General features: G+C 42.4%; 1 protein-coding gene across 1 annotated transcript; it reads left to right on the top strand.

Moving 5' to 3' along the window:
- The first annotated feature begins 10,537 nt into the window (after positions 1 to 10,537).
- Positions 10,538 to 57,365, top strand: RTF1 (RTF1 homolog, Paf1/RNA polymerase II complex component). Its single transcript, XM_027553593.1, has 18 exons — positions 10,538 to 10,749; positions 23,595 to 23,705; positions 33,654 to 33,801; positions 34,447 to 34,651; positions 42,118 to 42,232; positions 42,911 to 43,022; positions 47,759 to 47,894; positions 48,390 to 48,567; positions 49,485 to 49,567; positions 50,714 to 50,801; positions 50,910 to 51,017; positions 51,601 to 51,678; positions 52,208 to 52,329; positions 52,502 to 52,559; positions 52,977 to 53,054; positions 53,520 to 53,615; positions 54,331 to 54,442; positions 54,677 to 57,365. Exons 1-18 carry the CDS (start codon positions 10,540 to 10,542, stop codon positions 54,781 to 54,783), a joined length of 2,145 nt encoding a protein of 714 aa, XP_027409394.1. The 5' UTR covers positions 10,538 to 10,539; the 3' UTR covers positions 54,784 to 57,365.
- Positions 57,366 to 64,170: the final 6,805 nt, after the last annotated feature.

A 64,170-nucleotide genomic window follows, 5' to 3' on the forward strand; every position in this document is an offset into this window, starting at 1 on the left:
GAAAACGGCAACCCACTCCAGGACTCTTGCCTGGAGAATCCCAGAGATGGGGGAACCTGGTGGGCTTCCATCTATGGGATCGCACAGAGTCAGATATGACTGAAGCGACTTAGCAGCAGCAGCAGGATTATCATCAGAATAGTTTAAGCTTCAATAAGGTTAAACTTCCAAGTAATGCAGGTGAGCTAAGGGTCCTGGTTGGGAAATAATGGGATCACAACACATGGAATGAGGATATCTGATTGATGCTCCTGAAGATCTTGAATTTCCAGATTCTTCTGACCCCCCTGAACCTACAGAAATGGCCCACCATCCCACACCTCTTGCCTGTAGACAGTGCAGAAGCCAGTACCCTGCAACACTGCATGTACCCTCCTCAAAATTTGCTTGCATCTCCCTCCTGGATACTTGGCTGATAAATACGGTTGAAACACTATATATAATCCAGTACAGGACATATTGGGTCTGATAAACAAGGCACTATATTCCAAAGGAGCTGCAAGAACTAGCCCAGTATGTAATGGCAGGAACTGGGAGAGAAGCAAGGGACTGGAGTCGAGGATGCTTAATCAGGGCACCAGATTTTAAAATTGGACCCAGTTCAGTTCAGTCGCTCAGTCGTGTCCGACTCTTTGCGACCCCATGGACTGCAGCACACCAGGCTTCCCTGTCCATCACCAATTCCTGGAGCTTGCTCAAACTCATGTCTATCGAGTCAGTGATGCCATCCAGCCATCTCATCCTCTGTCGTCCCCTTCTCCTCCTACCTTCAATCCTTCCCAGCATCAGGGTCTTTTCCAATGAGTCAGTTCTTTGCATCAAGTGGCCATAGTATTGGAGTTTCAATTTCAGCATCAGTCCTTCCGATGAGTATTCAGGCCTGATTTCCTTTAGGATTGACTGATTTGATCTCCTTGCAGTCCAAGGGACCCTCAAGAGTCTTCTCCAACACCACAGTTCAAAAGCATCAATTCTTCGGCCCTCAGCTTTCTTTATAGTCCAACTGTCACATCCATACACGATGACTGGAAAAACCACAGTTTTGACTAGACAGACCTTTGTCAGTAAAGTAATGTCTAGGTTTGTCACAGCTTTTCTTCCAAGGAGCAAGTGTCCTTTTAATTTCATGGCTGCAGTCACCATCTTTAGTGATTTTGGAGCCCAAGAAAATAAAGTCTGTCACTGTTTCCATTGTTTCCTCATCTATTTGCCATGAAGTGATGGACTGGATGCCTCAATCTTGGTTTTTTGAATGTTGAGTTTTAAGCCAGATATTTCACTCTCCTCTTTCACTTTCATCAAGAGACTCTTTAGTTTCTCTTCACTTTCTGCCATAAGGGTGGTGTCATCTGCATATCTGAGGTTATTTCTCCCAGCAATCTTGATTCCAGCTTGTGTTTCATCCAGCCCGATTTTCTCATGATGTACTCTACATATAAGATAAATAAGCAGAGGGACAGTATACAGCCTTGGCGTACTCCTTTCCCAATTTGGAACCAGTCCATTGTTCCATGTCCGGTTCTAACTGTTGCTTCTTGACCTACATACGGATTTCTCAGGTGGCAGGTAAGGTGGTCTGGTATTCCTATATCTTTAAGAATTTTCCACTGTTTGTTGTGATCCACACAGTCAAAGACTTTGGCATAGTCAATAAAGCAGACGTAGGTGTTTTTCTGGAACTCTCTTGCTTTTTCGATGATCCAACGGATGTTGGTGATTTGATCTCTTGTTCCTCTGGCTTTTATAAATCCAGCTTGAACATGGAAGTTCATGGTTCACTTATTCTTGAAGCCTGGCTTGGAGAATTTTGAGCATTATTTTGCTAGCGTGTGAGATGAGTGCAATTGTGTAGTAATTTGAACATTATTTGGCATTGCCTTTCTTTGGGACTGGAATGAAAACTGACCCTTTCCAGTCCTGTGGCCGCTGCTGAGTTTTCTAAATTAGCTGGCATATTGAGTGCAGTACTTTCACAGCATCATCTTTTAGGATTTGAAATAGCTCAACTGCAATTCCATCACCTCCACTATCTGTGCTTGCAGTGATACTTCCTAAAGCCCACTAGACTTCACATTCCAGAATGTCTGACTCTAGGTGAGTGATCACACCATTGTGATTATCTGGGTCATGAAGATCTTTTTTGTATAGTTCTGTGTATTCTTGCCATCTCTTCTTAATATCCCCTGCTCCTGTTAGGTCCATACTGTTTCTGTCCTTTATTGTGCCCATCTTTGCATGAAATGTTTCCTTGGTATCTCTAATTTTCTTGAAGAGATCTCTAGTCTTTCCCATTCTATTGTGTTCCTCTATTTCTTTGTATACTGATCGCTGAGGAAGGCTTTCTTATCTCTCAGTGCTATTCTTTGGAACTCTGCATTCAGATGAGTGTATCTTTCCCTTTCTCTTTTGACTTCTGCTTCTCTTCTTTTCTCAGCTATTTGTAAGTCATCATCAGACAACCATTTTGCCTTTTTGCATTTCTTTTTCTTAGGGATGGTCTTGATCACCACCTTCTGTACAATGTCATGAACCTCCTTCCATATTTCTTCAGGCACCCTCTTAGAACTAATCCCTTGAATCTATTTGTCACTTCCAGTATATAATCCCAAGGGATTTGATTTAGGTCATACCTGAATGGTCTGAATGCAGAGTTCCAAAGAATAGCAAGAAGAGATAAGAAAGCCTTCTTCAGCAATCAATGCAAAGAAACAGAGGAAAACAACAGAATGGGAAAGACTAGGGATCTCTTCAAGAAAATCAGAGATACCAAGGAACATTTCATGCAAAGATGGGCTCGATAAAGGACAGAAATGGTATGGACCTAGAAGAAGCAGAAGATATTAAGAAGAGATGGCAAGAATACACAGAAGAACTGTACAAAAAAGATCTTCACGCCCAGATAATCAGGATGGTGTGATCACTGACCTAGAGTCAGACATCCTGGAATGTGAAGTCAAGTGGGCCTTAGAAAGCATCACTACAAACAAAGCTAGTGGAGGTGATGGAATTCCAGTTGAGCTATTCCAAATCCTGAAAGATGATGCTGTGAAAGTGCTGCACTCAATATGCCAGCAAATTTGGAAAACTCAGCAGTGGCCACAAGACTGGAAAAGGGCAGTTTTCATTCCAGTCCCAAAAAAAGGCAATGCAAAAGAATGTTCAAATTACTGCACAATTGCACTCATTTCACAGGCTAGTAATACTCAAAATTCTCCAAGCCAGGCTTCAGCAATATGTGAACCGTGAACTTCCTGATGTTCAAGCTGGTTTTAGAAAAGGCAGAGGAACCAGAGATCAAATTGCCAACATCCGCTGGATCGTGGTAAAAGCAAGAGAGTTCCAGAAATACGTCTATTTCTGCTTTATTGACTATGCCAAAGCCTTTGACTGTGTGGATCACAATAAACTGTGGAAAATTCTGAAAGAGATGGGAATACCAGACCACCTGATCTGCCTCTTGAGAAATTTGTATGCAGGTCAGGAAGCAACAGTTAGAACTGGACATGGAACAACAGACTGGTTCCAAATAGGAAAAGGAGTTCGTCAAGGCTGTATATTGTCACGCTGTTTATTTAACTTATATGCAGAGTACATCATGAGAAACGCTGGGCTGGAGGAAGCACAAGCTGGAATCAAGATTGCCAGGAGAAATATCAATAACCTCAGATATGCAGATGACACCACCCTCATGGCAGAAAGTGAAGAGGAACTAAAAAGCCTCTGGATGAAAGTGAAAGTGGAGAGTGAAAAAGTTGGCTTAAAACTCAACATTCAGAAAACGAAGATCATGGCATCGGGTCCCATCACTTCATGGGAAATAGATGGGGAAACAGTGTCAGACTTTATTTTTCTGGGCTCCAAAATCACTACAGATGGTGACTGCAGCCATGAAATTAAAAGACGCTTACTCCTTGGAAGGAAAGTTATGACCAACCTAGATAGCATATTCAAAAGCAGAGACATTACTTTGCCAACAAAGGTTCGTCTAGTCCAGGCTATGGTTTTTCCTGTGGTCATGTATGGATGTGAGAGTTGGACTGTGAAAAAGGCTGAGCACAGAAGAATTGATGCTTTTGAACTGTGGTGTTGGAGAAGACTCTTGAGAGTCCCTTGGACTGCAAGGAGATCCAACCAGTCCATTCTGAAGGAGATTGGCCCTGGGATTTCTTTGGAAGGAATGATGCTGAAGCTGAAACTCCAGTACTTTGGTCACGTCATGCGAAGAGTTGACTCATTGGAAAAGACTCTGATGCTGGGAGGGATTGGGGGCAGGAGGAGAAGGGGACGACAGAGGATGAGATGGCTGGATGGCATCACTGACTCAATGGACGTGAGTTTGAGTGAACTCCGGGAGTTGGTGATGGACAGGGAGGCCTGGCGTGCTGTGATTCATGGGGTCGCAAAGAGTCGGACGCGACTGAGCGACTGATCTGATCTGAATGGTCTAGTGGTTTTCCCTACTTTCTTCAATTTAAGTCTGCATTTTTCAATAAGCAGACCTGGAACACGTGGCATGTGGCATAAGCCCTCTTGGAGGAGGTCACCATTAGCGCTACCATAGAGGTGCAGAGCAGAGGACCCACAAACTGCAGAACAATTATACCAAAGAAATTCTCACACTTTTAAGAAAGTTCTAGGGCCCAAAACAGATTTCCCAACCTGAAAATCCAGCAAAGGGACTGAGAACCCCCAGGGAATTTGACTTTGAAGACCAGTGGGATTTGATTACAAAACTTCCACAGGACTGGGAAAAGAGACTTGTGGAGGGCACAAACAAAACCTTGTGCAGACCAGGACCCAGGAGAAAGGAGCAGTGGCCACACAAGAGACTGAGCCAGACTTGCCTGTGAGCATCCCGGGGTCTCCGGCAGAGGGGCAGAGGCACAGGTCACACATGACCTGCCATGGGGTCAGGGGCACTGAATACAACAGTACTGGCATAAGTCCTTTTGAAAGAGGTCACCATTACAGCCATTACCCCTATCATAGTTTGGCCTCAGGCCAAACTACAGGGCGGAAACACAGTCCCACCTATCAAAAGAAAATTGGATTAAAGATTTACTAAGCATGGCCCCGCCCAACAGAGTAAAACTCAGATTCCCCCATAGCCAGTCCCTCCCATCAGGAAGCTTCCACCAGTTCTTATCCTTACCCATCAGAGGGCAGATAGAATGAAAACCACAATCACAGAAAACTAACCAATCCGATCACATAGATCACAGCTTTGTCTAACTCAGTGAAACTATGAGCCAGGCCATGTAGGGCCACCCAAGACGGACAGGTCATGGTGGAGAGTTTTGACAAAACCTGGTCCACTGGAGAAGGGAATGGCAAACCACTTCAGTATTCTTGCCTTGAGAACCCCATGAACAGTATGAAAAGGCAAAAAGATACGACACTGAAAGATGAACTCCCTAGGTTGGTAGGTGCCCAATATGCTACTGGAGAAGAGTGGAGAAATAACACCAGAAAGAATGAAGAGATGGAGCCAAGCTGTGGATGTGACTGGTGATAGAAGTAAAGTCCAATGCTGTAAAGAGCAATATTGCATAGGAACCTGGAATGTTAGGTTCATGAATCAAGGAAAATTGGAAGTGGTCAAACAGGAGATGACAAGAGTGAACATCAACATTTTGGGAATCAGCAAACTATAATGGACCGGAATGGGTGAATTTAATTCAGATGACCATTATATCTATTACTGTGGGCAACAATCCCTTAGAAGAAATGGACTAGCCCTCACAGTCAACAGAAGAGTCAGAAATGCAGTACTTAGGTGCAATCTCAAAAATGACAGAATGATCTGTTCGTTTCCAAGGCAAACCATTCAATATTACAGTAATCCAAATCTATGTCCCAATCAGTAATGCTGAAGAAGCTGAAGCTGAATGGTTCTATGATGACATAAAGACCTTCTAGAACACCAAAAAAAAAGATGTCCTTTTCATCATAGGGACTGGAATGCAAAAGTAGGAAGTCAAAAGATACCTGGAGTAACAGGAAGTTTGGCCTTGGGAACACAAAATGAAGCAGGGAAAAGGCTAACAGATTTTTGTCAAGAGAACACACTGGTCATAGCAAACACCCTCCTCCAACAACACAGCAAACTACACATGGACATCACCAGATGGTCAATACCGAAATCAGACTGATTATATTCTTTGCAGCAGAAAATGGAAAAGCTCTATACAGTCAGCCAAAACAAGACTGGGATCATGAACTCCTTAGTGCAAAATTGGATTAGAGGGAGTTTATTGATTTGGGAGCACTCTAAGTCACAGAATTTATCACTCTGCCAAGGACCCCAGGAAATGGTACAAATTTGTTATAAGGATGGCTCTTAGAGGCATGGAAAACTTTATAGACCACATGAGATAAAAAATGCCAGAGTTGCCAAGACATATAGTGTAGGAAGAGATTAAAAAATTTAGGGAAGTCAGCAGGAGGTGGATGTACTTAAGGTCAGAAATCCCACAGAATGATCATGTTCTGTGGGAAGACCAAGTGGAGACCTGTGAATTCATCAAGACTATAAGGAATGTGATGGTAAGGGGTGAATCAGCATCACCAAAAGTTCAGTTGTGGTTTTCCTTTATAGGCTAGGACTGACAGTAGGGGCAGGTGTTGGAAAACTGGGTTCTGCAAGGGGAGCGATAGGGTCTTGAAACAAGAAGTCAGGTAATATCACTTAATTGCGAGAAGCCAGGCAGATGCAATTATTATGAAGAGCGGAAAGATCAGAATGACAGCTGCAGAATCCTGACCCTCAGAGAATCATGGAAATGGTTAACAGAATATAGCATCCCCAAAGACAAAATAGATAGTCAAACAAGTGTACTCCTCAATTTTTAATCAGAAGAAATTAAGGTTGGGTGACCAGGGGCTGAGGGCAGTTGCCCCAATGGCTAGTGACCATCCTTTGCCCACTTTTAGATCTGGGTAAGTTTTCAGACCCTGAACTCATTAAAGAGATGGTCAGGTCACCAAAAGGAGGACTCTACAACAGCATGGCAAATTACACAGTAATGATTTCCCAGTCCTTCTCTCAAAGTTTACATATCTACTTGTATGACTCTTAATATATTTTAGATACAGTTGTAAGGAACAGGATACAGGTTTGTTTAAAATGTTTAATGAATTCATAGTTTGTTTGTTTTTTTTTTTTTTTTTTGCATTTAAACAGCAGGAATCTATTTCCCACAGTTCTGGAAGCTAGGAGTCTAAGATAAGGCTGCCAGCATGGTTGGGTTCTGGTGAGGACCCCCTTCAGGTACAGAATGCTATCTTTCTGTAGTGTCCTCACCTGGCAGAAGTGGTGAGAAAGCTCTCTGGTGTCTCTTTGATAGGGCACTTAATCTTATTCATGAGGGTCCCACCCTCATAACCTAAGCACCTTCCAAAGGCCCCACCTACTAATACCACACATTGGGGATTAGGAATCCATAGTAATTTTTGTCATTTTGCATTTTCTCAAAAACAACAGATGTTAAAAATATCTCTTTTGGCCTTTGGGGTGGTCTATTTGAAATGGAATTCTCATAGCACTTTAAATGTGCATGTGTTTTGCAATGTGTATGTGTGAAGAAATATAAGCTCTTGAGAGCAGGGATCCTGTCTTGGTGACTTATTCATCTTATTCAGTGTCTAGCTCAGTGTCTGAACTCAGGCATATAGTAGGTGCTTGATAAATACAGGTTGAACAAATATATACAAATGCAAACAATCTTGTTTGTTTTAATAAAGAGAGGATGAATATCTTGGGATGATAAAATTTTACATAGATTTTTTTTTTTTTGCCTTTGTGCCCTGCCCTTAAATTTACTTTATAATTTAAAAAATATTCTATTTCCCCCAAAACATTTTAAAGTTATAAGGACTTCCCTGGTGGTCCAGTGATTAAGAATCTGCCTGCCAATGCAGGGAACAAGGGTTTGATCCCTGATTCGGGAAGATTCCACATGCCAAGAGGCAACTAAGCCCATGTGCCACACTACTGAAGCCTGCACACCCTAGAGCCTGTGCTCTGCAACAAGAGAAGCTACTGCAATGAAAAGCCTGCCCACCACAACTAGAGTTGCCCCTGCTACGGCAACTAGAAAAACCCTGTGTGTAGCAATGAAGACCCAGCACAGTCAAAAATAAAAAACTAAAATTAAAAATAATGATGAAAAATTCGTATTCCCTGTAATAAGTTCACACAATACCATAGTATACAAAAAGCAAAAATTTCCCATTTCCAACACTATTCCTCCAGCCCCTACTCACTCTACTGTAATTCACCTCCCCAATTATACAATTATAGACATTTATTGAGTACTTACTCTTTACCAGGAAGTATTTTAAGCACTTTTTTATATGTTAAGTAATTTCTACCTTGTGTGTGTGGTACGTGTTCAGTCGCTTTAGTCATGTCCGACTCTTTGTGACCCCATGAACTATAGCCCACCAGGCTCCTCCATTCATGGGATTCTCCAGACAAGAATATTGGACCGAGTTGCCATGCCTGCCCCCAGGGGATCTTCCTGATCCAGGGATTGAACCTGTGGTTTCCTGGGTCTTCTGCATTGCGAGTGGATTCTTTACCCACTAAGCCACCTGAAAAGCCCAATTTATACCTTAGCAAAACTCAAAGAGGCAGATATTATCATTATCTTCATTTTACAAAGGGGAAACTTTCACAGGTTGGGTTCCCTGAGAAGCCAACTCAAGAGGAAATTCAGAGTACAGAATGTTCATTCATTCATTTCAGACACAGTTTGGTCTCAACATGGACTAAGTCCAGTCCACAATGCTTTAGAAGGCCCCTTGATGAAAAATCAATAGATTTCACTCAAATAAAGAACCCATCTTTCTTAATTGCAGTCAAGGGTCACTGACTATATTATAGCTTTCTTTTTATTCACAGATTTAAAGACAGTCCTCAGAGAAGGGCACCAGCCTTTGAGGTAGCTAGAAACAAGGGAGGTAAACTGGTCATTTTGGGTCACCTTGGCCACGGGCTCAGTTCCAAGGATACGCTGGGGGAGAGAAGTCTAGGGGACTTCTCTTAGGACAACAAGGTTTTTGGAGTAGAGATAGTTGGGCCTTATTTGCGTTGTTTTCTCTACCTTAATTCTGAACACTTTTCAATAACGCTTAGGGAAGCCTCAAGCCTAACTCTCAACTTCACAACCAGAATAAAGAATTAATGGACTCCAAAAACTTTTGAGAAGTTTCAAATTATTGTTTCTGATGCTCCCTATCTTATATTCCAAATCCCACAAAGAAATCACTGTGAAGTTGTTCTTTTTATCAGCTGCCCTCAACAGGCATAAAACTGATCTACACACCCAGTCTCCCAAACATTCTCTCCACTTGTGTTCCTTATCTCCATGAAGGACCCACCAGCTTCCTAAACCAGAACCTGAGTATCATTTGTATTTGGGACATCACCTTTTCCCTTTCCCAACTAATCTTTAAGTCCTAGTCATTCTACCTTCCAAATTATCCAGAAGCTATCCATTGCTCCCCAATTTCACTGTTTCTTCCTTAGTTCTGGCTTCCCTGGTGGCTCAGGAGGTAAAGAATCTGCCTGCGATACAGGAGACCTGCATTCAATCCCTGGGTTGGGAAGATCCCCCTGGAAAAGGAACCGCTACCCACTACAGTACTCTGGTCTGGAGAATTTCATATATGTATAGTCTATGGGGTCGCAAAGAGTAGGACACGGCTCAGCGACTTTCACTTTCCTTAGTTCAGAGCATTATCATCTTTTGCCAAAATGCCTTCAACAGCCTATGTGGTTTTCCTGCCTTAGTCTCCTTCCTTTTTATTCACTCGCTACACTGCTGCCAGAGTAATTTTTTAAAAACACAAATCTGATAATGTCGTTCTACAGTTTAGAATCTTTCAATACAAAAGATTTTAAAACTTCCTAATATAGTGTATTAGGATCTGAATGATTTGGCCGCTGCGTACCTCCACAGTCTCATCCCCACACACCATGCCCTCTGTTCGGCCATAATGAACAACTGTTTCAGTTTCCTGAACCCAACTTTTTCTATTATCGCTATGTCTTTGACCAAACGGTTCTCTGCTTGGAATACCCTTCCCTCTACTCTTTTTTTTGGGTAAATCAGATGAATCCTTCAGGTCCCAGATTAGTTGTCACTCGCACAGCCCAGGTAGGCAGGCTTCGTTCCACAACAGGTGCCCTCAGGGTGGTCCAGACGATTTGTCTTTCAGGCGGGCGGCCCTAACGGTGCCCTCGAGACTCCATCAGTGTCGCAAAGTGGAAAGGCTCCTTAGAGCAGACCCAGATGCTTGCGGCTCCAGTCCAAAACAAGTAGGCAGCACATGAAGCTTCGGCCCCACAGCAGAGACACACCCAAAACTTCCAGCTGCGGGTGCTGGGCACAAGACCGTAGTTCACCGCCCGGAACCCAGCCGGGTGTCCCCGCCCCCCACGCTGCGTCGGGGGCGGGGAGGGGCGGGGCTCTGGGCGCCGGCGAACGGCGTGCGACGAGCGGGGGGCGGGGCCAGGGGCGGAGCGGAGCGCGCATGCGCGGTCGCCTTTGTGTGGGTCGAACAGCAGCAGCGGCGGCGGCGGCGACGGCGGCAGTGGCGGTCCCACTGGCAGGCGGGCAAGAGGGGAGTCCGGGCGGCGTCCGGCGTGGGAGCCGGGGGACCACGATGGTAAAGAAGCGGAAAGGCCGCGTCGTGATTGACTCAGACACGGAGGACAGCGGCAGCGACGAGAACCTGGATCAGGTTAGGACAGGCCGCGGAGGCGCGGGCCAGCGGAGCGGGAGGGCTGAGTCCCGGCCACGGGAGTCGGGAGCCTGTCGGGCCCCGGGCCTCCTGGCTGGAGCGCCCGGCCTGCCTCGTGTCCTGAACGCCGCTGCCGCCCCCTCTGTCCTCCCCGCAGTGCCCGCGGCCCTTGGAGTCTGGCCGGGGCCTGGAGACGGAGCCCGGAGGACTTGGCGCCTTGGGCGGGGAGGCGGGGCAGGGGCCAGGCTGGTGGGCCTCGGACTGGGGAAACTGGAGGAATCCTTGGTCTGCCACGGCCAGATCGGGGCGGCAGGCAGCAGGCCAGGGGATCCGGGCACGGAGAGATAGAAAGTATCGCTCGCCAACCCGGGCAATTGGAAGGTTTTGGGGGCGGTGCGGGGGGTGGGGGGCGGGAGAGGGAGGCCGAGAAGGTTCAGGCTGTGGAAGATGAAGTTTTTCAGACGAGGGTGTGAACAGAGTGGAGGGGAACCTCTCCGCGCTTGGCGAAGAATACTTAGCTGTGGACACGAATCCTTGGCAGCTAGAGTGTTTTGTGTTTGTTAAGGGTCCCCATTGAGATGTCAGACCCAGGAAAGCTCTTGGGAGGAGGAAAGTGGGCATAAATGGAGAAATATCTAGGGCGGCATGAAGGCCCTTTTCATGCAGCATCCCAGAATTCTTTCTACTTGAAAGATGTTCAGGAGCCATTGAAACTAACTTTAGGTCTCACTGTCTTGGGGTTGCTTGAACTGTTTATATACTCTGGAAGATACTATAGGGAGAAAGCTGTCCTTTGTAGCAGTGCTCCAGTGATAGCAGAAGATTCAAAAAGAGTTTTCCCCCATGTTTAGTGAACAAATTATATATAGAAAGGATATGCAAGAGGTAGTAGTTCTGTAAGTTGAATAGAGTACTGAACTAAGAATCTGAAATTTTTGAGTTCTAGGCTGTGCTGTTTTCTAGCTATGTATCTTTGGCCATAACTGTAAAGTCTAGATAAAACATCAGCCTTGTGTATCTGATTGGGTTATTACAAAGGATTGAGTATTTGTAAGAATTAATTGGTACAAGCACCTGAAAACTAAAGCTTTTCTACAAATGGCTTCTTGGGAGTCCTCTGTATTAGGTCAGAGGTCTCAGGACTTAAATATTAGGGCATGAAAGGGGAGGACTTTGAGAAAAAGGGACTGGAAAGGTGTTGAAGAAAAGAGGGCTCTTTTGAAAATGGTAGTATGGAGGTAGGAGATGAGGAAGTAGTGAGGCCTGTGGAGAAGTATCAGAGGGCTAGAAACCTTGTTATGGGATAGAAAGTGAAAGGTAAGGTGAAAATGTTCACAGAAAGACTCCTGAAATATGTAAAAATATTGTCTTGACTGTAAAAGTTTGGTTGATAAGTTTAGACTGGCACTTAGGATTAGAACTTAAAAAACAACTATTTCCTAATTTAAAAATGTAGGTATTTCTGATGATAACATCAGTTACCATTTACATAGGGCCTGGGGTGAACTTCCATGGATCAGGAAGATCCCCTGGAGAAAGAAGTGGCAACCCACTCCAATATTCTTGCCTGGAAAACCCCATGGACAGAGGAGTCTGGCAGGTTCCAGTCCATAGGGTCACGAAGAGTCAGACACGACTGAGCGACTAACACACTGGGGTGAACTAGTCACCGATATGCTGTGTGTGCTTAGTCGCTCAGTGATGTCCGACTCTTTGAGACCTGTAGAAGGATACTGTATCCCTGGAGAAGGAAATGGCAACCCTCTCCAGTATTCTTGCCTGGAGAATCCCATAGACAGAGGAGTTCTGCAGGCTGCAGTCCTTGAGGTCACAAAGAGTCAAACACGACTAAGCGACTGAGCACATACTGTAGTCCATTAACCTCCTCTGTTCGTGGGATTTTTCAGGCAAGAATACTGGAATGGGTTTCCATTTACTTCTCGAGGGGATCTTCCTGACCCAGGTATCAGACCCTCATCTCCTGTGTCTCCTGCATCACAGGTGGTTTCTTTATCTGCTGAGCCATCCAGTCACTTCAATTAAGTGCTTTATTTACATTGTCAGGTTTTCAAATTCTGATAAAGTAGGTACCATTTTCCCCATTTTAGATATAAGAAAAATGGAGCTTGAAGATATAACTTACCTAGATTCACATAACTTGGTAGTAGAATTTGAACCCAAATCTGTATGACTGCAAGGCCTATGCTCTTTCCATATACCAACTATTCTGTTTTTCATATTGCAAAATGATGTTTCATAGCCATGTTCTGTGTTACTTGAATGCATGTTTGTACAGTATATTGAATAGAGGGATTTGATACATCAATTTAAAAGATGATTTGGGGGGCTTCCTTGGTAAAGCACTCTTAAGACATCTGTTCTGATGATAAATGAACTAAGCTGTAAATTATTCTGTCTTTGATTATTTTCCACAGAAGTCTCACAAATAAAATGAGTAGAGAGCTTCCTTTTGTAGCAGAAAGATTTTTCCTTATCCACAAAAGTTTTTTCAAAGTGGCAACTGAAGGGATTACAACTTTAAACCCAACTTTATCTATTTGTAAAAAGAAATTATCATAAAATCTGTAAGTAATACCTAATACATTTTAACAGCAATTTCACCTTTCTCCTTTTCAACTCATTGGCATTCTTTTTATCAGATGGGAATCAGATCAAAATCCCCATTTCCTGTGCATCCTAACAGGCATCAGTGCCTTCTTTCTATTCAGCCCTGTGCCAGGCTTTCAGAGGAATCAAAAAGTTCTATGCTGTCCAGAAGTTTTCTCAGAGATCTTGAGCAGAAGTTCAAAGTCAGCCTGGTTTTGCAGTCTTTAGGAATCCTCAGAACAAAGTTAATGCCTTCTGGGCCTTATCTCACCAAGATACCTTGGTCTACTCCATCTATTTCTTGGTCTTCACTGGTGGGGTATAACATCGTATTTGCTGTCTAACGAGCAGGCCTTGTGGAAAAGAACAAACCATGACAAATCTGAGTGTCAAGTGTGAGAATGGAGCACAGTTAGTAAGGAGATCCTTTGTCTATGAGTTTTCCAAGTGGGAATCTAAGCCATTATGTCAGAAATATTACCTCCAAATTAGTCTTTACTGAAGGTGAGGCAGGTCAGCCTTCTACACTGGTTTTTCCTGGTGGTGAGAGAAAGAACATGTATGTATGAAACTGCTTGGGTTGCTTATTTCAGATGTGCTTTGCAGGGGCTCCCATCCCAGACCTACTGAATCAGAAGACTCAGGGAACTGTATCCTCTGAGGTAAAATACAGCATTTTACCAGTTATAGTCCAGGTACTTATTTGTGTTAAACACTGAGACCACTGTCTGTATGCAAGTTAATCTTTTTCATAAGACACTGTAAGTAGTTTGGGAGAGAAATAGCTTCCTGTCTCAGCCATAGTGTGTGTGCACATATAACCAAAGGAACTTAACAGAGATGTTTAAGGTGGCAAAGCAGCTGGTTTTTCTAATCTCTGAAGCCGTTTGAATTGTTGGGATGCTTTTTTTGAGGCCTGTTTATTTTTTCCCTTTCTTCTTGGTGGGAAGAGGTATGTAGTAACTGAATTGGGAGTTCTTTGAAATTTGTTTTAACTTTCAAAGGTTTTAAAAACTCAGACCTTTGAAGGATTCATTTTAACATCTGACCTGATAGTGACCTTATTTTTTATGTTGGCCACACTTTTTTTTCAACATCTTAGAATTGCAAATCATGGAGTTATTGCTTTTGGTGCTTCTTGGAAAAAAATAACACAATTTGAGGCAAATCTAGGCTTTTTTACCCCACCATGTACCTCTATGGAGATAATGTGTCACTCTTTTGGAATAATATTTATGCAGTGGATCCTGTAGTATGAAAAGCATCCAAGACAAGAAAGGAATCAGAAGTTGTCTATTCAAGTCAGTACAACTCAGTGTTTATAACAAGAACTCTGCCTTTTTCAAGGAAAAAAGAAAAGCTACATGCAGTTATTTTGCAGTTTTCATCCTTATTTAAAATGACGGTAATTGTGTTATCCTGTCCTCTTTGCTCATGCTACTTGAAGTAGCCATAAATTAAACTTTTTTTTTTAATTGGCCCCTAAGTATTTTGTAGGAATTATTTTTAGACATTATGTGTTTAAAATATCATTCTTATAAAGTATCCTTCCACAAATCTTTCACATAAAAGTTGGGAAATTTAGAAGTTGTGCTTCTTATTAATATAGTTTTTTTTTTTTTGTCAGTGCCAGGTCTTAGTTGTAGCACATGGGATCGTCAGTGTTCATTGAGGCAGGCAAACTCTTAGTTGCTGCATGTGAACTCTTAGTTACAGCATGTGGGATCCAGTTCTCTGACCAGGAATCAAACCCAGGCCCCCTGCATTGTGAGCACGGAATCTTAGCCATTGGACTGCTAGAGAAGTCCCTAAAGTCTATTTTCATGAGTCAGAGCAGTTTGAAGTCTAAGTTGTGAGAAGTGTCAGTGTTAACTTCTGTAGTTTTTAAATTTGTGTCATGGTGTTGCATCTCACCTGATGCAACTCATCTGCCAGTTTCACTTGACTTTCCTTTAGAAATAGTGCAGGGAAGGTTGAGTCCAGTGGGAGCCATAACAGGCTTTTAGGAAAAATTAAAAACCTGTCTTTCAGCACCCCTCTCTTGGTGTACTTATTTGCTCCCTTCATAAGTTCCCCAAAAGGAAAGATTGTTTTTCTTTCTTTTTTTTTTTTAAATCTTTCAACAAATGTGTTAGACAGTGCTAGACAATAAGGCTATTGGATGGACAAAACGGAAGCAATTTCCACCTTCCAGGAGCTGGGAGTAGGGGAGCATGGAGGGAGGGACAGGTGCTGAAATTGCTCAGAGAGTCATTTCCTTAGATTTGTGTTACATCTTAGGAAGGAAGAACTGAGATGCTGTGACACTGTGACCTGGGACCCAGTGCTAGCCTGATGGGAGTGACATTTAAGCTGAGACCTGGAATATGGGTTAGGGACAAGAAGATAGGTGACTGAAGAGTACAGCAACATGTGAGTGTTCATGGTTGAGGGACCAAAATGTACAAAACCGTTGAGGCAGGAAGGACCTACCACCCTCATGAAACTGAAAGAAGCAGAGTGACTACGACATCACTAGTTGGAGAGAGAGTGGTCCAAGTGAAGCTGCAAAAGTAGTCTCTTCCGATCCTTTGAAAATGGAAAAACCAGTTTAGTGGATCACAACCAGTATTAAAAATAAAAACAAAATTGAATCAAATAGAAAAAATAATTGTATGTCGGACTTAGTAAACATAAGTATGTTTCATATAGATATTGTTTCATAAGGTATAATTTATCTCTCTGTGGGCTGAGGTTGAAAAGAAGTTTTAAGCCACTGGCAGGATCAGGTCAGCAATATTCAGGACTGTGAACTGTGTTCTGAGGGTAATGAGAAACCAGTGGAGGATTTTAAGCTGGAAGAGGTGTTCCTCTTTGTCTTATGAAAAGTTTTCCCAGACATGTGGAGAGTAATCTAGAGAAGGGACACCAGTTAGGTGGCAGGTAGAGGAGTCCAGGTGAGAGATGGTGGAGAGGGTAAGTTCCACTAGAATGGAAACTCCGAGAGGGCAGTGGAGTGTCCCTGCATCTAGAACAGTGTCTGGCCTGCTGCATGTACCTTGTCAATATTTGTTGAATGAATGCCTGACTTGCACCAGTGTAGTTATAGACATGGCAGAAAGTGGATTCAATAGGACATAATATTCATGCTATGAAACTGTGAGTTTGATGATTGATTGGATGCTGGGGGTGAGGAAGAGGATGTTCTGGCATGAGGTAGGGAACCATGGAGGAAGATAGGTTTAGAGATGAAGAGTATATGTTCAGTCTTAGATGTGTAGAGATTAAAATTGTCTTATGAGACTCTCAAGTGGAAACATTGTAGGTAGTTGAAAATAATGTCTGCCTGACCCAGAGTCAAAGAAAGAAAAGACAAAGAAAGGCAATGCCAAAGAGTGCTCAAACTACCGCACAATTGCACTCATCTCACACGCTAGCAAAGTAATGCTCAAAATTCTCCAAGCCAGGCTTCAGCAATACGTGATCCGTGAACTTCCAGTTCTTCAAGCTGGTTTTAGAAAAGGCAGAGGAACCAGAGACCAAATTGCCAACATCCGCTGGATCGTGGAAAAAGCAAGAGAGTTCCAGAAAAACATAGATTTCTGCTTTATTGACTATGCCAAAGCCTTTGACTGTGTGAATCACAATAAACTGTGGAAAATTCTGAAAGAGATGGGAATACCAGACCACCTCACCTGCCTCTTGAGAAATTTGTATGCAGGTCAGGAAGCAACAGTTAGAACTGGACATGGAACAACAGACTGGTTCCAAATAGGAAAAGGAGTTCGTCAAGGCTGTATATTGTTACCCTGCTGATTTAACTTATATGCAGAGTACATCATGAGAAACGCTGGGCTGGAAGAAGCACAAGCTGGAATCAAGATTGCCAGGAGAAATATCAATAACCTCAGATATGCAGATGATACCACCCTCATGGCAGAAAGTGAAGAGGAACTAAAAAGCCTCTGGATGAAAGTGAAAGTGGAGAGTGAAAAAGTTGGCTTAAAACTCAACATTCAGAAAACGAAGATCATGGCATCGGGTCCCATCACTTCATGGGAAATAGATGGGGAAACAGTGGAAACAGTGTCAGACTTTATTTTTGGGGGCTCCAAAATCATTGCAGATGGTGACTGCAGCCATGAAATTAAAAGACGCTTACTCCTTGGAAGAAAAGTTATGAGCAACCTAGATAGCATATTCAAAAGCAGAGACATTACTTTGCCAACAATGTTCCATCTAGTCCAGGCTATGGTTTTTCCTGTGGTCATGTATGGATATGAGAGTTGAACTGTGAAGAAAGCTGAGCGCCAAAGATGCTTTTGAACTGTGGTGTTGGAGAAGACTCTTGAGAGTCCCTTGGACTGCAAGGAGATCCAACTAGTCCATTCTGAAGGAGATCGGCCCTGGGATTTCTTTGGAAGGAATGATGCTGAAGCTGAAACTCCAGTACTTTGGCCACCTCATGCGAAGAGTTGACTCATTGGAAAAGACTCTGATGCTGGGAGGGATTGGGGGCAGGAGGAGAAGGGGACGACAGAGGATGAGATGGCTGGATGGCATCACTGACTTGATGGACGTGAGTCTGAGTGAACTCTGGGAGTTGGTGATGGACAGGGAGGCCTGGCGTGCTGCAATTCATGGGGTCGCAAAGAGTTGGATACAACTGAGCAACTGAACTGAACAGTAATAGAATTTTTAAAAGATTTTTATGTACTTTTTATTTTGATTGTGTTGAAAGGTGATTTTATTTTATCAATTCTGTGGCAGTGTGGGCATTTATATAGCACAGTATTTTATCTATAACTATAATCACTTTGCTGGTAATTGGAAGAAGTTACCACATTTAGCTCCAGTCATGCGATATGTAAAAGAATGTTATACTGTCACTTTGGAATTACTTATTCTGAAGGGTTTTTGTGTTTGTTCATTGGTTTGGTTTGTTTTCTTTTGTTTTTTAATTAGAAAAATAGTGCATGCTTGTTGAAACAGTTCTAGCAAAAGAGAATGGGACATACATGTATGTACAGATACATGTATGGGATACATGTATCCCACAGACATGTATGTACACAGTGGCTGTGTTCCTTAGTCTTTAAAAATAACCTGTGTCCACTGTTGGAATGATGTTCTTCTATCAACAATTTTGATATGAAAGAGAAAATAGGAATTAATCTCAGATTTACACCTCTGTGAATTACTACTCTTTACTCAGCATCTCTCAAGTCCTCCCACTTCCCTCTGTCCCTATGGCTACTTAGGCTGTCCAGGCCACCATCCACTCTGATTACCCTGCTGTGGACCCCTCTGTACTTCTTCCCTGGCCCTCTAGTCTATTCCTGTTAGTCAGAGTGCTCTTTTAAAAACCCTCTCAGGGGATGCTTACTTCCCTAGGTTAAAATCATTTGATGAAGGCTTCCCACTGCCTTCCAATAAAATTTGTTCTCCTGATCCTGCTTTATAAACCTGAAAATGATGTGGTTTCTTCTCACCTCTAACTTGCCTCATTCCATCACCCCCCCCCACCCCTTGCCTAAGAAGCTCTAGTCACACTGGTTCCCTTTCAGTTCTTTGGTTAAGCCAAGCTGTTGCCAGTTTCAGGGCCTTACCTATTCTCTCTGTAGACTTATGTCCAGAAGACTGCTGCATCCCTGGTTCCTCTCGCCAGGTTTCTAGTCTCAGCCTAAATACCATTGCCTCAAAGAAGCAATCACCCTATTGCAGATAGGTGTTCCATCCACTTGATAACCACCTTCTCAGCACTTATTACTAGATATAATTGTTTCTTTACCTATTTGTTGTCTATCTCCCTCACTTGATTTTATTTATTTATTTTAAAAATTTTATTGGAGTATAATTGATTTATAATGTTGTGTTAGTTTCAAGTGAACAGCAAAGTGAATCAGTTATTCATATACCCCTCACTTGGTTTTCAGTTCTGTGAGATCAAAGGATTATGTATCTTCATGACTGTCTACTCAGAACTTGGTATATAGTAGGTGCTGATAGCAGGGGAACTATTAATATCTGTCCCGGCTTGCCAGGAACTGAGTTTCCCAGAATTCAGGACTTTCAGTGCTAAAACCAGGACAGTCCTGAGCAAACCAAGATGTCTGGTCACCCTAATTGGCAGTAATCACTTATATCAGTTGTATTTGTGGAATGAATAAGTGAAAAATACATGCTAATTAACTATTTTTTAAAAAACAAACCTCTGAGGTTTATCCATATGGGCTTTTATTCTCCTTACCTGGGGCTCAGAGTATGTATCCCACTTTCATGTGATCATGGGAGGTTTGTTAATTTCCTTTGAGTAAGGGGAAGCTAAATTGCTTTATTACAAGTTGATCCCAACATGGCATCACAAAAAGCGCATTGTGAATGATGGGGTGGGGGAATTCAACCCTCAGGTTTATGAATCTTGACATATTGATGGATTAAAATTCTAATTTTAGCCAAAATAATACTATTTTAATAAATATTACCTTAGTGTAGTTAGGCTTGCTTTGTTAGGGTCTGAGTTTTGGCCATCTAGTTTAGTGTTAAATATCAAGCAGTGTTAATGAAACTCCTCTGGAAGCCAGATGTGGCATCCTGCACAGCCTTACCTGCGGTGTGTGGGGCATTGCATTACTCTCAGCAGATCTTTAGTTCAGCTTCAATTTGATAAACCATGCTGGCACCCTACACTGCCATGGCATCCTAGAGGAATGCCGAGAAAAGAGATTTTCACTAGCTGTGATGAAATAGAGAGAGGATGGTGAGAGAACCAACATCATCTCAACCAGTGTGGCGCAGTGAAGTGGGCCTGGCAAGAGAGAGCTGCAGGTGGATCTATCCCCATGCATGAATCAGTTTTTAAACTGGCTTTTGTGAGTATTGGTGTTAGATAAATCCACTCCTACAGGTAACAAATCTATCTCTTCGTGTGTGCGGTATTGGCAAGACCTTTCTGTCTCACAGTAGTGTGTTCAGCTGATTTATGAGCCCTCAGAATATAAAGGACTTAACTGTGAAGAGTAGCCTTGCCATGAGTTCCCCAGTAACTTCATATACAGTTCCCAGCTTGTAGAAGGAGTATCTTTCACACTTTTTAAGGTCTTTGCTGTCTCTGTACTGTTGTTAATACGGTATTTAATGCTGTAGAAGAAGGACTGTGCCTGTCAGATGCAGTTGTCCACTAATGAAGAGCCATTTGCTAGGTTTTTATCTTTTATTTTATTTACTGTTAAATTTTTATTGGGGTATATTTGATTTACAGTGTTGTGTTAATTTCAGGTGTACAGCAAAGTGAATCAGTAATACATATGTTCACTCTTTTTTTTTCCCCGTATAGGTCAATTACAGAGTTTTGAGAAGAGTTCTCTGTGCTATACAGATAACTTACAACAGTTCTTATTAGTTGTCTTAGGTTTTTAATATCATGTGGAATCTCTTTAACAGGAAGACAATATTAACATCTTAACACTTTAGTTACAGTAACTGTTAATGGATATCTACTGCTTGTAATAGTCTGTGTTTCAGGGAGGAATTTGATTGCCAGCATATCCAAATCCATGTTATAATGAGTTGGTGTTATAAAACAGAATTCTGTTGCATTTGTGAACCTCAAAGGGTCAGGAAAAAATTACTAATAAATCTTTCCAATTTTTATAAATTTGCATGAAGGTAATGTGGAAAAAAGATAATAGTAAAGGCCATACACAAATTACCATATAACCCAGCAATACCACTCCTTGGCATTTATCCAAGTGAAATAAAAACTAGTATTTACATGAAAACCTGTACATGAACCAATAATTGCCCCAAGCTGTAAACAATCCAGATGTTTTTCAACTAGCAGATGGGTAAAGTGTGGTGTATCCATACAATGGAATATTACTTAACAATAAAAAGAAACAAACTGCCTATTCCTCTCCCGGCAACATGGATGAATCTTAAATGCATTATTCTAAAAAAAAAAAACAAACGGATTCAAAAGACTACATGCTACATGATTCCATTTATATGATATTTTATGATAGGCAGATGTATAGGGACAGAAAACAGGTGTGTGATTGCCAGGGGATGGAGGGAGGGAGATGAAGAGCGCTAACTTCCTGAAAAGGCTGAAGATCATACATGCTCTACTTTTTCATACAAAAGTAATGACTCCTGTTGACCAGTGCAAATTACAGCAAAATTTGGAGGGCATGATGGGACTGTCCTATATCTGGTTCACAGGAGTAGTTCAGCTATATTTGTCAAACTCATAGAACTGTCCATAAGAAAGGATAAAACACAGTATATGTAAATTACATACTTGTTTTTAAAAGACTGTAAGCACACAAATATTGTTGCAATTCGTATTTGGTCAGTAGGAGTTACCATTTTGGTATGAAAAAGGAGAGTGTTCTTATGATCTGAAGCCTTTTCAGGAAGTTAGTATGCCAGCTCTGTCTAAGGAAATGAGAAGAGTAACGTTTCATGACTGCTTATGAAGACGAGATCATGTCAGCTGTTAATCTGAGAAGGTCATTTTCTCATTCTGGCCAAGGAGGGTATACTCCTAAAATAGAAAGAGACTGGAAGAAGAAAACAGATATTTTATAGCAGTCTTTAAAAATTTTGTCGGCACTTAATCTTTAGTTGTATAGCACCACCATCATCAAGGAATAATGCTCCTAGTATTTATTAGTTGTATTTTTCTCTTTTTTTGGCACAAGGGGAAAATGTAAACCATGATTGAAATAGGAACTAGGATTTTATCTGTCCTGGTGTGAATCCTGACTCTATCATACACTCACTGTATTATCTTGGGTAAATTACTTAACCTTTCCTACTGCTTAATTTTTTTATCTTTAAATGGGGGTGATGATGATACTTACCTTAAGGCATTGTGAAGATTACATGTTAGATGCTTAGAAAAGTACCTGACATCTGGTAAGTGCAATATAATTTGGGGCTGGTATTGATATTATCCAAGAGCAAGAACCAGAGCAAGTATCCTTTTGCTGTGTTTTTGAGTGGACTGAGTTGGGGAGAACTAACAGGAGAGGGGAACCATGTGAAAGAGCAAATCCTGGTTGTAGCCGCAACTTACTAAATGGCATATCTCTTCCCCTTTAATCTCTTAAATCACCAGGACAAGGCAGAGATGGCAAATGGAAATATTTGGGTTGTCAAATTAGGATTCTCATGTAATGGTCAGCATCCTTCCTGCTTGACCCTGGGTTAAGCACCAGAAATATACTTTTCCCCCCCTGGTTTAAGCATTCAGAAAACTACCTCAGAAACTTATTGGGCTTCCCTGGTGGCTCAAACAATAAAGAATCTACCTGCAATGCAGGCATCCTGGGTTCGGTCCTTGGGTTGGGAAGATCTCCAGCATTCTGGCCTGGAGAATTCCATGGACAGAAGAGCCTGGCAGGCTACAGTCCATGGAGTCACAAAGAGTCGGATACAACTGAGTGACTTTCACTTTCAGAAACTTACAGTTTGTTAGCTTATTCCAAACAGCACCACAGATGCCAGTTTTACCATGAATTATATATATAGTAAGAAGATGCTCAGAGTATTGGCTATACCACTAAGGAAAGGGAGCAGATTACCTTTGTAGACATGGTCCTGAGAATCAGTACTCCTGTAACTTATAGAGGAAATTTGGGGGTAGCCTGGGGCTTCCCTGGTGGCTCAGATGGTAAAGAATCTGCTTGCAATGGGGGAGACCTGGGTTCGATCGCTGGGTTAGGAAGATCCCCTGGAGAAGTAAATGGCAACCCACTCCAGTATTCTTGCCTGGAGAATCCCATGGACAGAGGAACCTGGCAGGCTACAGTCTGTGGGGTTGCAAAGAATTGGACACGACTGAGCGAGTAACACATATGGGGGTAGCCTACAGTTCAGTTTTCTAGTCATTTTCCATTTCAGACATACACCTCCCATTGAGGGGACAGATTTGTTTTTTTTTTTTCCTGTGCTTTCTGGCTTGTAGGATCCTAGTTCCCCCGCCAGTGATTGAACCCAGGCCCTTGGCAGTAAAAGTGCAGAGTCTTAACCACTGGACCACCAGGGAATTCCCAGGACAGATTTTGAAAACATTTCTTTAGTACTTAGAAGTGTAGCAGTCCGACTGTTCATGTGATTAAAGTTCCCATGACGGTATTTTTTTTATTGCAACCACAAAGAGGTAGAAGAGATTTAGGGAAGGTGAGCATTGTAGTATTTTTGGATGTATTTTCTCTGTAAACAAAACTCATGCGGCTACTTTGCCCTCTCAGGAACTCTTGTCCCTGGCAAAGCGGAAGCGAAGTGACTCTGAAGAGAAGGAGCCGCCCGTGAGTCAGCCTGCTGCCTCCTCAGACTCAGAGACGTCTAACAGCGATGACGAGGTGGGTGTGGAGGGATAGGCCTCTGGTGGGCATTTGAGAGTCCTGACAGCCTCTTTTCCTTAACCTGAGACCTTCCCGCCTAAGATCTGTGAGAATTTCCTAGGGAAAGAAAATTGTGTCTGGAAAGCTCTCACATTGTGCTGTTCTCTGTACTGCTAGTTACCCAGCAGGTATCTCTGCAGTGCATCCGTGACCATTTTTTAGTCTTTTATTTTCAGCACTCTTATAGAAGGGGCATAACTTGTTAGTCACCATCTCTTTTATTTTTTTATTAAATTTTTAATCCCATTTCTATGTTAGAAAAGAAATTCTATCAAGAATGCCAAATTTTAGTGGAAAATACTTTAGGAAGACAGACAGGAAGCTTTCTTTGGGTAGACATAATCAACATCCCCCAAAGTGGTGTCATTAGGTATTACGGAGAAACATCCAGCTGTTCATTGTTTAAGCCAAGGTGACTTTCCCAATCTGCTGCCCACCACCAAACAAGGCCCTAAAAATCCAGAACTTTAATGGAAGAGAGAGATTAGGGGAAAGGTCTTTGAAACACTCCTACATGTTCCTCATTTGATTTAAAATACTTTTCTTCCCCTTAGTAATTTCTTGGAGGGAGGCTGGATATCACCTTTGTGTTTAATCTCTTACCCTGCAGTCTAGGAAAAAAATTTTATTAAAAAAATTTTTTATTTTTGTATTTATTTATTTCATTGTTTGGCTGTGTTGAGTCTTGGTTGCTTTGTGCAGGCTTTCTCTGGTTGCAGTAAGCAGAGGCTGCCCTTTATGGTGGCTTCTCTTGTTGCTAAGCACAGTGTACGGGCTTCAGTGGTTGTAGCACTCGGGCTTAGTTGCTCTGAGGTGTATAGGATCCTCCTGGACCAGAGATCGAACCTGTGTCCCCTGCATTGCAAAGCAGATTCTTAACCACTGGACCACCAGGGAAGCTCCCTAGGAAAATATTTTTAACAGTGTACTAACAGTATCTTGTTTTAAAGTTCCACTGGCGTAAAAAAAATTTTTTTAGTATAATAAAATTTAGTTAACAGCCAGAACAGTATTCACCAGTGCCCTGCATATACAGGTTAGGAATGATTGCATTCTGATTGACTGTAGTGATATTCTCTTAATCTTAAATAATTTAACAGACCTAAAATTGTTTTGACAATAAGAGGTAGTGAATGTGTGAATTTTATTCTTTGTTTCATTTATTTTTCATGGAGGAACTGTAATTCCTCTAAAATTGATAAAGTAACCCAATCTGTTAGAAAAGCAGTGGGCTTTATGAAATAATTTGCTTTTTCTATTAAAAAAAAGCAAAAATAGAACAGAAAAATCTTGAAATAATTCCCTTCCCCACTATTCCTACATTAACTACTTTCATTTTCCATGTTTTAGAAGTCAGCTACTACAGTGTAATCCCAAATCTGTGTTGTGTTTGGAATACCCTGCAGCATGTTTGTGGTCTTTGTACTTCCTTAAGGAAAAAATCAGTAGCTATCCTTTGAAACTCCATAGTACTATCATTAGATCACTCCTGAGTATGCAGTTACTACAGGGATTCCCTTCATCCTTTTGAACTGCTTCTACCAAGCGGTCAGAGTATGTATCATCTCCACAGCATTAGAGGAGTCCAAACATGTGCTAGGGTAGATAGAGCATCATAAACTTGTCTCCAGCTTAGGATTCCCTTTGTCACTCGCAGCTACTTACCAACTCTTGAGTCTTCATCCTTAGAACGCTACCAGCTACTTCTATACTTACTAGAGAAAAAGCTGACAGGCAGGCTGCACCCTGTCTAGTAGGGAATTAAGAGTTTGAGTAACTTTCCCCCCACAAGGTTGTTAGCTCTTGTAGCTCCCTCCGCATCCCATCCGCCAGGCTCACTGGCTTCTTGCAGCTCTGCTCCAGTCTTCTCACCCTTCACTGGAAATAGCAGTCTCTATTTCATGGCCATTCTGAAAGGTGCCTCTTTTTTGGTCTGCATTATCAGTCTCTGGCCCAGGCTACTAGCTTAAGCACAGAGCACTGCAAAGTTAGGGTGAATATTTCATTGTTTTCGACAATTAAAATCTTTTTAAAAAAATGCTACCAACCACTAGAGAACTCAGTAGTATGGTAAATTCAGATTTATGGCTCCATATACACATCCCAACACTTTTCCCCTCCCACATGACTCTTCTATGGTTTATTGTCATTAGCAATGATAAATACAGATAGAAGTATATTGTTCCCCTCAGATTTGCTGGAACAGAAAATTTGTCAGGAACAACTGAGTTAGGTTAACGGGTGGTTTGTCTTAAGGAGAGACACGCACTGACTTTAAAACAAGAAGATATCTAGCTAACTGGTAGGAGTGGGGAGGGAGATACAAAGAAGTTATGAAAGTTTCCTATCCAGAAAAAAAGTGGGTACGGTGGATATTAAGTATAAGGTTCAATTACGGGGACTTCCCTGGTGGTCCAGAGTTAGGACTCAGTGCTTCTGCTCCCTGGGAAAGGGGTTTGATCCCTGGTCAGGGAACTAAGATCCCACAAGCTGTGTGATATAGTCAAAAAAAAAAAAAAGAAAGAAAACGCTCATTTCAGGAGGGAATAGTAGAGATTTCATTTATAGTCTCTGTGGGGGGGGTGGCGGGGGGAGGGAATACCTAACTTTAATGGAAGAAAATATGCTTTGGTATTATTTTTGGTGAGTGAATTATTCTCAATCATATCTTGGGCACATGAGAAAATAAGAAGTAGAACTCTTTCTGTAACGTTTACATTGACCATGACTGGGAAATTGGAAAACTCACCTCAATGGTAGTTTATAATGTTGTGTTGTGGCATTTTGGTACCGTCACTTCTTGTCCCTGAAAGCATTTGATAAGAGAAGCACCACCAAGGGTGCGGACAGGAGTGGCAGGGAAGAAAAACAACAAGCTTAGAAGGAAGAGAATTAGCAGTGCTCATTCATGAGATGAAGTTTAAAAAAAAAAGTGGCTGAAACAAAAGTCTACTAGGAAGAACAGTCCTAAATCGGGTAGTTCAGAGTCCTTTTTAGAAACACAGTGGGTCTCGTGGAAACAGATAGCTGCATCTCGATAAGACATAAGAAGAAAGCCTAGATTTTCACTTGGTACCAGTAAAAATCATGTTAGATACCAAGAAAACCTTTTTTTGTTGTTGTTCAAAGCAGAATATAACTACACTAGACAAAGTAAGGGGACATCAGACTTATGTCCTAATATCCTCAGCCTGACCGAGAATGATTATTTAAAAAAGCTTCATGTACAGCCCTGTTTTCTACACTTTTGAGAAATAAAAGCATCTGGCCCAGCCCTGTTGTTCACTGCTTGTCATGCCAAGTTTTTCTTCCCTAGAACTTGTGTCAGCCCTCCTGGACGAACTTCATGCTCCAGCTTACCACCTCTTCAAAACTCTGGTCTCTTCTTGCTTTCCCCCATTCCATTGTTTTCTACTTTCTTTCTTTCTGAAGCTTCTTCTCTTTCCCTTTTATCCCGTTAGTCTTTTGGGCGCTCCCAGGTTGATCTAGTTGCACTCCTTCCTGTTCCACTACTTTATTATTGCTTGCTGGCTCCAATATTTTTAATAGGACATTTTGAAAAGGATACTACTTTTACTTAAAATTCATTTAGTAATAACTTTTCCAGGAAGTTGGCCGAGATACCCAAGAGCAAAGTTTTGTTACTCCCTCACCATGCAGATAATACATAATCAGCACGTACTTCTGATAAAGGCTTTTACCGCCAAGCTAATGTTTTTCAGTGTGTATATTCATTTAGTAAGGTTTTCATACACACAATACTTGTAGAAAAAGATGTTCCATGGAGATGAATTATCCCAATACTAAAACTAAACTCTTAAAAGTTTAAATCTATTATATTTGAAACTTTTGGATAAGTTTTGTCAAATATAGTTTTTTAAGCTGATTTAGTCATGATTATGAAGGGCAGTTCTTATACTGTGAAATAATGACTTCCAGAATACTAGGCTGTGTAGCGCTGGTTTGGGTACCTTTCCTTTTCCCCCCACTATTGTAGGTAAGCAGTGGCCATTGTCTCGTCTCCTAGTGATGGCTCTGCTTCCGGCTTCCTGTATCTGATCTGCTCTGGGGTCAGGAAGCCAGGGTCCCATAGAGTTTGTGTGAATATTCTGCTTAAATTTAACAGTAGCTGTTTGAATTGCTCATAAGCCTTTTCTTTTTTTTAAACATACTTCTTTGTTCTTGGCTATGTAGATTACCATTCTGTAGCACCTCATTTTCTAGAGACCAAAAAATCTCATCACAAGAAAAATAAAGTGATTTTCATGGACCACTTGCTTAAACTGTGTACAACAGATTCTGACACTTCTTACCACACAGTGCAGTGGAATATTGATTATATTTTACTTTGTTTTTTGGTATCGTTTCTGTTTCACTTTTTATCTCCACAACCACATTATAAGTTTTTGTGATTGAGTGTAGGGATTCTTGTGATTGTGATTTTTGTGATTGAGTGTGTTTTCCAGTTAAATATGCATGATTATTTGAGTATAAGGTATAGTAGTGTTCTTTGTACTGTGATTAATTACAAAGTAATTAATTTTTTTTAAGGAAAAAAAAACTTAGCTATTCCTCATGTCCTTTAGGCTGACATTTGCATTTACTCCAGCTTGGCTGATCCTTTTCTATCTTCAAGGGGAGAAAGAAAACCACCTGAATCAGGAACCATGCCCTCTCCACACAGCTCTCTATCGGCCACTGTTTAGATCTAGAATAATGACTACTGAACCCTTTTGACAAATGCTTCCATTTAGTATAATACTCAGTTCATATGGAATCCTACAACTTGAAAACTCCAAGGGGTCGTAGAGATCATTTGGACTCCTTTATTACAGATTAGAGAACAGAGGCTCAGAGAATGTCTGGTTTCCTTTTCCCATCATAAAATAGTACCCTCCATTTATATAGCGCTTCATGGTTTCTGATGTGCTCTAAACATCTTTCATTCAGTCTCCTTTGAGTCTCACACTACCCTGGTATTCAGTCAAGTATTATTCCTTCTTTACAGATAAGGAAACAGTCTCAAGTTGAGGGCTTGGGCCTTATTCCAATTCTTTGAACCTCTATTCCTGTAGTTTATCGCTAGCTCAGCTATTCTTCTTAAACCCTACTTACCTCAAAGTATGTCATTTCACTCTAAATTAATTTCAGGAATAACTGCACTACAGTGGTTTCTACTCGGGGTCCTGAGACCTAGAATATGATCTTCCTTGCCCATTAGAGATAACCTCTCTGAAACGTTGAAGTTTCTTTGCTTTTCTGTCTCCAGGATACTCAGAGTATGCAGCATGTCAATGCTACCCAAGTCCAAAGCAGCCACGCCCCACCCCATGTTCCTTCCTGTCTTTCAGCTGAGTGCCAGGAAGGTCAGCTGCTTCCCAGAGTAGGGACCTGCTTATAATACACCCTACACACTCAGTCTGGCACAGGGTGATGTAGTAGTTCCCAGCCCTCTTTGTATTATTAGGTAATTGCCATCCATTAGAGTATTTTTTACAGGAGTGAGAGTCAAAGTGCTAATTTCTTTTAATTTATTACTTAAGAAAACATCTTCCTTCTAGTCGCTGTTTTAGGTCTCCATCGCTGCATATGTACATAATGCTTCCCTGGTGTTTTGTGTGGGCCTGCTTGCATGTGAGTGCGGGGGAAAGCAGGATGTCAGTGTGTTTGAGTCCTGATTGATCCACTGATCCTTTCCCTTTTCCAGATTGTTTTTAAGCAGCTATCCTCAGGGGATGCTCTGGCTCTGTACTCATGCAAATCGGCAGGCACTTGCTTTCTCATTCTTGTCTTCTTTGTGGTGCATTTTAGAGCACTTTTAAGGTCACCACAGAGCTTGCCTTTCATTACAGCCATAGTTCCCAAACCAAATTAAGAAAAGCCAGGTCATTTCTTCTACTCTATCCTGGATGGGGAGAGCCCAAGAGTATCTCTTTAATCCTGTCCTGTACTCTTTAGACTCCCTTTACTACCACTCTCTGGCAATGAAAGAATTAGTTTTCCTTCTTAGAGTCAATAGAATGAGACTTTTATAGGAATAGGTAAGCAATCTCTGGGCTAATGGTTGCTGTTGCTGCTGCTAAGTCGCTTCAGTCGTGTCCCACTCTGTGTGACCCCATAGACGGCAGCCCACCAGGCTCCGCCGTCCCTGGGATTCTCCAGGCAAGAACACTGGAGTGGGTTGCCATTTCCTTCTCCAATGCATGAAAGTGAAAGTGAAAGTGAAGTCGCTCAGTTGTGTCCAACTCTTCACGACCTCATGGACTGCAGCCAACCAGGCTTCTCCGTCCATGGGATTTTCCAGGCAAGAGTACTGGAGTGGGTTGCCATTGCCTTCTCCGGAGCTAATGGCTGGGTTAAGATTATTTCTACATTGATTTTGCCTGCCACAATTCTTGACCATCTCCTTTATGGTTTATTAGGTTCTGTGATCTTGAGAGGTACGGGGCAAATATTTAAAATATGTACTTGGATGTATTTAGATCAAGAAAACACTCAGAAACCTCTGTATTATAGGAATAAATGTAAAATATTACAAATATGACCTGTTCTCCAGGGGGAAAAAATCTTTTGGGAGATTATCAGGACCAATTTGAGTCTCTTTCTCTATATTAAATAGGAATAATGAGACTGGGCCCCATATTTTAAAGGATTATTTACCTTTAAGTGGTAGAAATACAGATTTTTTTTTAGATTTTTTTTTTCTTAGCTTTAAAAATATTATTTTTTCCCAAAGCTTCATATAATGAACACATATTATTATTATTAAAGATGTATTTATAAGAAGTTTTATTTGTTAAACTAAAGTTACCTACATTATTAAAATTTCCCTGAAAGCCTGTCATATATAGTAAGTTTGGCTGTTTGCCATTGGCATGACAGACTGTATTGAGTCAGCATCATGGGAGGTGAGGCAGCTTTGTGATCTCATTTCTTTTGAAAATTGTTGGAAGGAAACAAGGTTCCCTTCGCACACCTAGGTTCGGCCAGGAAAAGTGAAAGTGAACGTCACTTAGTTGTGTCCAGCTCTTTGTGACCCCATGGACTGTACAGTCTATGGAAATATCCAGGGCAGAATACTGGAGTGGGTAGCCTTTCCCTTCTCCAGGGGATCTTCCCAACCCAGGGATCAAACCCAGGTCTCGCGTATTGCAGGCAGATTTTTACCAGCTCAGCCAGGAAAACCCCTGTTAAATTGAAACATTTTATTTTTTTCTATTTTAATGCTTACCTTTCTTCCCTCTCCCCCAGGGGTTAAGCATCATAAGCTGTAGATGACAGTTGCTAAGCTTAGGCAGTGGCAGATTGAAGCAGATAGACAGTAGAAAAGGAAGACACATGGCTTGCTGCTGCTGCTAAGTCGCTTCAGTCATGTCCGACTCTGTGCGACCCCATAGATGGCAGCCCACCAGGTTCCGCTGTCCCTGGGATTCTCCAGGCAAGAACACTGGAGCGGGTTGCCATTTCCTTCTCCAATGCATGAAAGTGAAAAGTGAAAGTGAAGTCGCTCAGTTGTGTCCAACTCTTCGAGACCCCATAGACTGCAGCCTACCCAGGCTCCTCCTGGGATTTTCCAGGCAAGAGTACTGAAGTGGGTTGCCATTGCCTTCTCCACACATAGCTTTCTGGCACCTCCTAAATTGCGTTCACCTGTGTGGCCTTGCATTTAAGCCCTTTTTGCTCTTACACACTCCCCCCTTGCCCTCACCCAGAATTTCAGAATTTGACTCTGTTGCAGATGAGTAACACTAATCTGTGAGCAGAAGTAGACCCTAGCCCATCTTGATACATGTGACCCCAGTAAGCTCTGCCTTTATGTTCTGAGCCTTTCCATATTACCTTCAGGTAGAAGTATAAAGGGACCTCTTTATACAAAGAAGGGATTTCTGTACAAAGTCTGAAAAGACACCCTGTTTAGAAGAGATGGGTTATGCTCATTTTCATGATCAATATTTATTGACTATCGTGTGCATAGTTGGGATATTTCTTGAAACAAGTGTAAAATCTCTGTTATCAGCATAGGAAGTTAATATATTTTAGCTCAGTTAACTAAGAAACTGATCACTTTGGCCTCTTGGATTCTTTCAAAATGACCTAGAAACTATTATCCTTGAATGATTAAAAATTTGAAATGGTTGAAACATAGCCATTAAAAGCATTGGAATTTGTTTCTAAATGGTAACTAAGTGTTGAAATATTAAAAGTTTGAGAAGTAAATTCACTTACAGAGTTGCCATAATTATATATCACTTAATATATAAATGATGTTTTACTTAATATGTCATTTATTCACTTAAGGTATCATCTAGAACATGTAGCTGTTTTCTTTCATTTGTCCCTTCTTCCTAGCTCCTGAGTACAAAAATAAAGTAGCACTTAAAATAACTGAGTAAATTAAAATGAAAAATTAGAAGATTAAAGTAGCACCCTTTCACAGTATTTTATCAAGGTAAATTAACAGACTGTGGTTCTTAAAAATAGCTCATCTGGAGCATTTCTAAGATGGAAACCTCATCAGAACTATCCCGCCACCCACACCTCCTAAAAAACTCCAAAGTAAATTTACTTCTGATCTTGGCTATTGTTAGATAGGTTCTATAATGATCATATTATAGAAGGAACAAAGACTTGGTGCTTTTAAAAAATATTAGATATAGAAATTTTATGTCAAAACCAGATTTATAATTCAATCTATGATGTTGGAAAGATGAATGTTATTTTTTATCCTCCCCCTCCACAGTTGTTTGTTGGCTTATTTAGTATTGTCTGAGTTTGCTTTACTGGGTTTTTAAAATTTTTTATTGAAGTGTAGTTGATTTACAGTGTCGTATTACTTTAAGGAGTATAACAAGGTGATTCAGATATATCTATATCTATATATTCTTTTTTAGATTCTTTTCCAGTATAGATTATTATAAGATGTTGAATATAGTTCTCTGTGCTATACAGTAGGTCTATGATGGTTATAAATATTATTTTCAGAATACATAAAATGAAGTTTTTCCAAGTAAAGTACTTTTCACCTAAAATCATTCTCCTAAACTGATAAGTTACAATATCAAAGGAGGTATAGTTTAATGTAACTAAATAGTCTCTGTGAATTTTAATAATGATTTTATGGTCTTTCAGCCTTATAATTAAAGAGCTTGATGAAGATGATTTTTTTTGGCCTTGGAGTGATTGTGTATTGCCAGCCTGTTACTTTGATAATACAAATTGCAGGTTCCTTGTATTTAGATGTATGGGATCTCCTATTTATGATCCAATTTAAGCACTGTGTTGTAGTGTGATACATGCAGGTTTTTTTAAAAAGATACACACACATGTATATTTTTCAATAATCTATTATATGCTTTCTGCCTCCTTGGAGTTAGTACTAGTGCTATCGTCCATGCCAAACAGTGGCCTTAATCCTTTTCTCCCTGTGTTTTCTGAAGTTCTGTCTTGCTAACATGCTTTATTCCCCCTGCCTTCCTGGGACCCACTCCAGAACTAAGCTATGCACTGTGTACTGAAACCCAAACATACCAGCCTCTAGTAATTACTGACCTCTCTGCCACAGGAAACATTAGAAGCTGTTTTCTGTACCGAGTTTTAGTTAACTCAGTTGACTTGCCATTAAGATGACATACTTGCTTTTCTATTGATAAAAAGTTATTAATTTTTATTTATTGTATCAATTATCTACTGTCTTTAAGAAATTATGAACCAAAAGTTACAAAGTTTTAAGTAAAATTTCAAAAATCATTATCTCTCTTCCTATAAAAGTGTATTTGTTTTGGATTCAAAGCAGTAGAGACTCTTGAAATTGTTTTGATGAACATTGGAAATTCTTAACTCTCGAATCTTACAACTTTTCTCAATAAAATTCCTGTTTCAATTTTCCTTTTTCTTTTTTCCTTGTAGTGGACTTTTGGGAGCAATAAAAATAAGAAGAAAGGAAAAGCCAGAAAAATAGAGAAGAAAGGAACCATGAAGAAACAGGCGAATAAAACTGCTTCCTCAGGCAGTTCGGACAAAGACAGTTCAGCGGAGAGCTCAGCTCCTGAGGAAGGTGAGTCAAGTCAGACCTGGGAGTGAACTCTTACATGGTAGAAGCTGCAGAATCAGAAATCAGGGGGAAAGATACCTGATTTACAGTATGGTCTCTGCCTTTATTGCAAGGTTCTCTAATCTTCTCAGTATCTGTTTAGAATCTGAATGAAGCAAGAAAAATACATGCATCTGACTGTATGTCAGATAATGCTGTTTCTTCAATTTCCTGAGTTTGATCATTGTATATTTGGTTATATAAGAGACTCTCCTTTTTACAAGAATTACTTAAGGGTGAAAAGTCACAATCTCTGCAGCTTACTCTCAGTTCAGCAAAATAAATGATAAAAATTTGTACGTTGTTTTATATATGTAGACAGAAAGTAAGTTGGTGATGTTAACAATGGGTATTCTTGCAACTTTTTTCTTTGGTCTGTAATTTTTTTGAAAATACAAAAATCCAATTTAAGAAATCATGCTGGTGATTTCTTAATCTAGCCTAAGATTCTGTAACCTGTGTTTGTGTTTGCCGAAGGCAGACCAAGAATTTTCACCAGGGAAGTGAGACGAACATGTTCCACTTCACCTAGGAGAGCTGAGGAGGAATGATTATCAACACATGTCTTCTGCAGCATCACCTAATCTTGTGTTTGGGCCTGTGCTGCAGGTGAAGTGTCAGATTCTGACAGCAACAGCTCCTCCTCCAGTTCAGATTCAGACTCTTCCTCAGAAGATGAGGAATTCCATGATGGCTACGGAGAAGACCTCATGGGAGATGAGGAAGACAGGGCCCGTCTGGAACAGATGACAGAAAAGGAGAGAGAACAAGAACTGTTCAACCGCATAGAGAAGAGGGAGGTGTTGAAAAAAAGGTAAAGTAGTAATTCCTTAATGATACATTAATAGAGTAATTTTCCAAAGTTCGCATTTGGAGCCCTGTCTTCCTAGGGTTTGAGACTTAAAATTTTGGGAATTCCCCCGCGGTTCAGGGGTTAGGACTCCACCCTTTCACTGCTAAGGGCACAGGTTCAATACCTGGTTGTGGAAGCAAGCCATGCAGCACAGCACCCCCCATCCAAAAAAAATGACTTGAAATTCTCATTATGTATGAGTTAGGAATCTATCTTTCTAGCGTGGTTTTTTTTTTTTTTTTTTTTCAAACTCTAATGTTAAATTGCTTTTTGGTATACAAAGGTGTTTCAGTATTTAGGATTACATGTGTAAATGACAAAAGTCTTTCCTTATCTCCTAAAAGAATTTCAAGATGAAAATAAACTTGGGTTTCATCTCAGGAAATAGTCCTCAGAACTAGGATTATTCTGTCCCTACCTGATCATGTGAAAGAAACATAGAAGCGTTTTCTTTGGCAGCAAGTAGTCCCATTTCATCTGGGAGCCTGGTTGTCCCTTCTGGAGACCATGTTAAGTCTGCTCAGTTATCCGAGACAAGAATGTTTGGCTTTCAGTCAGCAGCAAGTCATAGACGTTTGTTTTGAGTGTGGATGCTTCCACGGTTACCTATATTGGAACAAACAGGACTTAAGAAACAGTACCAGAGTTGCCAGATGGTTAAGAATGACTTCGAAAATTTGTATTTCTGAACTGTGGAGAGCATAGCAAAAGGTTCTAAACCAAGGCCAGTAGGGCCCTATGGCAAAATCACCAAGTAGCTCTAGAGTAGTGGGTGGCTTATCTCAAGGTTGGTTTTTATGTTTTTTACCTTATATGAATAAGGCAGTTAAAGAATGTTTGCAGTGAGGAGAATTAAGACAGAAGTTCAGAGCCATTCTCAGAAATTTAGGGGTTTGTAGCTCATTTGTTTAGCTGCAGGGCAGTACATGGTAACTCAGAAACTTTTGTGTAAACATCACTAGCATCCTAATGTGAGATGAAGTGGCGGCACCAGTAATGAGGCATCCTTTTCAGTGGTGTTTTGTTTTTTTGGGGGGGGGGTTTATTTGTTTGTTTGGGGGGTGGTTTTGTTTGTTTTGTTTTTTTGTCTTTGTTTTGACTGCTTTGCGCAGCATGCTGCTGCTGCTGCTGCTGAGTCGCTTCAGTCGTGTCTGACTCTGTGCGACCCCATAGATGGAAGCCAACCAGGCTCCCCCATCCCTGGGATTCTCCAGGCAAGAGTACTGGAGTGGGTTGCCATTTCCTTCTCCAATGCATGAAAGTGAAGTCGCATGCGGGATCTTAATTCCCTGACCAGGGATCCAAACCATGCCCACCGCAGTGGAGGCTCAGTCCTAACCACTGGACCGCTGGGGAATTCCCAAAGTGTTGGTTTTGGTTGTTAGGTTCTTCCCCTATTCTAGAGCTTTCCCTTTTTTATTATTTATTTACTTACTTATTCAAGCTCACTGCATAAAGGTAACTTGGTTGTGTAAAGAGCACTGATATTTTCTGTCAGAAAGTCTAGGCTCAAGTCCAACTCACTAGCCAGGTGATCTGACCCTCCTCCTGCCTCAGCCTCCCCTTGAGAAATTGTTGTAAGGTCAGAGTGAGATGATACATGTAAGAACATAATATAAATATAAACTTATTTTAAATTGAGGTATAGTTGATATACAATATTATATAAGTAACATGTATAGTGATTCACAGTTTTTAAAGGTTATATTCCATTTATATTGTTTATTGTTGTTCAGTTGCCAAGTTGTGTCTGAGTCTTTGTGACCCCATGGACTGCAGTACACCAGATTGCTCTGTCCTCCACTATCTCCCAGAGTTTGCTCAAATTCATGTCTGTTGAATCAGTGATGCTATCTAACCGTCTCATCTTCTGCCACCCTCTTCCCCTTCTGCCTTCAGTTTTTCCCAGCATCAGGGTCTTTTCCAGTGAGTCGGCTATTCACGTTAAATAGACATAGTATTGGAGCTTCAGCTTCAGCATCAGTCCTTCTTACGAATATTCAGGGTTCATTTCCATTAGGGTTGACTGCTTTGATCTCCTTGCAGTCCCAGGGACTCTCAAGAGTCTTCTCCAGCACCACAATTCAAAAGCATTTATTCTTTAGCACTCAGTCTTCTTTATGGTCCAACTCAACATCTGTACATTAATACTGGAAAAATCATAGCTTTGACTATACGGACCTTTGTCAGCAAAGTGATGTATCTGCTTTTTAATATGCTGCCTAGCTTTGTTATAGCTTTCCTTCCCAGGAGCAAGCATCTTTTAATTTCATGGCTGCAGTCACCATCTGCAGTGATTTTGGAGCCCAAGAAAATAAATCTGTCATTGCTTCCACTTTTCCCCTCCTGTTTGGCATGAAGTGATGGGACTGAATGCCATGAGCTTAGTTTTTTCAATGTTGTATTTTAAGCCAGCTTTTTAAATCTCTTCTTTCTCCCTCATCAAGAGGCTCTTCAGCTCCTCTTCACTTTCTGCCATTAGAGTGGTATCATCTGCATATCAGAGGTTGCTGATATTTCTCCTTGCAATCTTGATTCCAGCTTGTGATTCTTCCAGCATTTCATATGATGTACTGTGTATAGGAGTTAAATAAGCAGGGTGACAGTGTACAGCCTTGTTATACTCTTCCCAATTTATATTGTTAGTTATTGTAAAATATTGGCTATATTCCATGCTGTACACTATATCCTTGTAGCTTATTTTATACACAGTAGTTTGCACCTCTTAATTCCCTACCCCCATAGTGCCTCTCCCCACTGGTAACCACTAGTTTGTTCTCAGTGTCTGTGGATCTGTTTTTTTGTTTTTGTTGTTATATTCATTAGTTTGTTGTATTTTTTAGATTTCACATCAGTGATATCATACAGTATTTGTTCTTCTGTGTCGGACTTCCTTCACTTAGCATGTGCTATGTTGTCAGTCATGTCTGACTCTTTGCGACTCAGAGGACTGCAGCCCTCCAGGTTCCTCTGTCCTTGGGATTCTCTAGGCAAGAATACTGGAGTGCCATTTCCTCCTCCAGAGGATCTTCCCCACCCTGGGATTGAACCCACAACTCTTAGGTCTCCTTCATTGGCAGGCAGGTTCTTTACCACTAGTGCCACATGGGAATCCCCTTTCTTAGCATAATCCCCTGCAGATTCATCCATGTTGTTGCAAATGGCAACGTTTCATTCTTTTTTATGGCTGAATAGTGTTCTGTTGTGTGTGTGTGGATGTGTGTGTGTACATGCCACATCTTTATCCATTCATTGCATATCTTGGTAATTGTAAATAATGCTGCTATGAACATGGGAGTGTGTGTGTCTTGGTTGAATTAGTTCTTTGTTGTTTTTGTTAAATATATACCCAGGAGCGGAATTGCTGGGTCATGTGGTGATTCTGTTTTTAGTTTTTTGAGAAACCTCTAAACTGTTTTCCACACTGGCTGCGCCAATTAACTTCCTCCATTTGTTCTTTGTGTTCTCTTTGATGATAGCCATTCTGTGACATAATAATACCTCATTGTGGTTTTGATTTGATTTCCATAATGATTAGTAATACTGAGCATCTTTTCATGTGCCTATAGGTCATCTGCATTTCCTCTTTGGAAAAATGTCTATCCAGGTCTTCTGCCAATTTTTCAATCAGGTTTTGTTTTTTTGATAGTGAGTTGTATGAGCTGTTTATATATTTTTTATATTAACCCCTTAACAGTTTTGTCATTTGCAAATATTTTCTCCCATTCAGTAGGTTGTCTTTTTGTTTTGTCAATGGTTTCCTTTACTCTTTAAAAGCTTTTAAGTTTAATTAGGTCCCATTTGTTTATTTTTGCTCTCATTTCCTTTGCTTTAGGAGACAGATCCAAACAAATATTGCTATAATTTATCTCAAAGAGTATTCTGCTTATGTTTTCCTCTAGGAGTTTTATGATTTCTGGTTTTATATTTATGTCTTTAATCCATTTTGAGTTTTTGTTTTTTTTTTTAAGAAAATGTTCTAGTTTTTTTCTTTTGCACGTAGCTGTCCAGTTTTCCAGCACCTCAGATATTAACTTTTAAAAATAACTTTATTCAGATATATTTTTACACACCATAGAATCCACCCATTGAAAGTGGTTGAAAGTGATTCAGTGATTTTTTTTTTAATATATTGATAAAGAAAGCTGAGCGCAGAAGAATTGATGCTTTTGAACTGTGTGCTGTTGGAGAAAACTCTTGAGAGTCCCTTGGACTGCAAGGAGATCCAACTAGTCCATCCTAAAGGAGATCAGTCCTGAGTGTTCACTGGAAGGACTGATGTTAAAGCTGAAACTCCAATATTTTGGCCACCTGATGCGAAGAGCTGATGGATTTGAAAAGACCCTGATGCTGGGAAAGATTGAGGGCAGGAGGAGAAGGGGAAGACAGAGGATGAGATGGTTAGATGGCATCACTGACTCAATGGACATGAGTTTGGGTGGACTCTGGGAGTTGGTGATACCTGGCGTGTTGCAGTTCATGGGGTTGCAAAGAGTCGGACATGACTGAGGGACTGAACTGAACTGAAATGAAAGTTGTATAGCCACTGCCACAGTTAATTTCAGAACATTTTCATCACCCCAGGAAAAAACCATGTACTTACTGGTACTCAGTTCTCTGTTGCCTCCTAGCCTTAGGAAACCACTAACTTACTTTGTGTCTTTATAGATTTGCCAAATTCTGGGCATTATATATAAATGGAATCATAAATATATAGGCTTTTGTGCCTGACTTCTTTCACCTAGCATATTTTTGAAGTTCATTCATGTAGCATGTGTCAGTACTTCATTCCTTTTTATGGCTGAATAATATTCCATTAAGTGTATACGTCACATTTTGTTTACCTATTAATCTGTTTTGACATCTTTTTGCTGTTATGAATAATACTACTATGAACATTAATGTACAAATATTTAAGTATCTATTTTCAGTTCTTTTGGATACATACCTAGGAGTGGAATTGCTGAGTCATATGGTAATTTTATGTTTAACTTTTTGAGAAACCACCAAACTGTTTTCCAGAGCAGCTGCATCATTTTACTTTCCCCCAAGCAATGTATGAGAGTTCCAGTTTCTCCATATCCTTGCCAACACTTGTTATTTTTCCATAATAACTATCCTGGTGACTGTGAAGTATCTCATTGTGGTTTTGATTAGCATTTTCCTGTTGACTAATAATGTTTAGAATCTTTTCAAATCCTTGCTGGAGAAATTTTTGTTCATATGCTTTGCCTATTTTTAAATTGGGTTATTTGTCTTTTTGTTAAGTTTTAAGAGTTCTTTATGTATTCTGGTTCAGTTCAGTTCAGTCAGTCGTGTCCAACTCTTTGTGACCCCATGAATCACAGCACACCAGGCCTCCCTGTCCATCACCAACTCCCGGAGTTCGCTCAGAGTCACGTCCATCAAGTCAGTGATGCCATCCTGGCTACTAGGCCCTTATCATAGAAGGAAATGGCAACCCACTCCAGTTTTCTTGCCTAGAGAATCCCGTGGACAGAGGAGTCTGGTGGGCTGCCGTCTATGGGGTCGCACAGAGTTGGACATGACTAAAGCGACTTAGCAGCAGCAGCAGCAGCAGGCCCTTATCAGATACAGAATTTGCAAGTATCTTTTCCCATTCTGTAGGTTGTATTTTTTCACTGTCAAGTATTGCTTAATGCACAAAATTTAAAAATTTGTGTGTACAATAAATGTTTTCTTTTCTTGCTCAAGCTTTTGGTATCATAGCTAAGAATTTATTGCCAAATCCAGTCATGAACATTTACCCCTATGTTTTCTTATAAGTTTTATAATTTTAGTTCTTGTATTTAGATCATTGATTTTTTTTTTAATTTTACATTGGAGTATAGTTGATTTACAGTGTTGTGTTAGTTTCAGGTATACAGCAGAGCAATTCAATTATACATATATCTATTCTTTTTTCAGAATCTTCTCCCATATAGACTATTATAGTGTATTGAGTAGAATTCCCTGTGATCTACAGTAGGTCTTTGTTGGTTATCTATTTTACATGTAGTATTGTATATATATCAATCCCAACCTTCTGATTTACCCCTCTGCCTCTCATTGATCCATTTTCAGATCTCTCTTTTTTTTTTATGGTGTGAGGTATGAATTCAGCTTTATTATTTGGTGTAGTTATCCAGTCGTTCAGTATCACTTGTTGAAAAGACTATTCTTTCCCCAGTCTTGGCCCCATTGTTGAAAATCAGTTGTCTGTGGGTATATGGATTTATTTGTTGACTCTATTCTGTTCCATTGATCATTGTTTATTGTTATGCCAATATCATACAGTTTTGATTACTGTAGCTGTATAGTCAGTTTTTAACTTGTGAAGTGTTGTTATCCAACTTTGTTCTTTTTCAAAATTGTTTTGACTATCTGAAGCCCTCTGCATTCCCATAGGAATTTTAGTATTGGCTTATCAGTTTTCACAGCAGTGAAAAGAAACAGCTGGGATTTTTATAGGACTTGTGTTGAATCTGTTTATCAAATTTGCAAGTGTTGCCATCTTAAGTCTTTCAATCTGTGAATATGGTATCTTTCTACTTACTTAGATATTGTTTAATTTCTTCCAACAGTTCTTTAGTTTTTGGCGTAAAAGACTAGCACTTGTTTTGTTAAATTTATTCCTAAATATTGTATTTATTTTTTTGGATGCTACTGTAAATGGAATTGTTTTCTTTATTTCATTTTTGGATTAAGCACTGCAAATATATTGAAATACAATTAATTTTTGTATATTGACCCTATTAAGAGCTAAGTAAAAGAAATTTTATAATTGGAGTTATTTTATAATGTTACAAAAAGTTTAATATTCTTATATTCTTATTGTTTATCCCTTCCATAAAATTCCTTAAATTTACACAAAACAATAGTTTTGTTTCATAAAACCCTAATTTTTGTTACAGGGAGAGAGCCTCAATTGCATTTGTTTAAGAGAATAGCATATTTATTCACATGTTTGCTGTGGTAGAGCTGAGGGAGTTATTTTTCCTAAATAAGAAAGCTGTCAAGTGGTATTTTAAAAATACAGCCTGTGTCTTGACCACCTTCAAAATGTGACAGTGATTCTCTGTGGCTCCATTATGTTTCTAATGAGACACCATTGGAGTTAATCCAATAATTAACTCTTTTCTTCCATTTTGTGAAGTTGAGGAAGAGCTGTGTATTACCAACAAGATACAGGAGGATCCTAAATATCTTCTCTCATTTTTAAGTCTATTTCAACAGAATGCTGTCCAGTACTTTCGATGTGCTTATATTCAGTATTTCTAACATACTTAATGTATTGGAGTTTCTTGTAGGAAACTAAAACATTAACTCCTCCCCCCCCACTTATTTTCTTTCTCCTATCTAATAGAAGTCAGTCCTTACAAGTATTTCATTGCCACTTAAAAACCGAACAAATATCTTTTAAACAGATTTGAAATCAGGAAAAAACTGAAAACAGCCAAAAAGAAAGAAAAGAAAGAAAAAAAGAAAAAGCAGGAAGAAGAGCAGGAAAAGAAAAAACTGACACAGATTCAAGAATCTCAGGTAGGACATACAGTAGTCCTTATTATCCCAAGAGTAATACCTCTGTTTTGAGTGTGTATGTATGTTTATGTAAAAGATGGGTTTATATTATAATCAGCTTAGGTCAGTTAGTGCGAGACTGTTTATGTGGTGTCTTCATCTTGTAGGTTTCATTAATCTCTGGACATATCATTTCACCATTAGCTGTGCTGTTTAACTCCTTGGGAATTCTACTGAAGTCTGCATGTAAAAAAGCAGCTCATTTGGTGTGTGAGCATTCCTTAAGGGAAAGTTGGTAAACTTCTTGTCCCAGGTAGCTAAATTGGTTATGATGTTTACTCAGGTGTATGTCATCCTGGACTTGGTAACAAATGTAGCCGGGAAAATTAGTTATCTCTGCGTTTATAACAAAAAGCTTTACTGACAGTATTAACAAAAGTTAGCTACAATCTAGGGAGTCCTTTCGGAAAGTGTTTACGTTGATATTTCTTTGGCTTTCTCTTTATTAGCCAGGTAAGACAGGACTGACTATACTGCTCAGTCCTCTTTGTCCACAAGAGGATGCTGTCTCCCCTTAAGCAAATTTCAGTTTCTGCAGCCAATATAGATTCACATTGGAGAACTGAATTATTGTTAGTTACAGAGAATGTTCTCAGCTATTGGTGAAGAGAACCATCCTATATACCTTTCCCTTCACAGGTAACATCCCACAACAAGGAACGACGCTCCAAACGGGATGAGAAACTAGATAAGAAATCTCAAGCCATGGAGGAACTAAAGGCAGAGCGAGAAAAACGGAAGAACAGAACAGGTAAGTGGGGAAAATACAATGGCTGCTTTGTGTCTTTGATCATATGATTTGACTTCCCAATGCCATTTTTATCTCCCCGCTCACCCTTTTAGCTCTCAAGTATTCAGTTCAGTTTAGTTCAGTCGCTCAGTCATGTCTGACTCTGCAATCCCATGAATCGCAGCACGCCAGGCCTCCCTGTCCATCACCAACTTCCGGAGTTTACTCAAACTCATGTCCATCGAGTCGGTGATGCCATCCAGCCATCTCATCCTCTGTCGTCCCCTTCTCCTCCTGCCCCCAATCCCTCCCAGCATCAGAGTCTTTTCCAATGAGTCAACTCTTTGCGTGAGGTGGCCAAAGTACTGGAGTTTCAGCTTTAGCATCAGTCCTTCCAAAGAAATCCCAGGGCTGATCTCCTTCAGAATGGACTGGTTGGATCTCCTTGCAGTCCAAGGGACTCTCAAGAGTCTTCTCCAACACCACAGTTCAAAAGCATCAATTCTTCGGCGCTCAGCTTTCTTCACAGCCCAACTCTCACATCCATACATGACCACAGGAAGAACCATAGCCTTGACTAGAAGTTCCAAACACAGAGAATAGTATAATAAACTCATGAACCCATCCTCCAACTTCAGCAGTCAGCTCATAGCCAGTCTTATTAAATCTGTACTGCCTCGGCTGCACCAGGTCTTAGTTGCAGCATGTGGAATCTTTAGTTGCGGCATGTGAACTCTTGAGTTTCAATGTGTGGGGTCTAGTTTCCTGACCAGGGATTGAACCTAGGCCACCTGCATTGGGAGTGCAGAGTCTTCGCCACTGAACCACCAGGGAAGTCCCTCTTTGGGTTATTTTAAAGTAAATCTCAGCATCATCACATTTCAACCATAAATACTTCAATATGTATTTCTAAAAGATTAGGACTCTTAAATATAACTACAGTACCATTACCACAGCAAAAAAAAGTGACCAATATTTTCTTCCAGTCTGTAGGTTGTCTTTTCATTTTATTTATGGTTTCCTTTGCTATGCAAAAGCTTGTAAGTTTGAGTTGGTCCCATTTGTTTATTTTGCTTTTATTTCTATTGCCTTGGGAGACAGAGAAAACATTGGTGTGATTTATATCAGAGAATGTTTTGCCTGTGTTCTCTTCTAGGAGTTTTATGGTGTCATGTCTCATGTTTAAGTCTTTAAGCCACAAAATGGTGATATCATTCTTTCATCTACTATCTGGTATACTTATATAAAGAGAAACTTACCAGCTGTTCAGTTAACACCAGGGACATTTTGTATTTACTAGTTCTCAAAAGAATGAGATAGTTCCTTAGCAAACTCCAACTGTAACCAGTGAGATTTGTTTGTTTTGAATATCTTTGGGAACCCATGGATTTTTAACATACTTTATGTTTTTATTCCATTGCAGTTATTATTGTTGAGACTCAAATTGTCTTATCTTCAACCAGTTGTAGCCTGAATTCTTTGACAGGAAACAGAGGCCTTAGTCTTTAATAATCCAGTGGTCTTTCATAGCTTTCTTGCTTTCTGGATTTAGAGTCAGCCATTTCTCTAAGGAGCCCAATTCATCTTTGTGCTTTGGGGTGGGTTTTTTTCTCCCTCATAAGAAATTGCATTTTAACCATAATCTAGACACAAGGAATGCTACTGGATTGGTTATTACTTCTAAGTCTTTTTGATATCCAGAGCTAGGATTTTTTTTTTTATGATAAATTCATTTTGAGCCTCATACTAGATATATCTGTTTCAAAACTAGGATGCCAAGGTTGTTTTGTTTTGTTTATGCTTTATAACAACTTTCTTGAGGTATAATTAAGGTACCATACTGTTTACTCATTTAAAGCATACAGGGCCTTTAGTATATTCACAGCTGTGTCATAAAGCTCAATGAGTTTTCAAATGTTTCATTACTCTAAAAAGAAACCTCATATCCTTTAGCTGTCACCCCCTCAGTCCTGTTATTTCCCAGCCCTAGGCAATCACTGGTCTACTTTCTGTCACTATGGACTTGCCTGTTCTGGACATTTCATATACATGGAATCATACACTATATGGTCTCTTGTGTCTGACTTCTTAGCATGCTTTCTAGATTCACCATGTTGTAGCATGTATCATACTTCTTCCTTTTATGTCTGAATAATGTTCCATTATATGTCTGTACACGTTTTATTTGTCCCTTCACCTCTTGAGCGACACTGGATTGTTTTCACTTTTTGACTGTTACAAATAATGCTGCTCTGAGCATTTATGTGTAAGTTATTGGGTAGACAGGTTTTCACTTCTCTTGCCTATACACTTAGGAGTGAATTGTTGAAGCATATGGTAACTTTGGTGTTGGAGAAGACTCTTGAGAGTCCCTTGGACTGCAAGGAGATCCATCCAGTCCATCCTAAAGGAGATCAGTCCTGAGTATTCATTGGAAGGACTGATGCTAAAGCTGAAACTCCAATACTTTGGCCACCTCATGTGAAGAGCTGACTCATTGGAAAAGACCCTGATGCTGGGAGGGATTGGGGGCAGGAGGAGAAGGGGACGACAGAGGATGAGATGGCTGGATGGCATCACCGACTCGATGGACATGAGTTTGAGTAAACTCCGGAAGTTGGTGATGCACAGGGAGGCCTGGTGTGCTGTGATTCATGGGGTCACAAAGAGTCGGACACGACTGAGCGACTGAACTGACTGACTGATGGTAACTTTGTGTTTGACCTTTTGAGAAACTGCCAGGCAGTTTTCCAAGAGACTTAACCATTTTGCATTTTCACCAGCAATGTATGAGCGTTCTCCCCTGTTTTCACATCCTTACTAACACTTGTCATTGTCTTTTTTATTATAACCATCTTAGTGGGTATGAAGTGGTATCTTATTGTGGTTTAGATTTGCCTTTTTCTAATGACTAGTGATATTGAGCATTTTTTTGTATGCTTCTTGGCCATTTGGATATCTTCTTTGGTGAAATGTCTAGTCAAGTCCTTCGCCCGTTTTTTAATCAAGTTCTCTGTTTTTTGTTGTTACTGAGTAGAAGGACTTCTTTAATTATTTTCAATTTTAGTCCTTTATCTGGTATATGATTTACAACTGTTTTCTCCTGATCTATAGGTTGTCTGTTTCCTCTTAATAGTGTTGTTTGATGCATAAAAGTTAATTTTGATGAAGTACTATTTATCTTCTACTGTTTATCTACTTTTTTTTCTTTTGTTGCCTGTGCTTTGGATATCATATCCAAGAAATCATTGCCAAACGCAGTGTCATAAAGTTTTCCCCCTATTCCTTCAAAAAGCTTGATAATTTTAACTGTTACATGTAGATCTTTGATTCAATTTTTTTGTATGGTGGGAAGTAAGAGTCTACTTTTTTTTTGTCATGTGGGATATCTAGTTTTCCCAGCACAAGGTTTTGAGATGACTGTCATTTCCCTATTGATTGGTCTTGTCATCCTTGTCAGAAATCATCTAACCATAGATGCAAGGGTTTATTTCTATGCTCTCTATTTCATTGGTCTGTATATCTTTCAAATGACTTTTTCAGAGTCACTTGTTGGGAGTTCCTTGGTGGTCTAGTGGTTAGAATTTGATGCTTTCACTGCCTTGGCCTATGTTCAATCCCTGGGCAGAGTCCTGAGATCCCACAAGCCAGGTGGCGTGGCCCAAAAAAAAGTCACTTATTAGAGTTCTTTTTGTGTGGTTGTGCCATCAAGTGAATACTTTGTTTCATTTTATTTGTGATCTGTAGAGATGATATTATTATTATTTTTTGTTTTATGATTATATAAAATACAAGGTTCCAAAGTCAAACTTTCTAAATAAGGTATGTTCACAGAAATATAGCACCTATACCCTTCTGTTTCACTCCTTGCCTCCCTCCCATAGTAGGCAGCCTTCCTTTTTAGTTTTTTAAACAAAAGGAACAGATTCACCTTCCATCTTGAATTAATGGTAGCGCATTATACACACTTTTCTCTACCTTGCTTTTTTCACTTACTCATACATTCTAGAGATAACTCCTTAGGTCGAGCAGTGGTTGGTAGACTACCTGTTTTGTAATGATTCGACTGGAATACAGCGATGCCCATTTTTCATAATTGTCTGTGGCTGCTTCTTGTCTACAGTAGCAAAGTTGTGTAGTAGATACAGTAACCATATGAAGCCCATCCTAAGATATTCACTATCTCTTCATTTAAAAAGATTTTCTGACTCAGGATGCAATGTAATGGTTCAGCTTGGCTCACTCCTTGTTTCGCAGCTGCAGGGTGGCTCACTGGGTCAGTGTGCTAGAGGTGATTCAACCACTCGCCTTTGCAGACATTTGGGTTGTTTTCAGTCTTGTGCTATTACATGTAGTGCTGTAAATTCAAAATAAGATTTCCCTGAAAGACGCTGAAGACATCTTTAGTTTTTCTTCATTTTTCCTGTCCATCTCCAAGTGTCTTGAGAACAATAAAAGACAAGTGTCTGCAGAGTTGGTGTCCCTTTTTGCCCACTTAGTGACTATCTTCCAACACCCCCCCCCACCCCCTTTATTTTTGTCTGCTGGGGCTTGACATTTGGTGTGATTTTAAACTTTCTGCTTTCTGGGTAACTCACTTGTATAGATAGCCCAAGTAATCACAATCCAGGCCAGAGATGATGGAGCTATCTATTAAATCTCTTTCTACATTCCAGTCCTTTTTTTCAGAGATGAAAGATGTTTCAGTTTCTTATTGAGAAAACCTCAGTAAACATTTCCTTTTTTTTTTTTTTAAGCTGAGCTCCTCGCCAAGAAACAGCCATTAAAAACTAGTGAGGTGTACTCTGATGACGAGGAGGAGGAGGAGGATGACAAGTCCAGTGAAAAGTCAGACCGCTCATCCCGAACAACGTCATCTGACGAGGAAGAGGAGTAAGCTGTGCACATTTTGGTCTAGTAGTCCGGATGGGTGGGTTCTACGGGGAAAGGCTTAGTGTAGTTTCCAAATATCTCCTCCTGTTTGGTGACAAACTGTGGTCTGGTCAAGTACCCTGAATTGCTGAGCTGAGTTTGCGAGCACATCAGCCAAACAGGCTTCTGCCTTTGGCTCATAGGCTGCGCCCCTGAACATTTCATCAAGATTTGGCAGGCGGGAATTGCTTTCATGTCACCCTTGGATTAGCCAAGAGCTTCCCTTGGTTTTCTTTCTATGATAGTGGGTTATCTGGGCTGGCAGCCTCATTCGAGACAGTTCACAGTCCTGGTTAGGAACAGGATTGTAGTCCCACTTTCCTGTTGCTTCATGTATTTCTCCTGCTGTATGAAATCACATATACTTTGGTGAAGTTTTAAGAAGTTGGTATTTTTTATTTACCTTGATCTGTTAGTACAATGAACAGTTTGCCCAGCATCCTTTGTTCCTCACAGGAAAGAAGAGATCCCTCCAAAATCACAACCGGTCTCCTTACCAGAGGAATTGAATCGCGTTCGATTATCACGGCATAAGCTGGAACGTTGGTGTCATATGCCCTTCTTCGCTAAAACAGTCACAGGATGCTTTGTACGGATTGGCATCGGAAACCACAACAGCAAACCAGTTTACCGGGTTAGTATTTCTTTCCTTGGACAGTTGTAGGATGTTTTAAATATAATGATTCTTAGCTAAGAGTATGAACTGCTGAACAGACCTGTCACTTTTCTGCTAGCATTTGATGGGAAAATAGATTGCAGCTGAGATTTCATTAGATTAGCCACAATCTGAGGCAACCAGGGATCAAGCTGACCTGCTGCCAGGAAGAGTACTTGGAGCCCAAAAGTTTAGATTTAGAATGATTTTCTGTATCCTTCCATATAAAAGCAAGACAGGAGACATTTATGAAGTCTTTGTCAGGAGTTATGTAATCTGGAAGATTTATTAATTTGAAAAATAATGAAAAATTTCCACATTACATACTAAGTGACTTCTGGAACAGGGAGTTATATTGAGGTTTAAAAAGTAAACAAAACCTTCCAGCCTATTGAGATTATTTTGTGAGTTCCAGCTCTGCTTCTGTGGCCTGGATGACTGGAAAGAACATAGCTGGTTGGTTTGTTTTTTCTTTTCTTTTTTTGTTTGTTTTGTTCTGAGTTGTTTGATTTTAACCTGTGTTCACCCCCTTGTGTGAGGACCAGTGGCCATGCCACGTCCCAGAAACCTTGGCAACAGAAACAGACATCATGGTCTTCACATTTGATTGATAAAACTGACGTCTGAAAGCCAAGTGCACCCCCAATAAGGCAGAATTAAGTTAGAGGGGAATTTGCCAATGGGCCCCACCAAGCTAACTGCATCCTCACTTACTCTGGGCACAGGTGCTTTGCTGTCTGAGTCCTAAGCCTGAGGACGGTGCCCAGAACACCTTGAAGCTGTGGGGCTCCTCTCAGTTTAGTGTCACTCATCTGCACTCAGGCAGATGAAGCCAGAGGGTGGGGTGGAGGACTTCGAACGAGTGTGTTGTAACTGGTGTCTCTGTCCTCACTTAGGTTGCTGAGATCACGGGTGTTGTGGAAACCGCCAAAGTTTACCAGCTTGGTGGCACCAGAACAAACAAAGGGCTACAGCTACGGTAGGAGAGGTGCTTCCGTGGCCGATTCTGTTCCCACTGCAAACAGGCATGGCCTGCTGGGGCTGTTGTTTGCTCCCAGTGTTCTCTTTCTTATAATACTGTTTGTGTCCCCACCAGGGGCTTGGAGGGAAACTTGTGTTCCGCCTTTGCCTATAGGGAAGGTAGGAGGTAGCTGTCTCATAGGGGATGTTGAGTGCTGGAACACGTAGAAGGAAGACGATCACAAGACCCGCTCCTCCCAGGGTCCTGCAGGCGTTCCTCAGTGAGTGTGGGCAGGAGGCTTGCTTCTGGTCCTGGCTCCGTCAACAACTAACCTGATCTCCCACAAGCCAGGTCACCTTTTTGGATTTAGTTTGTGCCTCAGTAACTTGATATTGACTGAATGCTGGCTACGTGCCACAGTTGTAGGCATCAGGATAGAGGTGAGAACAAAATACACAAGTCCCTACCTGCTTGGAGCCTGAAAATTCTAAAGGCCCCATATGGGAAGGAATAGAAGTAGCTTGCCAGGTCACTACAGATAGTGGGTCACAGACACACCTCTGCCTTGGCCTTATTTGGCCTCTGTGGTCTCTCTGTTCTCTTCTCCCATTCCCATCATTTCTCCTGGACTGTTGAAAAGAGCCAGTTGGGTTAGGCAGTAGTCATGACATGCTAAGAGTGACTGTCCCTGTGAGGCAGGCACTGACTCACGTGGCTGGCACAGGGATCAGTAGAAAGGCAGTGTTCTTTCTCTCTAGGGATAGAACCTCCTTGTCATTCGGATACCTCCATAACATTTCATATTCTTGATGCCAGTTGACTGTGACCGATTTTATTGTAAATGGACTTCTGAAGCACTGGCTAAGTCTACTTGCTTCCAGTGCTCACACTGATGCTTAATCATGGCTGCTCTTTAGAACAGCCTGGAAGGTTTTTTGTTGTTGTTTGTGTTATTTCAGTGGCTGGTTCCTACTCCCAGAGATTCTAATTCAGTTGATCTAGAGTGCTGCCTTGCCATTGGAAGTTTTGTAAATCTTTGTAGATGATTCTAAAGGGTGGCCAAGATGGAGGCCCTTGGAGATAGGCAGTGTGGAGTCTGGAGGGATTGATCTGCTGGCGCTGCAGTCAACATGGCCCTTCCTGAAGCTGCTCTTTTTCATGCAGGCACGGCAGTGACCAGCGAGTGTTCCGCCTAGAGTTTGTCTCAAACCAAGAGTTCACTGAGAGCGAATTCATGAAGTGGAAAGAAGCGGTGAGTGAGTAGACAGCACCTCCCTAGCAGTTGTTCATGAAAATATTGACAGAGCCTCTTTCCCAAATTCTTTATTATAAACAACCCTTTTATTGCGTTTTGGTCCAGATGTTCTCTGCTGGCATGCAGTTGCCCACTCTAGATGAAATCAATAAGAAGGAATTATCTATTAAAGAAGCTCTTAATTATAAATTCAATGACCAGGACATTGAAGAGGTAAGAAACCTCGTATCCCAGAGTCTGGAGACTCATCAAGAGCCAAGTGTTAGAGAAGATCATGCCTGTCTTTTCTTTCCTGTATTTTGACATTTTTGGCTCTACCACTATTGCATGAGGAAGAGGGAATTCTGTTATTACTACCTTAGAATTTATAGTTCATCAGGATTTTCTTGTACACTGTCACTTGAAATCACAGCCTAACAAAGTAGATTCAGGGCTCAGGGATCTCTGTTCTTCTGCTAGGCTTGGTCCTTCAAGAGTTTCCTTTCTCCAAGACATTTTGGTAAAATGGTTTGATCTCTGTTCTCTTGGACAGAGGATAGCCTTACAGTACAAGGCCCTTGGGCTGCTGCTGTTTATTGGTGCATGTTCCTTTGCGCTAGCCAGGAAGACTCTCTGGGACCCTGGAAGCAGCATAGTACCCCTTGGAATGAACTCGCTCTGGGTGTGGGGCATGGCACTGCCATAGGAAGAGCAGCCCTCTTTTAACTATCTGCTTACCTCCACAATGGGCTCACCTGTCCTGCCTACAAAAGTAGTTTAGGAATACCTCACTGCTGGTATCTCCTCTCTGGTACAGATTGTAAAAGAGAAAGAAAGATTCAGGAAAGCTCCACCCAACTATGCTATGAAGAAAACGCAGCTTCTGAAGGAAAAGGTGAGGACTTGTGTTGGAACTTCTTTCCCTGTCCTGCAAGGAGATACGGAAACCAGACTTGTTCATCCTCTGCCAAGTCAGTAGTGGCAGGATTGGGAGAAAATGCAGGGCTTGACTGTAAGCATCACAGATTTTCTTAGCATCTGGGCAGCATCCCTTGGCTGTTCTCCTTTCTCTCGGTGGAAGCTGATCTTGCCCGTTCCATTCTCCTCCCCTCCTCGTCACTTTAGTTTCACGTGTAATAAGATAGGCCCCAGGGCAGTATCAGCACTGGGCCCGAATAGACGAACGATACTGCGCAGCCCCACCATGGCAGGTGGCTTTGTATTCTTCATGTCAGGGTGGGGTGAGCCTTGTTAGGGTGAGTTAGCCAGGCGGGGCCTGGGTTCTGAGGTGTTTGTTTTTGCTATTCCTTCATACCTCCTGTCATTTGTTCATCATGTAAGATATTTTGCCTGTGTTGGAAGGAAGGGGACACTTGATACCGAGCTGGTCATAGCCAAAATCTCATGCATCTCTCTGTGTACAGGCCATGGCTGAGGACCTGGGGGATCAGGACAAGGCCAAACAAATCCAAGACCAGCTGAACGAGCTGGAGGAGCGAGCAGAGGCCTTGGACCGCCAGCGGACCAAGAACATATCTGCTATCAGGTGTGCTTCAGAGCCTGTTTTGATTGGGCTCCTATCCTTGGTCCACAGTTATCAGGCGAGCTGTGGCCTTGGACGTGCTGTGCTCCAGTGGCTCCACATATCTGGGGTCAGGCACCACGGTTCCCGCCCTCCTTTCACAGCCCACTGACTCATCCCTTTTCCTCACCCGCAGTTACATCAACCAGCGGAACCGGGAGTGGAACATTGTGGAGTCTGAGAAGGCCCTTGTGGTGAGTGAGACAGCTTGATCTAGATCACTAAGTGTAGTTTTAATTAATAAAACAACATGTAATCTTTTAGTATATTTTCTTTTAATTATTAAAGTAGCATGTACACAACACACACATAGTCTGTCTGTACACATACAACTGTGTAAGGCATTATAATAAAAAGCAACAGTCTTCTGTGCTAACCCCTCCCCATCTTTAGATTCTATTCCACGCATATTTATTTTTATCAGTTTCCAATTTTTTTGTTGTTACTGCTCCCATAATCTGTTCTGGTGTTCTTGAAGGGAAAAGGCTAATAGACAGCCTTTGACTTTTTCAGGGCCTTGCAAAGACTGTTACTTATATGCATGCTTATGATAAATGAGAGGTGTGGGCGGGCAGGAGATAGAGTTCTGTAATACATGCTCTCTGTTTCAGGCTGAAAGTCACAACATGAAAAACCAACAGATGGATCCCTTTACCAGGCGACAGTGTAAACCTACCATCGTTTCTAATGTGAGTGCCTAAAGAGGACATATTTAGTCAGGACCTAGATTCTGGGACATAAATGAATTCCATTAGGAGATTAATAAGAAGTTAAAAATAATGTTGTCTTAGTGGGATTTGCTTGCCTCAAACACTTGGGTCTGGACGCTTCCTTTTTTATCTTACTGTAGGACATACGGGTAGTAAAAACCTGGCATGGACTTTAGAAACCTGTGGACTACAGTGCGCTGCCAGGGCAGGTTCACCAGTGCAGCACAATGAGGAATGTGTAGGCTAGGTTGCCTGGCAAGGGCCTGGCTGGGCTGGACTTCAAAGCTTTTAACTGTCCCTTTTTGTAGCCTGGAGGAAAACCCCACTGGACTGCTGATGGGCCTACTGTAGTGCTTGTGTTAGTGGTGGTAGGTGGGATAGAAACTGGTGGTGGGACTGTGTGAGTGTTGAAGAGTCTCTAAAATAACTTCCTTGTTCTCTCAGTCCAGAGACCCAGCTGTTCAAGCTGCCATATTGGCCCAGCTGAACGCAAAATACGGTTCTGGAGTGTTACCAGATGCTCCAAAGGAAATGAACAAGGCAAGTGTAACACTGAAGCTCGGCCACTGGCCTGTACACCAGAGCAGGCACTTCCTGGTTTGGGCTTGATTGTCTCCACCTGGAGGAACTTGGCGTCCCACTTGCAGTCCTGTCTTCATCCTCATTATTTACAAATGTAATAAACAGCTACTGAATTTTGGTCAGATGACATAAGTTCTGAACCCAACACCACTACTTCATGAAACCCCTGACTGTGGCTTTAGGCAGCTGACCTCTAGCCTTCTAATCCACATTTTCTCCTATGTAAAGTGGGGTAATATATACCCTGCCTGTCATAGGACAGTCAGGAGTAGATAATATGTAAGGATGAGACAGTTGTAAAAGTGAAAGCTCCGTGTAAACTGAAATGTTAAACCAAGAGAAACTGCCCATTTAGAAGCCATTTTCTGCCTTTTCCTAAGGAGCCCAAACTCCCAGAAATTCCGGAGATCTTGGGTCAGGGGGGATTTGCTGTCTTGAGCCTACCCTTTCTGCCCTCACCCAACGCCATGAACCTTCCCTCCCCCTCCTCTCAGGCTCAGAAATAAAACCTCTGTGGACTCTCCTGCCCTCCCTCTGAGAGAAGAAATCAGAAGAGTCTTTAATAGGAAGATCTAATGAACTTGAGCAGCAGTTTTTACCATTAGTGGTTGCTGCTTCTTTAAGTCTAGTTGCATTTATCCCTCTATAATTAGTTTTTCTCTTCCCATTGCAGGGTCAGGGAAAGGATAAAGATTTGAATTCTAAATCAGCCAGTGATCTCTCAGAAGACTTGTTCAAAGTACATGACTTTGACGTGAAGATTGATTTACAAGTCCCCAGCTCAGGTAGGTGAAGGTAGAGATTGGTCATGGCCAAGGACCAGGGTGGCTCCATGACTCTCAGCCAGCAAGGAGGCCTGCTTTTGGGAAAGAAATGGGGATGTCTAGTCACCTGTGTTTATGGAGGCCAGAGTAAGATAGGCTGCAGGTCCATCTTGAGAGGGAACAGGGACACTACCTGGAGGAGTGAAGCCCAAGACCGGGGGGCCTCAGATGCCGGTTTGCTCTTCTTTCCTGTAGAATCAAAGGCCTTGGCCATCACCTCCAAGGCTCCGCCGGCCAAGGATGGAGCTCCGAGGAGATCTCTGAACTTGGAAGACTACAAAAAACGACGAGGGCTTATCTGAGCACGCCCAGCCTGCTGCCTCTGACCCCGCATGCCCATCACAGTGTCCCACTTTTCCTCCTTTCCTCTGATTTGCCCTCACTGGGCTGGAGCAGCAGGAACTGGGAAGAGACTCTAAACTGCCAGTCATCTGTAATATAAACCATTTGCTGTATAGACTTCCCTGGTCTGCAACATCTCCACCGACCCCCCAGGACCCACCCAATGTGAACCTGGGCTCTCTTGGGCTTTATCCATGTCTTTAGATTTGTGTTTGCCTTTTTCTTTTTTTTTTTTTAAACCACAGTTCATTGGCCACTCTGCACGCATTCAGTATTACCGTGGAGCTGGGGTTCCTGCTGGAGCCCCCAGCAGCAGCACTGGGCAGCATCCTGTGCAGGATGGCCCTGGGCCCAACCATTGAACATTTGGCCCCCGGCCCTGGTGGGGGGTGGGGGCTGGGCACCCACAGTCCCGTCTCCTCTCTCTCATCTTTCTCTTCTTCCGATCTTGTGGAAGAAGGGTTTTGAAAACCCAGTTTAATTTCCAAAAAGTGTACATTTGTGGGGAGGGAGGGGGTCTATTTGAGAGAGAGTGTGTATGTGTGTATGTGTCTGTAAGTGTGTGGATTTTTTTATCATTTTTTTAAAATGCAGTACTCTTTGTATCTGTCTGTCATGGGGCTATAGCTGTTTCAGATTTTTTTCAGCTGTACTTGAGCATCTGAAACTGCAAGAAAGAAACTCATTAAATGTGATTCTTCTTACTAAACAGTCCTGACTGCTGTAGCTGTGTAACTTCTCCCCCACCTCCTCTTTCCCATCACCCTCCCACCTCGGAGAAATCTCCCCAGTTTGGCCCCTGCCCTGTCAGCTGTGTCCTGGCAGGTGGGAGGGAAGCCCATGGCTAGGTACTAGGGAGGTACAGGTGTCTTGCTCAGCCCATGTGTTCAGCCCACAGCTTCTTGGCTGAATGTAGAGTGTGTCTTTTCCCCGCCCCATGTACTTGTCTCTTCCTAGTGATTCTGTTTTGCCGTTTCAGCAAGAATAATATTTTGTTCTGTTTTTTAAGAGAAAGTATTCAACATGAATGTGGAGAGAACGAACACAAAGATATAGGTTGCAGATGTTACAAGCATGTGCAGTTCTGTGTGTGTGTATACATATATATGGTAAGCATATATATTGTTGTGCAGCTAGGGTGAAGCCAGCAAAGAAGTATGTATGTCTTTATAAAATGTTTGCAAAGAGATAAGCTGACTGCTTGATAATCATTCTCAGGTGTAAAGCTCCAAGTGTAAATAAAAGTGGCATTTAACAAATCTTTTCAGAACAAAGTACAGCTGACTATATAAAACAAGAACTAAGCTAAAGGAAACAGCTGAGAGCTGCTGATTCCCACAAGAGGGAGAGGAATCTCAAAGCCCTGCCTTGTATCTCTTCACCCTACTTTCTATAAGAAAGTGGGATGATGGGAAATCATGGATTAAGTTGTATTTAAACAAAAAGGAACTTGGTAACTCTTTTGGGTTTAGTAGAGCCTCAGTGTTGCTTTAACTTAGTTTACACTTTTTTTATTTAAAAAAAAAAAAACAGCAATCAATGTTTTTTTTAAAAGAATTGTGACTGTAAAATGGATAAATGACTGTAACACAGCTGTATGGTGGCTGTGACAGTTCAGTTGGGCAAAGGAGTGGTGGTGGACTCATTAAAATCATATATACTTGAATAGTCCATTGACCAAAACTCTTTATAGACTGTTGTGTAAATGTGGAATCACAGACTGTTAAACATTGCCTGGACTCCAGAAGAGTCCTGGAGGCTGCTGGGACCTCTCGTGTCATGACAAACTCGGACTTTTTCTTTCTTGTTTTAAAAGACACGAAATGATAGAATCCATATAATTTGCTGGAGACATTCTGATCCACCATATAGATCTGTATTTAGTATCATTTGGATTTGGAGAAGTGTCGGTTACATTATGGCTGTGTAATAAAGTTTTTATTAAAACTGCATCACACTGTAGCCACTGTGCCACTACCTCCCCACACGCAGCTGCTGAAACTTTCGTTCTGAGACTCCAGAAACAGCAGGGAGCAGAGCCAACCAAAGAAGACCGACAGTTAACTTCTCACCTGAGTAGCCCATTTTGGTGATTGGAATCAAGACTGAGGACTTGTCTGCAGTCTCAACTGAGGCAGGGCCTCTGAACTGAGATCTTGACCAGGCATAATACATGGGCTTTATCCCACCAGCGGAGCTGCTTGGAGGTTCGAGGTGCCGCTTGTGCTGGGGAAGGCAGCAGGGGCCCACTGCTCCACCCCCACCCCACCCCCAGGTGGTTTCAGTGTTGAAGGGTGTGGCACCTAAAACTGCTTTATACATTTTTCACTTCCTTCCAAGAAGCAAAAAGGCCAATGTCCGTATGCCGAGCTCATGATGTATAGAGGTCTGTTTGTCTGTCTTGCTTCTGACAGGTGCAGGGAAAGTCTTCCTGCCTACAGCTTTCCTTCAAAGAGAATGCTTTTGTTTTGTTTCTGTGAAGTCCTGACCTGTCACTCAAACTGTACAGATATTTGTAAATAAACTTTATGCCCTGTTTTAACAAGGGAGTCAGATTTAGTCCAAAGACTGCATCCTGAGTGGCAACTCTCGAAGTTATGTTTTAAAAGTCCAGGAGAGCCTCTCTCACTTGATTTCCCTCCCTCCCCCTACTCTTAGCCCTGAACCACCACCACCCCCAAGTGAAAGTGGCTGCTGTTAACTCTTCAGCTACCCAGTTCCCCAGAAGCCTCTCTTAGACATTGGTTGCCTAGAGCCAAGGCAACCTCCAACTGGCCTAGTTTACTTCCTACGTTGGGAGATACCAACAAGCTCTAACAGAACCAGATAGGACCCTGATACACTGCCTAACCCTAGTGAGAGTGTCGCCCTCCTACAGCTTTCAGTTGGCTGAGGTATAATTTCTTTGTTAATTTGTTTTCTGCCTGTCGTGAGCATGAAGGGGGACCCAGGGCTTGTGAGTATGGCTCTGGAATACTGATATCCTTCCCTTAGGGCCCCAGCTGGGACATCTGTAAGGCTCCCTGCCCTCACTACATGAGGCTGTGTCTCAAACCTTTCTAGACCTGGGAAGGTAGCGGGTGGCAAACGCAATGGTACAAGCCCAGTCCAGGCCTGCCTTTGATGTTGGGAGCCCTGGGGCTCACCTAGCAACTGCATCTAAGGAGGTTTTCTTAAACTCCCTATCACACCAGCCACCTGATTGTTGGAAGCAGGGGGCTCCTGGGCCCTAGAGAGCAGAGATTATAGTCCAGCCTAGAGGACAGCCTTGTCTAGTTATTTCCCAGGGTTCTCTGCTGTGAGGCAGCCACTGGCTGTGACTGCCTTGGGTGGAGGAATGCAAAGGGGAGAGGGGTGCAGGGTCTATTGGCTATCTCATGGTAGTGGCGTTCAGGAATGGGGAAGTCACAGGCCTCCAGCTCAGATACTTTCATGTGACTTACCTGACTAAAGTGGGCAGCTGAACTGCTTTGGGGAGGAGAGGTTTGGAGGGAGCAGCAGCACTAGGGGGTGAGGGCAGAGGGGCAGTCTGCCTTCCCTGTACGGTTCCCCAGGCTGGCCCCTAGGGCCAGTTTCTTGGCCCAGAATAGGGGCTTAGCCAGTGCAGCACAGGCATATTGAGGGCTTGCAGATTACGCTTTGGACTTGAGGGAGAGTCTAAAAGTCACAAGGTAAGTGGGCTCAGTGCAGCATTCATGCCCCAGCTCCATCACTTAACTACCTAGGGCTGAAGCTGGTTAACTCTTCTAAGCCCATTCCCCATCTTTAACATAAAATCTGTCTGGAGCCTGTTCACGATTAAGTGTTCCTTTTCCCAGTAAAGGTTCGATAAGTGCTGTTGTCAGAGAGGCCATTAGGCCTCACAGGAGAGACTTGGAGCAGAGTGGAGGGGTGGGGGTGGAAGGGGCAGTGTGATGGAATGGGTCAGAAGCCACAGAATAGACCCAGTGTCAGCGGAGGGCATGAAGCTCCAGAAGCTGGAGCACTTGGCCCAGAGACTCAGCTGGCTCCCACCTAGGAGAGTGTGCGTGTGTGTGTGTGCACTTGGCCCAGAGACTCAGCTGGCTCCCACCTAGGAGTGTGTGTGTGTGTGTGTGTGTGCACTTGGCCCAGAGAGCTGGCTCCCACCTAGGAGTGTCCGTGTGTGTGTGTGTGTGTGTGTGTGTGTGCACTTGGCCCAGAGACTCAGCTAGCTCCCACCTAGGAGTGTGTGTGTGTGTGTGTGTGTGTGTGTGTGTTGAAGGGTGGGAGGAAGGTCTAGAAACTCTGTCTCCCTATGGAGGTTCCAATGATCACTGGGGCTGGCCAGGAGAACTGTCCAGAGAAGGACAGCTGCCTTTTGGTCCCAACTTGCTGTTGCTATTTATCCTCTGCAGCCCCAACACACACCACACACCCTCTTTACTGATGGTCGTTCTGAAAGCATCCTCCTGCTCCCAGCCCTCACTGGCTCCGGAGGCCTCCACCTCACCACTGCCCCTGGGGACTCAGAAAGACTGTGAAGCCTCACCTCCCCAACACCACAGAGAGTAATTAAAACACAAAAACCGTGTCAAACTGGAAAATGAGTGTAAAGAAGTTCAACCAAGTTCCAATCTTTTTCATGATGACTTAATAGCATCTTCAGAATATCACTTTTTGTCTCTTTTAGCTGTCCATGACCCTGCATTTTCCCCAGTGGTTCAACGGTCTGCCTGCAATGCAGTACATGCGGGTTCGTTTCTGGGATGGGAAGGTCCCCTGGAGAAGGAAATGGCAACCCACTCCAGTACTCTTGCCTGGAGAATCCCATAGACAGAGGAGCCTGGTGGGCTACAGTCCATGAGGTCACAAAGAGTCAGACACAACTGAATGGACTTCGCAGGCGCAAACGTACGACCCTCTGTCGCTAAATTCATGCGGGAACACATCTTGCTCAGTCATCAACACATCCACCTCTCCTGAAGCACAAGTCTATCCCCATCGATTTTTCCCTGGAGAACTACTCTTCAGGTCAAAGACTCTACGCTCAAAGGTCACCTCCTCCAGGAAACCTTCCCTGATTGCCCCTTCCCGCTCCGGTTTGGGAGCACCTAGGCTTCCCTAGGGCGGCACACACCACGCTGTAGTACTGTTATCTGTGAGTCTCCACCTCCACCCTGGGACCTAGTTAACGCCCAATAAACGCAGTGGAGGAAAGGGGGGCGAGACCAGCTGACTGCGTTCTGGGATTTCTGACCCCACCCCTCCCCTCTATCGTGTCCCCAGACCGCAGCGCACGCAGGAAGGAGATGCGGCGGTGCTACGCCGCCTGCAGTAGACGCCCAAGCTGTCCGTCGTATGGGTTCAACCTGAGTCCGCGAGTAAACCGGCCGTGGCAGATGGGAGCTATCCCCTCACGGCCCCGACGAGTCAACAGCTTCGGCCTCTGTTCGCCCACTCGCGACCTCACTGACCTTGGAGTCCAGGTCCGAGTGCCCCACGGGGCGATGATCACACTGCCTGCACGTGCATGCGCTCGCCATGCACCTCTCCAACCGTGGACCCCAGCCGGGCGCGCGCCCGGGCAGCTTCTCCACACCCGCCCCGCACCCGCCGTTGGGAGCTGGGGCCTCAGATTACTCCGTGCTCCTGGCGGGTTGCGTGAGGCGCCCGACTGATGCCGAGGAGGAGCAAGCATCAGTTCCACGGACCTGAGGCCTGCGCGCCGCTTCCTAGTGGCTCCTGTTTCCACCTGGCCACTGGAGGCTCTCTGCGCACCCCGGGTGGAGGTCACGCTGGCAGGCAGAGATCACTAATATAATTAGGGGATGCGCCCACCTGGGGCGGGGAAAGATCTGGAGGTACCCTAGTAGGGATGTGGGGGACAGAAAGACTGCATCCCTGACCTCAGACACTACCAGTCCCCTCTGCCTCCCCTTGGCCACTGGCAGAGATTCTGAGGGTTCTGAGTTTTAGAGAGAGGGAGGAGGGGGAACCACAGGAACACAGGCTCCTGGGAGGGATGGGAAACCTTGTTTCTGAAGTGTGTCAGGAGAGAAAATGTTCTTACTGAGCATACACAGGTGTGGTGACACATTTTGACTGTTTTGGAGGAGGGTGATGCAGAGGGTGGCAGGTCAGTGAATGCTGCTAGGTCCCAAGTTTTATCAGAAGATATTCCCAGGATATTTCCACAAATTGTATTAATTATAGGGTCAGAGATTGCATGGGGAGGAGGAGAAACCCAGAGGCAAGGAAAAGGGTCTGGGGTTGTCAAGTGAAGATGGTTGTTCACTCCTCTTTCCAGGAGGAAGGAGAACACCAATTCTTCCCCATTTGCAATAACCCTGGCTCTGGCAAAACCTTCAGCACTGTCTCTACCATGCTCTGGGCAGAAAAGGGCTTCAGACTGACCAGGGTTGGAGAATGAATGGTTTGCAGGAAGCAGTTGAAAACCAAGGTCTCACTGAAAGTTCCTTGGAAACAGTAAATACAGCTTTTTAGCATCCTGGGGCCTGTTTTCTTTCTTTTCTATTTTAAAACTGCACCGTGTGGCATGTGGGGATCATAGTTCCCCAACCACAGATGGAACCCACGCCCCCTGCATTGGAAGCACAGAATCTCCTGGGGCCGTTTTCTGTTGTGTCCCTTCTCATTTCCTTCCTTCAAAAGACAATGTAAAATGATGTGCCACCACCCCTAGTAAGGGATCATTCCTGCATCCCTTTCACCTACCACAATGCCTTGTCCATAGCAGCTGCTTAATGAAAGTTAATTTGCTCTATAAATGACAAATGAGTCATAGGTCACAGAATATTGGAATCTTGGGGTTAGAAACTCTCTTGGAGGACACTAAGCCTCACAGAGCATGTCTGGGAGTTGTTGACTTGAATGAGAACCTGTACCACCTGGCCTAAAGGAAAATATGCCACCATCACCTTCCCAACATATACACACACACTCACACACTCACACACATCTCATGGAAGCTCAGCTCTTGCTGGAAAGGCTTTCAAAACAACAGGTGGGGGCTTCCCTGATGGCTCAGTCCTAAAGAATCTGCCTGCCAGTGCAGGAGACATGAGTTCAACCCCTGGTCTGGGATGATCCCACATGCCAAGTGGTAACTGAGCCTGTGTGCCACCACTACTGAGCCTGTGCTCTGGAGCCCAGGGGCCATAACTACTGAGCCCAAGTGCTGCAACTACTGAAGCCCTGTGCCCTAGAACCCACGCTCCACAAGACAAGTCACTGCAATGAGAAGCCTGCACACCACAACAAAGAGTAGCTCCTGCTTGTTGCAAACAGAAAAAGCCTGTGTGCAGCAAATCCAAATAAAGTTAAAAAAAAAAAAAAACAAACAGGTGGCCCACTCATCCTCTCTCTCCAAGGCGAGAGCCCCTGCCCAGGGGTCTTGGGAAGCAGAAACTGGCATAGAGATGGTGAGTAGTGACCTTGCTCCTGCCCCTGGGGCCAATGGTCCTGTACTGTGAGTTGCATAAGAGGCACAGAGCTAAGTGAGGCAGGCTAAGGAATAAACCAGAAACCTCTCACTCAATCTCTATGCATCTAGGTTATAGGAGGATCCCTGAACAAAGAAGCCACAAGAAGAAGGATCAGTTCTCTTCTCAGACATGTAGCTGACCTTGTGGATAAGGCAGAGGGATTCTCAAGGCCAATCTCAGATCAGCCACCTAATGACCATCAAAACCTTGAAACAATCTTCTTGTCCCCCGCACATCCATTTTTTGCATCATACAAGAGGCCATTCCTACGCCTATATTGTAGTCAGACTGACCTTCTCCACACCCCTCTAACTCACATCCATCTACTCAACTTCAAAGACTGTGAAAACTGAGGCAAAAAACAGAATTCCAGCATTTGAAAGGTCATTCCTGGCTCAACTAGGAGGACATGAGGACCCTTTGACCTTGTCCCACAGCTGTATTGGGACCCCTCCGCCCTGCCCCAGGATTGTGCCTATGTTTTCTGCCTGTGGTAGGTGGAGGCAGACTCTGCCTTCACTGGATAAGGATCTAGGGACTGAACTACAAGATGTTAAGAAACTGAGCATAGCACAAGAATAGAAGTTAGGGCACACTCCACCACCTAACTGTGCGGCCTTGCACAAGCGCCTTAACCTCCTTGGCTGAATTATTTAACCTCTTTGTTACTTCTGCTGTATTGTGAGGATGGTAGAGGCATATAAATGTACTTCCCACTTGAAAATCTATGAAATTAACTCATTTTAATACCCATTCCAAGGTTTGTCCTTACCTTTCCAGGGAGGAAGGCCTGAGCAGGTATTGCAAAGAGCTCTTCTTTGGTGGCCTGCCTTGGGCAAGTTCCTGATACAAGAAAAAGGAATTGCCCTGAGTTTCCTCATGGCAGTCAGGATGACACGGGCTCCCAGCCTGCTCGTGCCTCCAACATTGCCCATCCATTGGGCAGGTGTGAGCTGCATATTCCCTCTTCTCACTTCCCTTCCCGCCTTTCCAGTTCTAACAGGTCCTTGTTGGCTCTCTTCACTCTGGTTTTGCCCCCAGTCCCCTCTCTGAGGGTACTACCTTCCCAGCTCCTCTCTAACCAGGGGAGCTCGGAGGGAAAGAAATGAGTGCAGGAGACATAGGTGTCTCTGGTCCTTCAAGCCCTCAAGTACACCCCTTACACAAACACTCAGGCTCCTCCAAACCTCTGTGCCCCAGAGAAGGTAGCCATGTGGCTTCCCAGGTTCTCCACAGAGGAGTATTCAGACTCCTGTATTCCCTTCTTTCTCTTACTCCTTCATTTCTTCGGTTTTTCTTCCCTCCTCCCACTCTTTCTTCCACTCAATCTTTCTTCCCTAGGGATTTTCCCTTTTCTTCTTTGCTGAAGGCACCCACTGTCTCTCCTCCTGGGCCATTCTCGAATTCTGGATGAAGGGAGATAAGGAAAGGAGATAAGAGTTCCTTTCTGTCTTCATCAGCTCAGAGGCCATCCTTCAGAGGGCTGTATCCCCACAGGTCCCCCAGTAATCTCTAGGCATCAGAATCCCCAATGAGGGATTCTCTCTCATGGCATTTGGAGAAAAAATAGGAAATGTTGTGAAATGCTGAGTTCTACACAAAGCAGCCTTTGCAGCTCAGTTGACCACTAACATGCAAAGTGGCCAAAGACCTACCACAACGATGCTACTGAGGAGCACGCTGTGGTGTATGAGATCCTTCTCCAACACCAGCACTTTCTTCCCAGTTTCACAGCCACAACTCTGTGGGTCAGGTGAAGTTTACCTCCATCTACAAGTAAGAAAATGGACTTAGAACGGTGACTAGACTGCTTAAAATCACATCTGGAGTGTGGTGAACTTGACGCTGGCTCTTTGTCCCACCCACACTAAAATTATTCTT

Source organism: Bos indicus x Bos taurus, chromosome 10 (assembly GCF_003369695.1).
Source record: "Bos indicus x Bos taurus breed Angus x Brahman F1 hybrid chromosome 10, Bos_hybrid_MaternalHap_v2.0, whole genome shotgun sequence".
NCBI classification, from domain to species: Eukaryota; Metazoa; Chordata; class Mammalia; order Artiodactyla; family Bovidae; genus Bos; species Bos indicus x Bos taurus.

Excerpts from the sequence above, each read along its gene's own strand:
- RTF1 (XM_027553593.1), top strand. The coding sequence starts at position 10,540 with ATGCGCGGTCGCCTTTGTGTGGGTCGAACAGCAGCAGCGGCGGCGGCG. Across the intron at positions 10,750-23,594 it reads GCGACGAGAACCTGGATCAG|GAACTCTTGTCCCTGGCAAA; the intron begins GTTAGGACAGGC and ends TTGCCCTCTCAG. Across the intron at positions 48,568-49,484 it reads ACAGCAAACCAGTTTACCGG|GTTGCTGAGATCACGGGTGT; the intron begins GTTAGTATTTCT and ends GTCCTCACTTAG.